Source organism: Lolium rigidum, chromosome 6 (assembly GCF_022539505.1).
Source record: "Lolium rigidum isolate FL_2022 chromosome 6, APGP_CSIRO_Lrig_0.1, whole genome shotgun sequence".
Classification (NCBI taxonomy): domain Eukaryota; kingdom Viridiplantae; phylum Streptophyta; class Magnoliopsida; order Poales; family Poaceae; genus Lolium; species Lolium rigidum.
In genome coordinates, this window is record NC_061513.1 from 153,458,188 (window position 1) to 153,529,408 (window position 71,221).

At 41.3% G+C, this 71,221-nt stretch overlaps 5 protein-coding genes and 1 pseudogene across 5 annotated transcripts; all 6 read right to left on the bottom strand.

Annotated features, from left to right (window-relative positions):
• Window positions 1-9,249: 9,249 nt before the first annotated feature.
• Window positions 9,250-13,913, bottom strand: LOC124667293 (sinapine esterase-like). The gene is made up of 5 exons (XM_047204598.1): window positions 13,664-13,913; window positions 13,365-13,589; window positions 10,257-10,408; window positions 9,881-10,157; window positions 9,250-9,551 (listed from the first exon to the last, which is right to left on the bottom strand). Exons 1-5 carry the CDS (start codon window positions 13,911-13,913, stop codon window positions 9,295-9,297), a joined length of 1,161 nt encoding a protein of 386 aa, XP_047060554.1. The 3' UTR covers window positions 9,250-9,294.
• A 1,980-nt stretch (window positions 13,914-15,893) lies between these two features.
• Window positions 15,894-19,613, bottom strand: LOC124666516 (GDSL esterase/lipase At1g28600-like). Its single transcript, XM_047203865.1, has 6 exons — window positions 19,325-19,613; window positions 18,983-19,201; window positions 17,599-17,747; window positions 17,210-17,486; window positions 16,153-16,415; window positions 15,894-16,038 (listed from the first exon to the last, which is right to left on the bottom strand). Exons 1-6 carry the CDS (start codon window positions 19,611-19,613, stop codon window positions 15,961-15,963), a joined length of 1,275 nt encoding a protein of 424 aa, XP_047059821.1. The 3' UTR covers window positions 15,894-15,960.
• Window positions 19,614-36,449: 16,836 nt separating this feature from the next.
• LOC124660575 (malate dehydrogenase 1, mitochondrial-like) lies at window positions 36,450-39,834 on the bottom strand. The gene is made up of 7 exons (XM_047198394.1): window positions 39,510-39,834; window positions 39,261-39,434; window positions 38,845-39,013; window positions 38,675-38,736; window positions 37,926-38,050; window positions 37,700-37,817; window positions 36,450-36,842 (listed from the first exon to the last, which is right to left on the bottom strand). The coding sequence occupies exons 1-7, from the start codon at window positions 39,741-39,743 to the stop codon at window positions 36,702-36,704; spliced, it is 1,023 nt and encodes a 340-aa protein (XP_047054350.1). The 5' UTR covers window positions 39,744-39,834; the 3' UTR covers window positions 36,450-36,701.
• Window positions 39,835-42,377: 2,543 nt separating this feature from the next.
• On the bottom strand, window positions 42,378-46,626 carry LOC124661290 (annotated as a pseudogene).
• On the bottom strand, window positions 44,710-46,525 carry LOC124661291. The gene is made up of 5 exons (XM_047199156.1): window positions 46,310-46,525; window positions 45,678-45,760; window positions 45,238-45,349; window positions 45,011-45,085; window positions 44,710-44,940 (listed from the first exon to the last, which is right to left on the bottom strand). Exons 1-5 carry the CDS (start codon window positions 46,481-46,483, stop codon window positions 44,758-44,760), a joined length of 627 nt encoding a protein of 208 aa, XP_047055112.1. The 5' UTR covers window positions 46,484-46,525; the 3' UTR covers window positions 44,710-44,757.
• Window positions 46,627-46,651: 25 nt separating the features above from the next.
• On the bottom strand, window positions 46,652-51,741 carry LOC124663433. The gene is made up of 7 exons (XM_047201133.1): window positions 51,649-51,741; window positions 50,798-50,902; window positions 50,613-50,719; window positions 49,755-49,909; window positions 48,853-48,941; window positions 48,267-48,771; window positions 46,652-46,779 (listed from the first exon to the last, which is right to left on the bottom strand). Exons 1-7 carry the CDS (start codon window positions 51,733-51,735, stop codon window positions 46,652-46,654), a joined length of 1,176 nt encoding a protein of 391 aa, XP_047057089.1. The 5' UTR covers window positions 51,736-51,741.
• Between the last annotated feature and the right edge of the window lie 19,480 nt (window positions 51,742-71,221).

The following is a 71,221-nucleotide window of genomic DNA, read 5'->3' on the forward strand; positions in this document are numbered from 1 at the left end:
CCTTCCGCCTACTTAAAGCCTTCGTCGCGAATACCCCAGTACCGAGAGCCACGATACGGAAAACCTTCCCGAGACGCCGCCGCCGCCAATCCCATCTCGGGGGATTCAGGAGATCGCCTCCGGCACCCTGCCGGAGAGGGGAATCATCTCCCAGAGGTCTCTTCATCACCATGATCGCCTCCGGATCGATGTGTGAGTAGTTCACCCTGGACTAGGTCCATAGCAGTAGCTAGATGGTTGTCTTTTCATCATTGTGCTATCATGTTAGATCGTGTGAGCTACCTATCATGATCAAGATCATCTATTTGTAATCCTACATGTTGTGTTTGTTGGGATCCGATGAATATTGAATACTATGTCAAGTTGATTATCAATCTATCGTATATGTTGTTTATGTTCTTGCATGCTCTCCGTTGCTAGTAGAGGCTCTGGCCAAGTTGATACTTGTAACTCCAAGAGGGAGTATTTATGCTCGATAGTGGGTTCATGCCTCCATTGAATCTGGGACAGTGACAGAAAGTTCTAAGGTTGTGGATGTGCTCGTTGCCGGTAGGGATAAAACATCGATGCTTTGTCTAAGGATATTTGTGTTGATTACATTACGCACCATACTTAATGCAATTGTCTCGTTGTTTGCAACTTAATACTGGAAGGGGTTCGGATGATAACCCGAAGGTGGACTTTTTAGGCATAGATGCATGCTGGATAGCGGTCTAGTACTTTGTCGTAATGCCCTGATTAAATCTCATAGTACTCATCATGATATATGTATGTGCATTGTTATGCCTTCTTTATTTGTCAATTGCCCAACTGTAATTTGTTCACCCAACATCTGTTTATCTTATGGGAGAGAGACCACTAGTGAACTGTGGACCCCGGTCCAATTCTTTACATCTAAAATACAATCTACTGCAAACTCTGTTCTTTACTGTTCTTCGCAAACAAACATCATCATCCATACTATACATCTAATCCTTTGTTTTCAGCAAGCCGGTGAGATTGACAACCTCACTGTTACGTTGGGGAAAAGTACTTTGATTGTGTTGTGCAGGTTCCACGTTGGCGCCGGAATCCCTGGTGTTGCGCCGCACTACACTCCGCCACCCACAACCTTCACGTGTTCCTTGACTCCTACTGGTTCGATAACCTTGGTTTCTTACTGAGGGAAAACTTGCTGCTGTACGCATAACACCTTCCTCTTGGGGTTCCCAACGTACGTGTGTCTCACGCGCCATCAAGCACTTTTTCTGGCGCCGTTGCCGGGGAACTGAAGAAAAGCTACACCACAAAGATTTCTAACTCCCACGTCAACTACACGCCAGCAACAACTTTTTCTGGCGCCGTTGCCGGGGAGATCAAGACACGCTGCAAGGGGAGTCTCCCACATCCAATCTCTTTACTTTGTTTTTGTCTTGCTTTACTTTATTTTATTTACTGCTTTGTTTGCTCTTATATCAAAAACACACAAAAAATAGTTGCTAGTTTTACTTTATTTACTGTCTTGTTCTCCATATTAAAAACACAAAAAAATTAGTTACTTGCATTTACTTTATTTAGTTTGCTTTATTTACTACTGCTAAAATGGGTACTGTTGAGAATACTAAGTTGTGTGACCTCACTAGCACAAATAATAATGATTTCTTATGCACACCTATTGCTCCACCTGCTACTACAGCAGAATTTTTTGAAATTAAACCTGCTTTACTAAATCTTGTTATGAGAGAGCAATTTTCTGGTGTTAGTTCCGGTGATGCTTGCTGCCCATCTTAATAATTTTTTTGAACTATGTGAAATGCAAAAGTATAAGGATGTAGATGGTGACATTATAAAATTAAAATTGTTTCCTTTCTCCTTAAGAGGAAGAGCTAAAGATTGGTTGCTATCTCTGCCTAGAAATAGTATTGATTCATGGACTAAATGTAAGGATGCTTTTATTGGTAGATATTATCCTCCCGCTAAAATTATATCTTTGAGAAGTAGCATAATGAATTTTAAGCAATTAGATAATGAACATGTTGCTCAAGCATGGGAGAGAATGAAATCTTTGGTGAAGAATTGCCCTACCCATGGACTAACTACTTGGATGATCATCCAAACCTTTTATGCAGGATTGAATTTTTCTTCGCGGAACCTATTGGATTCAGCTCAACAAAGCTTCTTGATGATATGATGACAAATTACTCTGAATGGCACACGGAAAGAGCTCCACAAGGTAAGAAGGTAAATTCTGTTGAAGAAACCTCCTCCTTGAGTGATAAGATTGATGCTATTATGTCTATGCTTGTGAATGGTAGATCTAATGTTGATCCTAATAATGTTCCTTTAGCTTCATTGGTTGCCCAAGAAGAACATGTTGATGTGAACTTCATTAGAAGTAATAATTTCAACAACAATGCTTATAGGAATAATTCTGGTAACAACTATAGGCCATATCCTGCTGCTAATGGTAATGGTTATGGTAATTCTTATGGGAATTCTTAAAACAATAATAGGAGTGTACCCCCTGGTCTTGAAGCCATGATTAAAGAATTTATTAGTACACAAACTGCTTTTAACAAATCTGTTGAAGAAAAGCTTGATAAAATTGATATTCTTGCTTCTAAGGTTGATAGTCTTGCCTCTGATGTTGATCTTTTAAAATTGAAAGTTATGCCTAATAAGTATATTGATAATAAAATTGTTACTACAGCAAATGCCATCCAAGTTCGAATTAATGAGAATATTAGATTGATGGTTGAATTGCATGCTAGGTGGGAAAGAGAAGAAAATGAAAAACTAGCTAAAGAGAATAATGTAGCTAAAGTTTGGACTATTACCACCACTAGTAATGATAATGCTTCACATGTTGCTACACCTCCTACTATCAATGGTAAAATAATTGATGTTGGCAATGTTTCTACTCCTAGTGCAAAGCGTGCAAAACTGCCTGAAACTGCTGAAATTGCTAAAACTGCTGAAATTCAAAATATTGGGGACAATGATCCCATTGCTGTAGACCATAATGGTTTAGATTTTGATGATTGTCACATCTCTGAAGTTATAAAGTTCTTACAAAAACTTGCTAAAAGTCCCAATGCTAGTGCTATAAATTTGGCCTTTACAAAACATATTACAAATGCTCTCATAAGAGCTAGAGAGGAGAAACTAAAACTTGAAACTTCTATCCCTAAGAAGTTAGAAGATGGTTGGGAGCCCATCATTAAGATGAGGGTCAATGATTTTGATTGTAATGTTTTATGTGATCTTGGTGCAAGTATTTCTGTTATGCCTAAGAAAATCTATGATATGCTTGACTTGCCACCATTGAAAAACTGTTATTTGGATGTTAATCTTGCTGATCATGCTATAAAGAAACCTTTGGGGAGGATTGATAATGTTCGCATTATGGTTAACAATAACCTTGTCCCCGTTGATTTTGTTGTCTTGGATATTGAATGCAATGCATCTTGTCCCATTATATTGGGAAGACCTTTTCTTCGAACTGTTGGTGCTACCATTGATATGAAGGAAGGTAATATTAAATATCAATTTCCTCTTAAGAAAGGTATGGAACACTTCCCTAGAAAGAGAATGAAGTTACCTTATGATTCTATCATTAGAACAAATTATGATGTTGATGCTTCGTCTCTTGACAACACTTGATTCACACTTTCTGCGCCTAGCTGAAAGGCGTTAAAGAAAAGCGCTTATGGGAGATAACCCATTATTTTAATTCTGCACTTTATTTTATATTTGAGTCTTGGAAGTTGTTACTACTGTAGCAACCTCTCCTTATCTTTATTTTATTGCATTGTTGTGCCAAGTAAAGTCTTTGATAGTAAAGTCAATACAAGATTTGGATTGCTGCGCAGGAACAGATTTCTTGCTGTGACAAAATTGAGCCGCCCCTTCTGTAGAAAATTTGTAAAAATCTGCCAATTTACGTGCGTGATCCTCAGATATGTACGCAACTTTCATTCAATTTGGGAATTTTCATCTGAGCAAGTCTGGTGCCTCCAAAAAATTCGTCTTTACGGACTATTCTGTTTTGACAGATTCTGCCTTTTATTTCGCATTGCCTGTTTTGCTATGTTTGATGGATTTCTTTGTTCCATTAACTTTCAGTAGCTTTGTGCAATGTCAAGAAGTGTTAAGAATGATTATGTCACCTCTGAATACATGAATTTTCAATTATGCACTAACCCTCTAATGAGATTGTTTTGAGTTTGGTGTGGAGGAAGTTTTCAAGGGTCAAGAGAGGAGGATGATACAATATGATCAAGAAGAGTGAAACTTCTAAGCTTGGGGATGCCCCGTGGTTCATCCCTGCATATTTTAAGAAGACTCAAGCATCTAAGCTTGGGGATGCCCAAGGCATCCCTTCTTCATCGACAACTTATCGGGTCACCTCTAGTGAAACTATATTTTTATTCCGTCACATCTTATGTGCTTTACTTGGAGCGTCTGTTTGTTTTTGTTTTTGTTTGAATAAAATCGGATCCTAGCATTCTTTGTTTGGGAGAGAGACACGCTCCGCTGTTTCGTACGATCCTAACAAATGTTCTTAGCTTTACTTTTAATGTTCATTGCGAAAGTTGAACTATTTCATTCATTGATATATGGTTGAAAACGGAAAATGCCGCATGTGGTAAATGGTATAATGTCTTGAATAATTTGATACTTGGCAATTGTTGTGCTCATATAGATCATGTTTAAGCTCTTGCATCATGTACTTTGCACCTATTAATGAAGAACTACATAGAGCCTGTTAAAATTTGGTTTGCATGATTGATCTCTAGAGTCTAGATATTTCCTGGTTAAGGTGTTTGAACAACAAGGAGACGATGTAAAGTCTTATAATACTTACAATATGTTCATATGTGAGTCTTGCTGCACCGTTTTATACTTGAGTTTGCTTCAAACAACCTTGCTAGCCTAGCCTTGTATTGAGAGGAATTCTTCTCGTGCATCCAAATCCTTGAGCCAAACACTATGCCATTTGTGTCCACCATACCTACCTACCACATGGTATTTCTCCGCCATTCCAAAGTAAATTACTTGAGTGCTACCTTTAAAATTTCTATCCTTTGTCTTTGCAATATATAGCTCATGGGAAAATAGCCTTAAAAACTATTGTGCTGAAGAATATGTACTTATGTGTCTTATTTCTTAATAAGTTGCTTGTTGAGCGGTAACCATGTTTCTGGGGACGCCATCAACTTTTACACCTTTGTTGAATATCATGTGAGTTGCTATGCATGTTCGTCTTGTCTGAAGTAAGGGCGATTTTCATGATCAAATGGTTTGAGTATGCATATTGTTAGAGAAGAACATTGGGCCGCTAACTAAAGCCATGATCCATGGTGGAAGTTTCAGTTTGGACAATCAATCCTCAATCTCTTATGAGAATATTAACTGTTTTTGAATGCTTATGCATTAAAGAGGAGTCCATTCTCTGTTGTCTATGTTGTCCCGGTATGGATGTCTAAGTTGAGAATAATCAAAAGCGAGAAATCCAATGCGAGCTTTCTCCTTAGACCTTTGTACGAGCGGCATAGAGGTACCCCTTTGTGACACTTGGTTGAAACATATGCTATGCAATGATAATCCATGTTAATCCAAGCTAATTAGGACAAGGTGCGAGCACTATTGGTATACTATGCATGAGGCTTGCAACTTATAGGATATCTTATACATAACACATATGCTTTATTACTACCGTTGACAAAATTGTTTCTATGTTTTCAAAATGAAAAGCTCTAGCACAAATATAGTAATCCATGCTTCCCTCTGCGAAAGGCCAATCTTCTACTTTATTGTTGAGTCAGTTTACCTATTCTTTCTATCTTAGAAGCAAACACTTGTATCAACTGTGTGCATTGATTCTTACATGTTTACCTATTGCACTTGTTATATTACTTTGTGTTGACAATTATCCATGAGATATACATGTTGAAGTTGAAAGCAACCGCGGAAACTTATATCTTCCTTTGTGTTGCTTCAAAGCTTTCTACTAAGAATTTATTGCTTTATGAGTAACTCTTGTGCAAGTCTTATTGATGCTTGTCTTGAAAGTACTATTCATGAAAAATCTTTGTTATATGATTCATTTGTTTACTCATTATCTTCACCATTGCTTCGAATCGCTGCATTCATCTCATATGCTTTACAATAGTATGATCAAGATTATGATAGCATGTCACTTCAGAAATTATCTTTGTTATCGTTTACCTACTCGAGGGCGAGTAGGAACTAAGCTTGGGGATGCTTGATACGTCTCAAACGTATCTATAATTTCTTATGTTCCATGCTACTTTTATGATGATACTCACATGTTTTATACACATTATATGTCGTTATTATGCATTTTCCGGCACTAACCTATTGACGAGATGCCGAAGAGCCGATTCTTTGTTTTCTGCTGTTTTTGATTTCAGAAATCCTACAAAGGAAATATTCTCGGAATTGGACGAAATCAACGCCCAGGGTCTTATTTTTCCACGAAGCTTCCAGAAGACCGAGGGAGATACGAAGTGGGGTCACGGGGCGCCGCCACACTAGGGCGGCGCGGCCTAAGGGGGGCCCGCGCGGCCCTAGCGTGTGGGGCCCCCGTGACTCCTCCGACTCTGCCCTTCCGCCTACTTAAAGCCTTCGTCGCGAATACCCCAGTACCGAGAGCCACGATACGGAAAACCTTCCAGAGACGCCGCCGCCGCCAATCCCATCTCGGGGGATTCAGGAGATCGCCTCAGGCACCCTACCGGAGAGGGGAATCATCTCCCGGAGGTCTCTTCATCACCATGATCGCCTCCGGATCGATGTGTGAGTAGTTCACCCCTGTACTATGGGTCCATAGCAGTAGCTAGATGGTTGTCTTCTCCTCATTGTGCTATCATGTTAGATCTTGTGATCTGCCTATCATGATCAAGATCATCTATTTGTAATCCTACATGTTGTGTTTGTTGGGATCCGATGAATATTGAATACTATGTCAAGTTGATTATCAATCTATCATATATGTTGTTTATGTTCTTGCATGCTCTCCGTTGCTAGTAGAGGCTCGGCCAAGTTGATACTTGTAACTCCAAGAGGGAGTATTTATGCTCGATAGTGGGTTCATGCCTCCATTGAATGCGGGACGATGACGAGAAAGTTCTAAGGTTGTGGATGTGTTGTTGCCACTAGGGATAAAACATCGATGCTTTGTCTAAGGATATTTGTGTTGATTACATTACGCACCATACTTAATGCAATTGTCTGTTGTTTGCAACTTAATACTTGGAAGGGGTTCGGATGATAACCCGAAGGTGGACTTTTTAGGCATAGATGCATGCTGGATAGCGGTCTATGTACTTTGTCGTAATACCACGATTAAATCTCATAGTACTCATCATGATATATGTATGTGCATTGTTATGCCTTCTTTATTTGTTAATTGCCCAACTGTAATTTGTTCACCCAACATCTGTTTATCTTATGGGAGAGACACCACTAGTGAACTGTGGACCCCGGTCCAATTCTTTACATATGAAATACAATCTACTGCAAACTCTGTTCTTTACTGTTCTTCGCAAACAAACATCATCATCCACACTATAAATCTAATCCTTTGTTTTCAGCAAGCCGGTGAGATTGACAACCTCACTGTTACGTTGGGGCAAAGTACTTTGATTGTGTTGTGCAGGTTCCACGTTGGCGCCGGAATCTCTGGTGTTGCGCCGCACTACACTCCGCCACCAACAACCTTCACGTGTTCCTTGACTCCTACTGGTTCGATAACCTTGGTTTCTTACTGAGGGAAAACTTGCTGCTGTACGCATCACACCTTCCTCTTGGGGTTCCCAACGTACGTGTGTCTCACGCGCCATCAGGAGGCGTGGTGGACGGTCGTAGGCGGTGGTGCCGTTGGCGTGGCCGTCACTGTCGCCATGACGAGCTGCGTCAGCTTCGCGATCTCGGCGTGGATGTTGTCCAGCGCCTGCTGTGTGTCCAACCGCTGCTCCTCGAGGCGGCGGCTGATGCTGAGGACCTCGCGGGGGATGTGGTCCCGGATCGCTTCCTCATCCCGCGCCTGCTGTTCATCGGCGACGAGTTTGGCTGCTGCTTCCTGCTCCATGGCGTTTTTTTCTTGGGAGCGTGTGTGGATGATGGATGAGGGTATGGATGGGCGGAGTGGGTGGGTGTGGCGGCGGCGTGGAGGAAACAGGGGTTAGGGTTGGGAAGGTATGCAGAGGCTCGATGGCTCTGATGCCACGATGTCAGGACCCAGCGATCCTGCACAAGGAAGAAGAAAGAAGGAGCTCCGCTTGGCTCCAGATTGAACAGGAAGATAAATTACTGAAAAATAAAGACATGAAATAATTTGTTTTTATTTTGCTTGATCCTCCCAACCTCCCCACCTGTTGTTTATAACGCACAGCAGGCTCAAGCATTTTACAATATTGCCCTTGTCCTGTTTGAGGTACAGAACTTTAAGTTCAGGTTAAGTTGGTAAACAGGCAGAGGTTACCTTTAGATATTTGGGGTCCTGACATCGCGGCGACCAGCGTAGACGAGAAGGGCGACGAGCGGAGGGACTTGGGGTTGGTCGGAGATGATCAGACTGAGGCAGAGTGGTGGCAGCTGCGGTTGCGCCGGCGGCGGACGAGGAACCCTACGCTCAGAGAACTCAGATCTTTCTATCACTGGTGGGATTCGCTCGAGAGAAACAGAGAGATTGAGGCAGATGGGCTGGCCTCTGCTGGCGAGCTCACGAGCCGTCCGAGCCGAGCCACGAGCCCACCGAGCCGAGCCACGAGCCTACATTATAGAAAAGTTTCAGTGGCAAGCCGAGCCCAGGCTTGGCTCGAGTTTTAGCGAGCCCGGCCGAGCCGAGCCACGAGCCGGCTCGGCTCGATTCCACCCCTAATCCACCTTCGACCACGGGTTCGACATACCGGTGTCGTCGCCCCAGTCTTGGCTATCCGACGCCTTTCGACTGTACCTAGTCTCGATTCTACAGGTCTTCGCCGTTGCCCTTCGCTCGCCCTGCCAAGTCGAACTGATTGCGCTTTGAGGTGCTAGCCTCCTGAGGGGTGTCGGTTGGCTTCGGATGCGAACCTCCCCCTTCCCTTTGTGTTTCCTTGTTTCTAGTTTGTCTTTTTTTGGTATTTTATTTGTCTTCTTCTTTCCTCTATTTCCTTCAATTTGTTTATAAAAAACATGTGTCTGTCAAGCTACTTTCGTAGAATATAACAAACGGTGAGGATTTTTTTTCCCATCATCCTCGGAAAAAAAATAAGGCAAATTTACAGAATGCATAATAGTCTACCATAGTTACATGTCCGAGAGGACCTTGTATTCAACAGAAGATACAAGGTCGGGACATGAATTGGTGGTGGCGGCAATCGTAGGCTGGGTGTATGGACCTCTTAGCAGGCCATTCGCAATTGCTTCGTATACAACTTCCGATGGATGAAAGCCATCCCATGATCCGTACTTCTGTGGATCATCACAAACCGTGTACTCTCCGTAACCACAGCTGGAGGCTGTGGACACTCCATCACAGCAAGCCACGAAAGGATGCTCGATACCTGAACGACAATTATAACAACGTGGAGAGGGAATTAGCAACTATTAAAAAATGATATCGCCTTATACACGAAAGAAAGTGAATTTGTATAAGCAATAACTAATTGGACAAGATTAGAACTTAATTTATCTACAGAAACCCCTCGAGTTTTCTTAGCAAGAGTAAATAATTGTCTTTTGAGACCGATGTCTGGAAGTCCTTGTTTTCTTCCTTTTCTTCTAAACCGAAAATAATAACCTGTTTGTCAAAATACAGAAAATTCCGGTTTGGGAAGTCACCTGGGATCCTACCAGGTGATTTCATAGTAGATAGTAGAAGGCTTTAACTCACCAAATTTCTCGGGAGAAACAAAAACCTCCATAGCAGCTCCATAGTAATCAGCGTAGATGATCGCCACACCTGGATGAAGCTTCCGCAACTTTTCCAACTCATCCACTAGAAGTTCGTTGTGATATTGCGAGAACTCGTTCATCCAGCGGATACAACCAGTCTCTCGCTCATAATCTTCTTCATTGTCACTCTTGAATTTCATGAGGTAGGCTGGGACGCAGCCAATTGGAAGGTTGCCAGGAACTAGCAACGTTTTGGCACCCAGATCAATCAATTTCTGCAAACTCAATTCATTTACATAATTAACTATGTACTCTTGCACTTTTTTCTGGAATTGGGGCTCAATAGAAACAAGCAACGGTAGCGCATGACTCACCTTGATTGTAGAAGAAATTTTGGCAACAACACTTGGGGTGAAGGTGCGAATCTTCTCAAAGGACACCTCAGTAAAAAAAGGTAGGTTGTAATCATTGCCCCCAATTTCACCAACCAAGAAGAGAGATTTATTCATCATGTTGGTGCAACGACCTGTTTAATAAACATGAGTCCAAAATCATTATGTAAAGATGGTGACATCGTAGTTTGCATGAATAGTGTTGAGGAAGTACCGAAAACAGTACTCGATAGTGAAACAACAAGAGGCTCGAACCAAGTTTACCGGTATTCATTTGTAATCCCATTAGTGTACGAATTTAGAACTGTAATCTCGTGGATAAACTCATGAACGCAACATGTCGTCTTTATCCACACATAATAGACCATATTCGCCGGGAAATACATTTTTGATTCCATGTGTATATGCTTCTACCACCGAAAAAATATTTTAAAGTGTCAAAAAAATTCAAACAAAAATTTGGCGCGCATATCGACATTCGCACATGCCAAGTTTCACGGAACATCGATTTATTTTGTGACCTGTGTAAAAAGGATAAAAAATATCTCGCGAAAAGCTTTTTTGCGCCAAATTTTGTCTTTTTATATATGAGTATGATAGAAAAGATATAATTTTTTTGCGAAACAACTTTACGAGCACATAGAACATCAAGATGTACATGTGGCATTTTTGGCCAGATTTTTTAATAATTTAAAATGCGTTAAAAATGCATTTCAAAAATCAGGTTGAAAAAACTCCATGTCCTTCGTCGCCTTGGTAGCTAACCAATTTACTAAAGTAGCAGCTACACGACGTGTTCACCTTGTATGGTACGTAGTAGAAAACTGGGAAATCTACTTTGGCTCATAGTGTAGATGCACCCACTATTCAAAATCATATTTTAAAATGTCTAAAAAATCTGAAAATTTTATCAGATGTACACCCTGACATTCTATGTCCGTGCACAAAGTTTCATGAAAAAATATTATTTTTTGTGGCCAGCGTATAAAAAAATTTGGCGCTTCCAAAATAGCTTTTAACGAGACACTTTTTATATCTTTTACATCGTGGACATGTGAGCATGCACACTCAGAATTTTATTTCAAAAAATTTAGACATTTTGAAATAAATTTAAAATACACTTTTTATTATAGGTGCATCTAGACCTATGAGCCAAAACACCATGTCTAGAAAACTGTGCTACTTCAGTAATGCTATCTATGCACCGATGGATTTTTTTGATTTACTTTGAGATTCGGAAATGGTCCCTAACACCCCCACACTCTCTAACACATCCATCAGTCCACGATTTTATTTGTGTAAGCCTAAATTTATAAGGGGTGTGTATGTCCAAATAGTTGTGAAAATAAAAATTTGTTTGAACCAGTGTTTTTATTTTGATATATATTCTAAAATTAGCAAAACTTGAAAAGCCCAAACTCGGAAACACAATGAAATGTCAAAAGGGGGGAGAAGAAGGGAGTGATACTCCTAAAGTTTAGTAACTGAAAGTGATTATTCTGAGAACTTTGTTGATGTATGCAGTTTCATAAATTTATAACATATGATATTTTCAAATCAGCACTTTGTTTTCTGTGGTGCTATTGTCTACTTTACAAGTTTAGAAAGTTCTGCTTGATATTTTTAAAGCAATTTAATATATCGGTATCAGTATGAGTGGAAAAAAAATGTGTCAAAAGTATTCTTTGTCACTGTACGTACCTACCATACAGGTTATACAAAGAAGGGCTATATAGGTATTAACTCAGTGTTTAAAGAGATAGAAGTGCCATCCCACTGTCCCATACTTCACTGTATGATAAGGATTCCCCAATATATTGTTGTAGATACCATATTTACACTAAATAATGCCCTTACTCATTATACTGTTTTCCTTTTCATCAGGAATACATGTTCTTTTGCTGGCCAGTTTGTCTGTTGGTTATTTTGTCCTTCAACTATATATATGGAATATATTTCCCCCGCAAAAAAAAAAATACATGGAATATACTTTTAGGTTTGGGAAAAGTCACCTGTGTTTGGCCTTGTTTTTTCCAGTGTCTATGGCTTGCAATTAAATATCTCATGAGTTTCATTTTTCTGCTTTTAACAGGAAGGAGAGAATCATTTTGATTCTTCGAAATCTGAATAACTCCTTGTGTTCCCGTATCATCATAGACTGAAAGAGAAAGAGGCATAATCGTTTGCATCCTTGACATTTTAGTAACCCCCCGACAAATCTGTAGTGTCAATGTTATATCTTATCCAGCATGTTAACTACACAGTGAACGCATTTAACTATTTGTGTTTTTCTTTTGCAGAGTATTCTAAAAAAATGATTTCTAATGCATCTTTTCCAAGGCCATGGCTGCTAGGATTGATCAGTTGATTATTACTTTGCAAGCAAACTAGAAGGTTTGAATCAACAATCAAAATCTTCTTCATCTCCAATGCTAAAAAGTGCTACATCTCTTAGTATCATTGTTTGTCTCAACTCAAAAATGGTTTACTCTTTCATAGCATCTATTTGAAAGAAAAGTTCCTTACGATTTTAATTTGTAAAATTAATTATTATAGGATGACGCCAAGCGCAAAGTGTTTTTGGCTCTCGAGCTCCAGTGCTCTCGCCATTTAAAAAAATGTTTATTTTTTTTCAAAAAAATCTGAAAAATAGTTATGAAGATTGTGAGTGATACATCTCACAATGATGCAAAATCTCAACCCAAAATTCTTTTTACTTTGTGCTAGATAAAAATAACAAAATCCGACATGTTTTTGGAGATTTGAAAATGACTACTCAGATCTAGACGTTTGTCTTTTTTGTGTAGCTTAAAATATAAAGTATTTGAAATTGTTATTTTACACGTTTGTGGGATACAGGCTATATGTAGATTTTTTTCAGAATTTTTTGAAACTCAAAAATATGATTTTTAATTTATTTGAAAAACGACATCGTTGTCATGTGCAACAAATCTCTGTCCGACGCCAAGTGTTGTTTTGTGAACTAGTCGGGCTCTATAAATTTAAAGCCGGGCGTGGAGACTTTTATTTTTTATTACGGAGTAAGAAAAAGTGTGCAGGTCAAAAGATGGAAGGAGAAGGGAGTGATACCGGCTAAATTGCGTGGGCAGAGCAACCTGAGCAGGTCGCGGAACCAATCAATCTCCTCGTCGAGGTGCACCGTGTTAGGATTAGGCAGGGGCGCCTCATTCTCCACGAAGAATTCCGGGCTGAGCGCCGTGGCGCCGCCGACGGCGAAGTTGGCACCGCGCGCGAAGTCCTTGGCGCTCTGCCCGCTCCAGTACGGCCGCACGAACGGCAGCTCCAGTGCTTCCGCTGCCGGATTTCAAGATTAGTACTACTAATGCTAGTGAATTCATTGGTCTAGGGGGAGGGCGGTTGTGCCGTACCGATGAAGTCGAGGATGAGGCGGCCATTGGAGAAGCGGCCGGTGGAGCGGTTGAAGAAGGTCTCGCCGTAGGGAAGCACGGGCTCGCTGGTGTCGTTCGGGAAGATGAAGCGGTAGTTGCCCGTGTCCGACAGGGAGTCCCCGAAGTTGAACAGCCGCGAGAAGCACGGCGGATGGGCACGCGCTGGCTGTGCCGCCGCCAGTACCAGTAGAGCCACCGCCACCACCGACATGGAGGTAGAAGAAGCCATGCCTTCTTTTTCTGCAGTGGATCTCTGCTCGGGGTAGACGGGGAATATATTCTCGGGGCCGGAAGGGGAAGGAGGTGATCGCTGACCGTCATCACTCACCAACCGCGATCGGCGACCCCCTTCATGTCCGCGATCTTTCACCGGCGCCAGCGTCGTTATACGGGTAGTGCTGAACGTGACTGAAGTAACTGGATCGATTTCTAGTAGGACGGCAAGTAGGATCTCGCTGAATTCTATAGCTTTTCTTCTGCATTCTGCATCATCCATCATGTGGCAGGGGCAGAGAAGTAGATGCGGACGGGTAAGCAGAACGATAAAGAATCCCCACGCTGCTCTCATTCCCAATTTTGTAATCGGAGTCAAAGCCAGATACATCGTGTTCAACATCAGCACATGTTCTTCGGATGCAAAGTGCGTACTTCAACATCGTGTACACTCGCCCCTACAAGCGAATTGAAAATTTCAAATTCTGAAACAGAACACATTCATGGTTTTCAATAAATATGTCCATTTATATTCTAAACATACACTTCATCTTGAAAAACCAATGTAAGAGTATATTAGTTTCTACTCCCACCATCATAATAAATATGTTTATTTATATTATTACAAGGTAAGAGTAGTATGTTAGTTATAATATTCCCCTCGATTAGATACATTCAAATTTTATCAAATCCAAGACATCTTTTATGGGACGGAGGGAGTACTTCTTATGAGGCGGAGGGAATATATAGGTTCTTCATCCCTTGTCCTTTTTTGTGGAGAATACAAATGAGTGTATTTTTCTAACAACAAACTAGCAGAACAACTATAGTATTTCTTTCTTGTAAGGAAAACACACAAACGATGGAAAAGATTAAATCTTTACATCACTCACATAGAGTATTCCAACACATACATATGTGAAATGTTTAACAAATAGTTGAAGTTTGCAAACGCCTCTTCAAGTATGTGAAATGTTTAACAAATTAAGATTTTTATGTGGTTCTTAAGTAATAGAGTTCTGCTTAGTAAGGATAATTTGGCAAAGAGAAAATTGACAAGATATCAAAAATGTTGTTTTTGTAACATTAATGAAACTATTGATCATCTTTTTCTTCATTGTCCTTTTGCAAGAATTGTTTGGCGAATGATATTCTTTACATATAATATTTCACCTTTCAATATAAGAAACATAAAACATATATTCGAATTGGTGTTTCGGCAATTTGTTAGTCGATTTGGACTAGACGGAATGATATTATCTTTAATAAACAAAAAGGCACAAAAAATTTGATGGTTATTCTTCGTGCAGCGCATTGGCTACAACTATGGGCATATTTGCTCCCGGCGGACCAGCGGGATACCATGGTTACTGGATGCAACCGGCTCCTGGAGGTCACTCAGGACTGCTATTTCCAGGCTACTGGATGGCGACACATTAGCACAATTCTAGATGGATAGTTCTTTGTTTACCTTCCATCGGCATTTGTTTTGTTTCGATATTTTTAGTTTTCTCCGATTACCAGACTATCTTTATGTAATAAGTACTTGACATTGACGTTTTATTTAGTAAATGGTTGTGTGCATCGATTGATGCAGAGGCTGGGGCTATGCTCCCATATCTTAAAAAAAAGTATTTGCTAACACCTGGCACTGGAAGAATGCGATGTGAGCTCAGCAACATGTGCTAAATTTTTGTTGACCGTAGCAAGTGCTATATTATGTAACAACGTAATGAAAGCTGATTCCAAGGAAAGCAACAATAGAACAAAAAGAACCCTGAAAATCTACACTTTCTTCTCTGTTCGAAAGAGAAAGACATGTTAATCTGCATTAATCGGTGGAGTAGATGTTACATTTACAATTAAGGGTAAAAATTAGAAGCATCAATATTTCGGCTGCACCAGCCAAGGAGCCAATATGAGCTAGTGATGTAATTATTACCTAATAAACAACAGGACAAAGAACCCTGAGAAGTTAAAACCTAATTGCAAACAGTTACGGTAAAGAGAATTTATTGAAAATGAGGGAGAACCAACAAAACAACAATGTATGAAACCTGTGTCTATACAGAGTGAAGGAAAAACAAAAGCCAGCCAATCACTTGGGCAGCAATCTTCATGTGTAGAACAGTACTGCAGTTCTGTAATTAGGCAAAAATGTCACTATCTGTACATCTCTAACCAGGTATATTTCTATAATTCATTTGTAGTAACAAAAAAATTTGTAATTTACAGAGTTACAAGTCATAGAGGACCTTGTATTCAATAGACGAGCCAAGTTCAACAAGTTGTGGGCACGAACTGATGGTGGTAGCAATTGAAGGCTGTGTGTATGTTCCTCTTAGCAGGCCAATGGCGATGCCCTTATATGCAGCTTCTGAGGGATGGAAGCCATCCCATGATCCATACTTTTGTGGTTCATCACACACCTTGTATTCTCCATATCCACATCTTGCAATCATGGACACACCGTAGGGTCCTCCTCCACCACAGCATGCTTCTAAAGGATGCTCGATCCCTGAGTTATATATGTATTAAGGTTAAACAGAATATCAGCTACGAAATTATGATCTTCTTGATGAATATGTGTTTTCCTTTTGCGGGAAGCTCTAAAGAATTTAGTTCTTTTATCTAGTGAAACTACCTGCCACACCGAATCTGAAGCTCAATGAATATGTTATATTCAGCACTTATCATGTAAAAAATATAATGTATTTAGTCTAGAGAAGTACAGAGACATCAAATAATAGTATAGACATCACTTTGATGTTACACTGGTGGCACTTCTCCCCAAAGGTTTCCATTATGTCTACTCAATGAATTAAATGTGTTACTAGTAGGATTATTTCACGAGAATTAAACATACATATATTACGTGATAGTTTGTTATTTGTATTGCACTATTCAGGATTTATCTTTTCTGGAGCTATTGCATATTGCTATCCTGCCTTTCTAGGCATTCGCTTTTCACTGCATGAAAAGGCATTACGAAGAAATGATAAATAGACCACCATCAACATAGTAAAAATTACTTTTCAAGTGTCCATTACAATGCATCAAATTATGTAGGATGTATACTTGTAGGCTGTAATCTCTTCCCATAATGTGGTTCCACTAGCTGGTTTGCTAGTTAAAGAAAGGAAGGAGAAAAAATATCCTAGCTTTTGTTGCATGATGTTATGAATATAAGTATTGGGTGGCAATATGGACTGGCTCACTAGCACATGTTCATTACAGAAAAGTATATTCTTGTATTGAACAAACTAATTTAATGTTTCAAACTACAAAGTAAGCAGCAACATTTGAACTCACCAAATTTTTTGGGAGAACGGTAGACCTCCATGGCAGCTTCATAGTAATCGGCATAGATTATTGACACGCCAGAATGAAGCTTCCGCAACTTTTCCAACTCATCAACGAGAAGTCTGTTGTGGTACTCTGAGAATTCGTTCATCCACCGTAGGCAACCAGTCTCTGGCTCATAATCTTCCTTCTTGTCACTCTTGAATATCATGAGGTAGTTTGGGACGCACCCAATTGGGAGGTTACCAGGAACTAGCAACGTTTTGGCTCCCAGACCAATCAATTCCTGTAAACTAACTCACCTGCATTACTAACTATGTACTCCTGTACTATTCCTTGAATTCAGACTCAAGATAGTAACAATGGTGACAGCATTGAAGCAGCAGCAAATGACTCACAGTGATTGTTGAAGAAATTTTGTTAACAACACTCGGGGTGAAGGTGCGAATCTTCTCAAAGGGCACCCTAGAGAGAAGAGGTATGTTGTAATCATTGCCCCCAATTTCTCCAACCAAGAAGAGAGATTGGTTCATCATGCCTATACAATCTGTTTAACAGACAGCTCTCTTAGTCAGTATATAACGATGTATCTTAGGAAAAATATTAAGAAAGTACGAAGCACATATTCATTTCTGGTCCCATCACAACACAGTTTAGAGGTCTAAAATATTTCTCTAAGCAAAATCGCGACATTTTAATGTTCATTTCTGGTCCCATCGCAACACAGAATTAGAAATAATATTTCCCCTAGCAGAGTATTTTAATTCTGGAATTGATGTATCCTATCTGTTCCAGGTATTTAACAATCATCTCATGTAAATCTCTTCCCGCGGATCAAATATATTACAGTTCCCATTTTTACCGATTGAATTGCTTCCTTTTCGAAACAATAATGTGGCAGTGGTTTGTGGTGCAAAACTGAAACAGCACAATTTTGAACACCTTTTGCAAGTATTACTACTCCCAGCAGGTTGATGATGACATTAAGATGGATGGTGCGGAAATAGTTGGATAAAATGAAAGAGTGTTATCAATCTTCAACTCAAAAATATACATGTAAGCTATAATCACGAAGCATTGTATTTTTAAGAGCAAAAGCGCCAAATGTGACCAAAAAATGATGATAATTTTGGAGATAGAAGTTGACTCGGCTGTTTCAAAATCAAAATATTTTTTCTCGCAAAATTTTCTTTTCAGTTTCAAGCAAAATTTGGATGGTAGTATTGCTCTAATGTCATGTCAAATAATCATAGCATAGAAAATTTGCCTTCATGTTTTATTTTAAATGTCTAATCTCATTTTAAGAATTCATATGAGAGTTCCAATGCATTTTATCTTCCTCTCTCTAATCCAGGCATCTAGGATTCTAGCAAGATGCCAACATCTAATTTCAAAATTCCTATATTTTGCATTTGAGACATGCGAACAAATCATTTTAGCACAAACTGTGGTTTCGTTTTTCTATTGGATTCAGCAAGGTATAAGAGAAGATTGCAATCGCTAACTCTTTTTTTCCCAATTCTTGTGTTTTGTGATTCCAGTGTTTGAAAGAGGATAATATATTACTTCTACTACATAGAGTACATCATATCCACACATCTCTATCTAAATAGATGCATCAAACTCATTCCCAAGCAAAGCATCTTGTGTAATTCGAACGTGTTTTTTCGTTCAGATTCTATCTTATTTCACCCCCTGCCGCTAGAATATCTTCTCCCTAGTAGTAGAAAAGGTGAAGTCAAAGCAAGTTGCGGGAAGGGGAAGCAAGTAAATTGGCATTACCAGTCCGGTTCCCGGGGCAGAGCAGATCGAGCAGGTCGCGGAACCACTTCATCTCGATGCCGAGGTGCATGCGGTCGCCCATGGGCACCCCTCTCCCCCGGAAGAAGTCCGGGGCCAGCGCCATGGCGCCGCCGACCGCGAAGTTGGCCCCGGACGCGAAGTCCTCCGCGGTGCGCCCGCTCAGGTACGGCCGCACGAACGGCAGCCCCATGGTGTCCGCTGCGGCGCACGCACCCAAAGTTCAGATTTCAAAATTAGTACCCGCTGCACTGCAACGCTGGCCGGCAGCGGCAGCGGCCGGCCGGTCGATGGAGGTGGAGTGGTCGTGCGCGCGTGCTTTACCGATGAAGTCGACGATGAGGCGGCCGTCGGAGAAGCGGCCGGTGGCGCGGCGGAAGAAGGTCTCCCCGTACGGCGGCCTGAGCGCCGGCTCGCGGGAGTCGTTGCCGTAGAGGAAGGGGAAGTTGCCCGTGTCCGCCAGCGAGTCCCCGAAGCTGAACACCCGCGGGACGCACGGCGCCGCCGCGGACGATCCCCGCGCCTGAACGACCGCGGCCGCCAGCACCACGAACGCCGCCACCGCGGCCGGCGAGGGGAAGCCGCCTCCTCTCCCGGAGGCAGAGGAAGCCATGTCAGCTTCTGCTCAAGGAGGCGTGCGCGAGGGTGCGAATTTTTTGCCCTTTATGAACTTCGAGACTGGCCAGTAGTCGACTAGTCGTACACGCACTCCATCATCATCCATTTTATAAAATAAGAAAAATCTCGTATAGTTTTTTTCTCGAAAAATTCACCAATCTATTAATAATCATCAACAGTAATATAAATAATCTAAAAGTAATAAAAATTACAAATTGGTACTCAGACCACATAGCGATGATTACAGACACTAGCACGAACAGAAGACACGCCGCTATTCTCGCACCTTCATCACTTGAATCGAGTAAACCTTGTTATAGTAGACAGATGAAAAATCATCATGCTAAGTCACCAAGGACTAGCGCACCAGAGTAGCAATCATTGTGCCAACCGTAAAAGAAACTTGTTCTGAAGTAGTCTGATATTTGTTGGCTAATTTTGAACGACAGACTGTCCATTTCATGCTATGATGATAGTCCAATACAGTTCCAACATTTCCATATGTCGGTTTAGATATTTCAAAGAAAATGTTTTGTAGACATTTCAAGAGGTAAGAACCTATCACAGTCGCAATTATCGGACGAGATAGGAACCAACTATTACAAAATCCCGAGATATATACACAACAAGAAAGTGAAATGCAGAATCAGCACTATGGCATCGCCGAATAGAGATATTAGGATCTTATTCCTGACAGACTAGTGGCAAGATCATATGATGAGAGCACCAACGTGGGAGAATATATCTACTTCTTATTTGGTATTAGTGTTTTAGTGGAAATTAGTGAAGATGCCGCGTTCTCCAAAACGTTCCTCAAAGGGATTTGGGGCGCGTCAGACAAAAATATCGTTCTCAGCCAGCGTCCCAAAGGCTTTTCCGTTCGGCCTTCGGCGCGGCTCAATATGGTGTCCGGCTTCTCGAACCCGTTGATGTCTACGGGAGCTTCTATTCTTGTAGACAGTGTTGGGCCTCCAAGAGCAGAGGTTTGTAGAACAGCAGCAAGTTTCCCTTAAGTGGATCACCCAAGGTTTATCGATCTCAGGGAGGAAGAGGTCAAAGATATCCCTCTCAAGCAACCACTGCAACCACAAAGCAAGAAGTCTCTTGTGTCCCCAACACACCTAATAGGTGCACTAGTTCGGCGAAGAGATAGTGAAATACAGGTGGTATGAATAAGTAGTAGCAACGGCACCGGAAAAGTGCTTTGCTCGGGACGATAAACAAGCGAGTAGTAACGCAGCGGTAGTAAGGCGAGTAAAACGAGTAAACAAACAGCGATAGCGATATTTAGGAACAAGGCCTAGGGATTAGACTTTCACTAGTGGACACTCTCAACATTGATCACATAACAGAACAGATAAATGCATACTCTACACTCTTGTTGGATGATGAACACATTGCGTAGGATTACACGAACCCTCAATGCCGGAGTTAACAAGCTTCACAATAATACTCATATTTTAGTAACCTTTAGTGTAAGATAGATCAAAAGACTTAACCAAGTACTAGCATAGCATGCACACTGTCACCTTCATGCATATGTAGGAGGAATAGATCACATCAATATTATCATAGCAATAGTTAACTTCGCAATCTTACAAGAGATCATGATCATAGCATAAACCAAGTACTAACACGGTGCACACACTGTCACCTTTGCACACGTGCAGGAGGAATAAAACTACTTTAATAACATTGCTAGAGTAGCACATAGATAAATTGTGATACAAACACATTGCAATCATAAAGAGATATAAATAAGCACCTCACTATGCCATTCAACGGTGAATAAGTATTCTGTGAAATATAGCCTAAGAGACCCACACGGTGCACACACTTGTCACCTTTACACACGTGGGACAAGGAGTCTCCGGAGATCACATAAGTAAAACTCACTTGACTAGCATAATGACATCTAGATTACAAGCATCATCATATGAATCTCAATCATGTAAGGCAGCTCATGAGATTATGTATTGAAGTACATAGGAGAGAGATGAACCACATAGCTACCGGTACAGCCCCGAGCCTCGATGGAGAACTACTCCCTCCTCATGGGAGCAGCAGCGGTGATGAAGATGGCGGTGGAGATGGCAGCGGTGTCGATGGAGAAGCCTTCCGGGGGCACTTCCCCGCTCCGGCGGGGTGCCGGAACAGAGACTCCTGTCCCCCAGATCTTGGCTTCGCGATGGCGGCGGCTCTGGAAGGTTTTCCGTATCGTGGTTCTTCGCCTCAGGGTTTTCGCGACGGAGGCTTTATATAGGCGAAGAGGCGGCGCAGGAGGGTCGAAGGGGTGGCCACACCATATGGCCGCGCGGCCAGGGCCTGGGCCGCGCCGGCCTATGGTGCTGGGGGCCCGATGCCCCCCTCTGGTCCTTCCCGGGTGTTCTGGATGCTTCCGGTGAAAATAGGAACATGGGTCTTCGTTTCGTCCAATTCCGAGAATATTTTGTTACTAGGATTTCTGAAACCAAAAACTGCAGAAAACAGGAACTGGCACTTCGGCATCTTGTTAATAGGTTAGTTCCAGAAAATGCACGAATATGACATAAAGTGTGCATAAAACATGTAGGTATCATCAATAATATGGCATGGAACATAAGAAATTATCGATACGTCGGAGACGTATCAAGCATCCCCAAGCTTAGTTCTGCTCGTCCCGAGCAGGTAAAACGATAACAAAGATAATTTCTGAAGTGACATGCCATCATAACCTTGATCATATGATGGCGTGTATTTCACACGTTCGTTGGGCAACCCCAAGAGGAAGGTATGATGCGCACAGCAGCAAGTTTTCCCTCAGAAAGAAACCAAGGTTTATCGAACCAGGAGGAGCCAAGAAGCACGTTGAAGGTTGATGGCGGCGGGATGTAGTGCGGCGCAACACCGGAGATTCCGGCGCCAACGTGGAACCTGCACAACACAACCAAAGTACTTTGCCCCAACGAAACGAGTGAGGTTGTCAATCTCACCGGCTTGCTGTAACAAAGGATTAACCGTATTGTGTGGAAGATGATTGTTTGGAGAGAAAACAGTAAAAACAAGTATTGCAGTAGATTGTATTTCAGTAAAGAGAATTGGACCGGGGTCCACAGTTCACTAGAGGTGTCTCTCCCATAAGACGAACAGCATGTTGGGTGAACAAATTACGGTTGGGCAATTGACAAATAAAGAGAGCATGACCATGCACATACATATCATGATGAGTATAGTGAGATTTAATTGGGCATTACGACAAAGTACATAGACCGCCATCCAACTGCATCTATGCCTAAAAAGTCCACCTTCGAGGTTATCATCCGAACCCCCTCCAGTATTAAGTTGCAAAGCAACGAGACAATTGCATTAAGTATGGTGCGTAATGTAATCAACAACTACATCCTTAGACATAGCATCAATGTTTTATCCCTAGTGGCAACAGCACAACACAACCTTAGAACTTTCGTCACATCGTCCCGAGTGTCAATGCGGGCATGAACCCACTATCGAGCATAAGTACTCCCTCTTGGAGTTAAAAGCATCTACTTGGCCAGAGCATCTACTAATAACGGAGAGCATGCAAGATCATAAACAACACATAAGCATAACTTTGATAATCAACATAACAAGTATTCTCTATTCATCGGATCCCAACAAACGCAACATATAGAATTACATATAGATGATCTTGATCATGATAGGCAGCTCACAAGATCCGACAATGATAGCACAATGGGGAGAAGACAACCATCTAGCTACTGCTATGGACCCATAGTCCAGGGGTAGACTACTCACTCATCACTCCGGAGGCGACCATGGCGGTGTAGAGTCCTCCGGGAGATGATTCCCCTCTCCGGCAGGGTGCCGGAGGCGATCTCCGGGATCCCCCGAGATGGGATCGGCGGCGACGGCGTCTCGGTAATGTTTTCCGTATCGTGGCTCTCGGTGCGGGGGTTTCGTCACGGAGGCTTTAAGTAGGCGGAAGGGCAAGTCGAGAGGCGGCACGGGGGCCCAAACCACGGGCCGGCGCGGCCGGGGGTGGGGCCGCGCCGCCCTAGGGTTTGGCCACCCCGTGGCCCCTCTTCGTCTCGTCTTCGGTCTTCTGGAAGCTTCGTGAGAAAATAGGCCTCCGGGCTTTTATTTCGTCCAATTCCGAGAATATTTCTTTACTAGGATTTACGAAACCAAAAACAGCAGAAAACGACAAGCGGCACTTCGGCATCTTGTTAATAGGTTAGTTCCAGAAAATGCACGAATATGATATAAAGTGTGCATAAAACATGTAGATAACATCAATAATGTGGCATGGAACACAAGAAATTATCGATACGTTGGAGACGTATCAGCATCCCCAAGCTTAGTTACTGCTCGTCCCGAGCGAGGTAAAACGATAACAAAGATAATTTACTGGAGTGACATGCCATCATAAACTTGATCATACTATTTGTAAAGCATATGTAGAGAATGCAGCGATCAAAACAATGTGTATGACATGAGTAAACAAGTGAATCATAAAGCAAAGACTTTTCATGAATAGCACTTCAAGACAAGCATCAATAAGTCTTGCATAAGAGTTAACTCATAAAGCAATAATTCAAAGTAAAGGTATTGAAGCAACACAAAAGAAGATTAAGTTTCAGCGGTTGCTTTCAACTTGTAACATGTATATCTCATGGATATTGTCAACATAGAGTAATATAACAAGTGCAATAAGCAAGTATGTAGGAATCAATGCACAGTTCACACAAGTGTTTGCTTTTTGAGGTGGAGAGAAATAGGTGAAGCTGACTCAACATTGAAAGTAAAAGAATGGTCCTCATAGAGGAAAAGCATCGATTGCTATATTTGTGCTAGAGCTTTGATTTTGAAAACATGAAACAATTTTGTCAACGGTAGTAATAAAGCATATGCATCATGTAAATTATATCTTATAAGTTGCAAGCCTCATGCATAGTGTACTAATAGTGCTCGCACCTTGTCCTAATTAGCTTGGACTACCTGGATTATCACCGCAATACATATGCTTTAACCAAGTTTCACAAAGGGGTACCTCTATGCCGCCTGTACAAAGGTCTAAGGAGAAAGCTCGCATTTGGATTTCTCGCTTTTGATTATTCTCAACTTAGACATCCATACCGGGACAACATATACAACAGATAATGGACTCCTCTTTTAATGCTTTAAGCATTTGACAACAATTAATTCTTTTCTCATTAGAGATTTGAGGATATTTGTCCAAAACTGAAACTTCCACCATGAATCATGGCTTTAGTTAGCGGCCCAATGTTCTTCTCTCACAATATGCATGCTCAAACCATTCAACTCAGTGTAGCTCGCCCTTACTTCAGACAAGACGAACATGCATAGCAACTCACACGAAATTCAACAATGAGTTGATGGCGTTCCCCAGTAAACATGGTTATCGCACAACAAGCAACTTAATAAGAGATAAAGTGCATAATTACATATTCAATACCACAATAGTTTTTAAGCTATTTGTCCCATGAGCTATATATTGCAAAGGTGAATGATGGAATTTTAAAGGTAGCACTCAAGCAATTTACTTTGGAATGGCGGGAAAATACCATGTAGTATAGGTAGGTATGGTGGACACAAATGGCATAGTGGTTGGCTCAAGTATTTTGGATGCATGAGAAGTATTCCCTCTCGATACAAGGTTTAGGCTAGCAAGGCTTATTTGAAACAAACACAAGGATGAACCGGTGCAGCAAAACTCACATAAAAGACATATTGAAAGCATTATAAGACTCTACACCGTCTTCCTTGTTGTTCAAACTCAATACTAGAAATTATCTAGACCTTAGAGAAACCAAATATGCAAACCAAATTTTAGCATGCTCTATGTATTTCTTCATTAATGGGTGCAAAGCATATGATGCAAGAGCTTAAACATGAGCACAACAATTGCCAAGTATCACATTACCCAAGACATTTATAGCAATTACTACATGTATCATTTTCCAATTCCAACCATATAACAATTTAACGAAGGAGAAACTTCGCCATGAATACTATGAGTAGAAACCAAGGACATATTTGTCCATATGCTACAGCGGAGCGTGTATCTCTCCCATAAAGTGAATGCTAGGATCCATTTTATTCAAACAAAACAAAAACAAAAACAAACCGACGCTCCAAGAAAAAGCACATAAGATGTGGCCGAATAAAAATGTAGTTTCAGGGGAGGAACCTGATAATTTGTTGATGAAGAAGGGGATGCCTTGGGCATCCCCAAGCTTAGACGCTTGAGTCTTCTTGATATATGCAGGGGTGAACCACCAGGTGCATCCCCAAGCTTAGAGCTTTCACTCTCCTTAATCATGTTGCATCATACTCCTCTCTTGACCCTTGAAAACTTCCTCCACACCAAACTCGAAACAACTCATTAGAGGGTTAGTGCACAATATAAATTGACATATTCAGAGGTGACACAATCATTCTTAACACTTCTGGACATTTCATAATGCTACTGGACATTAGTGGATCAAAGAAATTCATCCAACATAGCGAAAGAGGCAATGCGAAATAAAAGGCAGAATCTGTCAAAACAGAACAGTTCGTATTGACGAATTTTAAAATGGCACCAGACTTGCTCAAATGAAAATGCTCAAATTGAATGAAAGTTGCGTACATATCTGAGGATCATGCACGTAAATTGGCATAATTTTCTGAGCTTCCTGCAGGGCAGTGGGCTCAGATTCGTGACAGCAAAGAAATCTGGAACTGCGCAGTAATCCAAATCTAGTACTTACTTTTCTATCAACGGCTTAACTTGGCACAACAAAACTCAAAACTAAGATAAGGAGAGGTTGCTACAGTAGTAAACAACTTCCAAGACACAAAATAAAAACAAAGTACTGTAGGTAAAAACATGGGTTGTCTCCCATAAGCGCTTTTCTTTAACGCCTTTCAGCTAGGCGCAGAAAGTGTGTATCAAGTATTATCAAGAGGTGAAGCATCAACATTACCTTGGGCTTTACCCTTACCTTTCTTATTGTTTTTCTTTCCCTTTGGCTTAGGAAATATACGAGTTTCTCCCGGTATAGAGGTGAATTTCAAAGTGCCTTCTCCAACATCAATGACTGCTCCCAATAGTTTCAGCAGGGATCTTCCGAGTGTGAGTTTTCCTGTTTCAACAACAAGATAATCAATAGATATTGTTCTTCCACAAATAGTTGTATGCACACCTGCGGCTATTCCTTTAGGGGTTATAGTAGAGTTATCAATGAGAGTTATCTTTTCTCCTCCTTCCTCAACTCCCCAAAGTTTCAAAGATTTATAAATACTTTCAGGCATAAGGCAAAATTCATACATAATATCACAGTAGGCATGGAGGGTTCGATCACCGATAACAATTTTAACAGAAGGATCCCACAATGAGAGTTTAGAGTTCACTAAGACTTGTTCAAGACGATTACGAACGTGGCAATAGTTATCATTCAAGTGAGATGTACTTATCTCCAGAGTATTTAATCTACTATATATGCTAGCGAGGACTGAATCAAAGTTATTAGCTGAATCATATGATGCAACCAACTTCTTTATGGCATTAAAAGCTTGATCCCCATTGCAATGAAGGAAATCTCCTCCCACTAAAGTATCCAAAGCATATCTATAGCGAACCATAAGACCAAAATAAAAATTACTAAGGAGCAAACTTAGAGTCATTTGAGGTTCAGTTTCGCGATAAGAAGTAAAAATTCTAGACCAAGCATCCTTAAAACTCTCCTCATCCCCTTGTTTAAAAGTGAAGACTAATTCTTCAGGCGAAGAAGTAACAGGTTCAGAGCTAGACATGGTAACAAAAGTAACTAAATTTTTTTTTTGTATTTTTAATATAGAGTGCAAGACAATAAAGTAAACTAGATAAAGTAAATGCAAGTAAACTAATTTTTTTGTGTTTTTGATATAGAGTGCAAGACAGTAAATAAAGTAAAACTAGCAACTAATTTTTTTTTGTGTTTTGATTTAGTGCAGCAAACAAAGTAGTAAATAAAATAAAGCAAGACAAAAACAAAGTAAAGAGATTGAGAAGTGGAGACTCCCCTTGCAGCGTGTCTTGATCTCCCCGGCAACGGCGCCAGAAAAAGAGCTTGATGGCGTGTATTTCACACGTTCGTTGGGCAACCCCAAGAGGAAGGTATGATGCGCACAGCAGCAAGTTTTCCCTCGGAAAGAAACCAAGGTTTATCGAACCGGGAGGAGCCAAGAAGCACGTTGAAGGTTGATGGCGGCGGGATGTAGTGCGGCGCAACACCGGAGATTCCGGCGCCAACGTGGAACCCGCACAACACAACCAAAGTACTTTGCCCCAACGAAACGAGTGAGGTTGTCAATCTCACCGGCTTGCTGTAACAAAGGATTAACCGTATTGTGTGGAAGATGATTGTTTGCAGAGAAAACAGTAAAAACAAGTATTGCAGTAGATTGTATTTCAGTAAAGAGAATTGGACCGGGGTACACAGTTCACTAGAGGTGTCTCTCCCATAAGACGAACAGCATGTTGGGTGAACAAATTACAGTTGGGAAATTGACAAATAAAGAGAGCATGACCATGCACATACATATCATGATGAGTATAGTGAGATTTAATTGGGCATTACGACAAAGTACATAGACCGCCATCCAACTGCATCTATGCCTAAAAAGTCCACCTTCGAGGTTATCATCCGAACCCCCTCCAGTATTAAGTTGCAAAGCAACGGACAATTGCATTAAGTATGGTGCGTAATGTAATCAACAACTACATCCTTAGACATAGCATCAATGTTTTATCCCTAGTGGCAACAGCACAACACAACCTTAGAACTTTCGTCACATCGTCCCGGTGTCAATGCGGGCATGAACCCACTATCGAGCATAAGTACTCCCTCTTGGAGTTAAAAGCATCTACTTGGCCGGAGCATCTACTAATAACGGAGAGCATGCAAGATCATAAACAACACATAAGCATAACTTTGATAATCAACATAACAAGTATTCTCTATTCATCGGATCCCAACAAACGCAACATATAGAATTACATATAGATGATCTTGATCATGATAGGCAGCTCACAAGATCCGACAATGATAGCACAATGGGGAGAAGACAACCATCTAGCTACTGCTATGGACCCATAGTCCAGGGGTAGACTACTCACTCATCACTCCGGAGGCGACCATGGCGGTGTAGAGTCCTCCGGGAGATGATTCCCCTCTCCGGCAGGGTGCCGGAGGCGATCTCCGGGATCCCCCGAGATGGGATCGGCGGCGACGGCGTCTCGGTAATGTTTTCCGTATCGTGGCTCTCGGTGCTGGGGGTTTCGTCACGGAGGCTTTAAGTAGGCGGAAGGGCAAGTCGAGAGGCGGCACGGGGGCCCAAACCACGGGCCGGCGCGGCCGGGGGTGGGGCCGCGCCGCCCTAGGGTTTGGCCACCCCGTGGCCCCTCTTCGTCTCGTCTTCGGTCTTCCGGAAGCTTCGTGAGAAAATAGGCCTCCGGGCTTTTATTTCGTCCAATTCCGAGAATATTTCTTTACTAGGATTTCTGAAACCAAAAACAGCGAGAAAACAGACAAGCGGCATTTCGGCATCTTGTTAATAGGTTAGTTCCAGAAAATGCACGAATATGATATAAAGTGTGCATAAAACATGTAGATAACATCAATAATGTGGCATGGAACACAAGAAATTATCGATACGTTGGAGACGTATCATAAACATATGTAATGAATGCAGCGATCAAAACAATGGTAATGGCATGAGTAAACAAATGAATCATAAAGCAATGACTTTTCATGAATAGCACTTTCAAGACAGGCATCAATAAGTCTTGCATAAGAGTTAACTCATAAAGCAATAATTTAAAGTAAAGATATTGAAGCAACACAATGGAAGATAAAGTTTCAGCAATTGCTTTCAACTTGTAACATGTATATCTCAATGATAGTTTGTCAACATAGAGTAATATAACAAGTGCAATATGCAAGTATGTAGGAATCAATGCACAGTTCACACAAGTGTTTGCTTCTTGAGGTGGAGAGAGATAGGTGAACTGACTCAACATAAAAAGTAAAGAAAGGTCCTTCAAAGAGGAAAAGCATTGATTGCTATATTTGTGCTAGAGCTTTGGTTTTTGAAAACATAAAGAGAGCATAAAAGTAAAGTTTTGAGAGGTGTTTGTTGTTGTCAACGAATGGTAGTGGGCACTCTAACTACCTCATCAACCAGACTTTCAAGAGCGGCTCCCATGAAGGACGTTATCTCTACCAGCAAGGTAGATCATCCCTCTTCTCTTTTGTTTACACATGTACTTTAGTTTAGTTTTTCTTTATTTATGGATGACACTCCTCCCAACCTTTTGCTTACACAAGCCATGGCTAACCGAATCCTCGGGTGCCTACCAACAATCACATACCATGAAGGAGTGTCTATTTGCAAAATTAAGTTGCTTACTGATGAATCAGAGCAAAACATGTGAAGAGAATTATTAATGCAAGTTAATTAATCGGGGTTGGGAACCCCATTGCCAGCTCTTTTTGCAAAATTATTGGACAAGCGGATGTGCCACTAGTCCATTGTGAAAGTCTGTCGAAGTAAATGACAAGATCGAAAGATAAAACACCACATACTTCCTCATGAGCTATAAAACATTGACACAAATCAGAGGTGATAAATTTTGAATTATTTAAAGGTAGCACTCAAGCAATTTACTTTGGAATGGCGGAGAAATACCATGTAGTAGGTAGGTATGGTGGACACAAATGGCATAGTAGTTGGCTCAAGGATTTTGGATGCATGAGAAGTATTCCCTCTCGATACAAGGCTTAGGATAGCAAGGTTATTTGAAACAAACACAAGGATGAACGGTGCAGCAAAACTCACATAAAAGACATATTGTAAACATTATAAGACTCTACACCGTCTTCCTTGTTGTTCAAACTCAATACTAGAAATTATCTAGACTTTAGAGAGACCAATTATGCAAACCAAATTTTAGCAAGCTCTATGTATTTCTTCATTAATGGGTGCAAAGTATATGATGCAAGAGCTTAAACATGAGCACAACAATTGCCAAGTATCAAATTATCCAAGACATTATAGCAATTTACTACATGTATCATTTTCCAATTCCAACCATATAACAAATTAACGAAGAAGTTTCACCCTTCGCCATGAACATAAAAAGCTAAGAACACATGTGTTCATACGAACCAGCGGAGCGTGTCTCTCTCCCACACAAGCATTTATTCAAACAAAAACAAAAACAAGAAACATACGGACGCTCCAAGTAAAGTACATAAGATGTGGCCGAATAAAAATATAGTTTCAAGAGAAGGAACCCGATAATTTGTCGATGAAGAAGGGGATGCCTTGGGCATCCCCAAGCTTAGATGCTTGAGTCTTCTTGAAATATGCAGGGGTGAACCACCGGGGCATCCCCAAGCTTAGAGCTTTCACTCTCCTTGATCATAGTATATCATCCTCCTCTCTTGACCCTTGAAAACTTCCTCCACACCAAACTCGAAACAAACTCATTAGAGGGTTAGTGCATAATCAAAAACTCACATGTTCAGAGGTGACACAATCATTCTTAACACTTCTGGACATTGCTCAAAGCTACTGGAAGGTAATGGAACAAAGAAATCCACCCAACACAGCGAAAGAAGCAATGTGAAATAAAAGGCAGAATCTGTCAAAACAGAACAGTCCGTAAAGACGAATTTTCAAAGGGCACCAGACTTGCTCAAATGAAAATGCCCAAATTTAATGAAAGTTGCGTACATATCTGAGGATCACTCACGTAAATTGGCATAATTTTCTGAGTTACCTACAGAGAAATAGACCCAGATTCGTGACAGCAAAGAAATCTGGAACTGCGCAGTAATCCAAATCTAGTATTTACTTTACTATCAAAGACTTTACTTGGCACAACAAAACATAAAACTAAGATAAGGAGAGGTTGCTACAGTAGTAAACAACTTCCAAGACACAAATATAAAACAAAGTACTGTAGCAAAATAAACACATGGGTTATCTCCCAAGAAGTTCTTTCTTTATAGCCGTTAAGATGGGCTCAGCAGTTTTAATGATGCACTCGCAAGAAATAGTATTTGAAGCAAAAGAGAGCATCAAGAGGCAAATTCAAAACACATTTAAGTCTAACATGCTTCCTATGCATAGGAGTCTTGTAAATAAACAAGTTCATGAAGAGCAAAGTAACAAGCATAGGAAGATAAAACAAGTGTAGCATCAAAAATTTCAGCACATAGAGAGGTGTTTTAGTAACATGAAAATTTCTACAACCATATTTTCCTCTCTCATAATAACTTTCAGTAGCAACATGAGCAAACTCAACAATATAACTATCACATAAAGCATTCTTATCATGAGTCTCATGCATAAAATTATTACTCTCCACATAGGCGTAGTCAATTTTATTAGTAATAGTGGGAGCAAATTCAACGAAGTAGCTATCATTATTATTCTCATCAAGTGTAGGAGGCATAGTATAATCACAACAAAATTTACTCTCCGCAGTAAGTTGTACCAAAAGACCACTATCATTATAATCATCAGAAATAGGAGGCAAAGTATCATCAAAGAAAATTTTCTCCTCAATGCTTGGGGGACTAAAAAGATCATGAAAACCAGCTTCCCCAAGCTTAGAACTTTCTATATTATTATCAACAATGGTGTTCAAAGCGTTCATACTAATATTACTACCAGCATGCAAATAAGATTTCATAGGTTTTTTAATTTTCGCATCAAACAATCCATGTTTTAAATCAGGAAATAGAATAAGAAGCTCATTGTTGTCCATTATGCCAAACTAGTGTAAACAAGAAACAAAAAGATGCAATTGCAGGATCTAAAGGAAATAGCTTCGAGCACACACACAACGGCGCCGGAAAAATACTTTACCCGGGACCGGTGTATGAGAGCCTTTTACCTTTCCTCCCCGGCAACGGCGCCAGAAAAGTGCTTGATGTCTACGGGAGCTTCTATTCTTGTAGACAGTGTTGGGCCTCCAAGAGCAGAGGTTTGTAGAACAGCAGCAAGTTTCCCTTAAGTGGATCACCCAAGGTTTATCGATCTCTGGGAGGAAGAGGTCAAAGATATCCCTCTCATGCAACCCCGCAACCACAAAGCAAGAAGTCTCTTGTGTCCCCAACACACCTAATAGGTGCACTAGTTCGGCGAAGAGATAGTGAAATACAGGTGGTATGAATAAGTAGTAGCAACAGCACCGGAAAAGTGCTTTGCCCAGGACGAGTAAACAAGCAGTAGTAATGCAGCAGTAGTAACGCGAGTAAAACGAGTAAACAAGCAGCGATAGCGATATTTAGGAACAAGGCCTAGGGATTAGACTTTCACTAGCGGACACTCTCAACATTGATCACATAACAGAACAGTATAAATGCATACTCTACACTCTTGTTGGATGATGAACACATTGCGTAGGATTACACGAACCCTCAATGCCGGAGTTAACAAGCTCCACAATAATGCTCATATTTTAGTAACCTTTAGTGTAAGATAGATCAAAAGACTAAACCAAGTACTAGCATAGCATGCACACTTGTCACCTTCATGCATATGTAGGAGGAATAGATCACATCAATATTATCATAGCAATAGTTAACTTCGCAATCTACAAGATATCATGATCATAGCATAAACCAAGTACTAACACGGTGCACACACTCGTCACCTTTGCACACGTGCGGGAGGAATAAAACTACTTTAATAACATTGCTAGAGTAGCACATAGATAAATTGTGATACAAACACATTGCAATCATAAAGAGATATAAATAAGCACCTCACTATGCCATTCAACAGTGAATAAGTATTCTGTGAAATATAGCCTAAGAGACCCACACGGTGCACACACTCGTCACCTTTACACACGTGGGACAAGGAGTCTCCGGAGATCACATAAGTAAAACTCACTTGACTAGCATGGTGACATCTAGATTACAAGCATCATCATATGAATCTCAATCATGTAAGGCAGCTCATGAGATTATTGTATTGAAGCACATAGGAGAGAGATGAACCACATAGCTACCGGTACAGCCCCGAGCCTCGATGGAGAACTACTCCCTCCTCATGGGAGCAGCAGCGGTGATGAAGATGGCGGTGGAGATGGCAGCGGTGTCGATGGAGAAGCCTTCCGGGGGCACTTCCCCGCTCCGGCAGGGTGCCGGAACAGAGACTCCTGTCCCCCAGATCTTGGCTTCGCGATGGCGGCGGCTCTGGAAGATTTTCCGTATCGTGGTTCTTCGTATCAGGGTTTTCGCGATGGAGGCTTTATATAGGCGAAGAGGCGGCGCAGGAGGGTCGAAGGGGTGGCCACACCATATGGCGGCGCGGCCAGGGCCTGGGCCGCGCCGGCCTATGGTCCGGGGGCCCGATGCCCCCCTCCGGTCCTTCCCGGGTGTTCTGGATGCTTCCGGTGAAAATAGGAACCCGGGTCTTGATTTCGTCCGATTCCGAGAATATTTCGTTACTAGGATTTCTGAAACCAAAAACAGCAGAAAACGAGCAATCGGCACTTCGGCATCTTGTTAATAGGTTAGTTCCAGAAAATGCACGAATATGACATAAAGTGTGCATAAAACATGTAGGTATCATCAATAATATGGCATGGAACATAAGAAATTATCGATACGTCGGAGACGTATCACCCGTCCCCGCTACATAGGGGATGTTCGGGGCACGCCAGACACAACAAAAAGCGAGGCGAGAAGTGGCGGGACCGATGCGTCAGCGTTACATTGAAGTTTAACCTAATCGACCTCGCGACGGAAGTTATTGGCGCGCAGCGATAATGCAGTTCCCGCAGCAACAAAGTATCTCGTCGCGCCTAGCTCTGCGTGTCGGTGTTAATGAGCGTCACCGCTCCCCGCCTCCCTCCGGCCTATAAAAAGGGGCGCTCTCTCATCATCCCTCACACACAAATCCTAGCGCCTCTCTCCCCAACCCTAGCCGCCACCATCTCAAGAGTCGACGCCATGGTTGGTAGAGGCAGAGGCCGAGATCGCGGCCATGGTCGTGGTCGTAGCTGCGGCAAAGCTGCACGCTCGCCGTCGCTTGCAACGATGTCGTCTTCATCGTCGGACCTGCAGGAGGAGGAGGAAGTGTTGTTCGAGTTCGTCATCGTCCTCAAGAGCGACCCACTCGGCATCCAGAGGCTGTCGGACAAGTTCGCCGACTTCGTCGCCGGCAACGAGCCGGCCGCGCTGCATCTGCGAGAGGCTGGTTGCGACTGTTGCCGGTGGCCGGTGGACGTGCTCTTCGACAGGCGCGGCAAGATGTACCTCCACACCGGCTGGGAGAAGTTCACGCGCTACCACGACCTCGAAGCCGGCTACGTGCTCACACTCTCCTACCTTGGCGACGCCGATATGAGCGTCAAGGTGTTCGACGAGACGCACTGCCGTCGGCACTACCACGGTGACATCGATGAGGAAGACGATTGAGTGTTGTTTCTTCGCCGCGAAAATAGGCACGGGGGTTTCTAGATGTTCTTCCTCGATAGGACCAACAGGGCTATCATCACCAGCTGGATTTTCCAGTTTGGGTGACTGGGAGTGCTTGTGAGTGTTCTTTCTTGGCAGCGAACACATGAAATCTGCGATGCCAACACTAGTTAGGTTTCGTCATTTTGCAATATTTTAGTTTGTGTCAACCATGATTCAAACTATGTATTCGTTTATGGAAACTATGTCCAAACTATGTCTTAGTTTGTGTAAATCATGTTCCGAATTATATATTAGTGTTTGGAATGTTTCTTCTCTCTATTGAAATAAAAAACAAAAAAGCAAAAAAAAAGTATTTTAATGTTTAAAAAAGTTTGGGGCGGCGTTTGGGGATGCGTCTGGGAGCGACGTTCTCCAAACGCGACACGAACAAAACACATCCCAAAACGCTCGATCCGGCGCCGTTTTGGGGACGCGGTTGAAGATGCTCTAATACTCTAGAGTATTGGGAGAATCTCTGCTGTCACCCAATCCCCACAAAACCTATCCCCAATCCACTGGGTAAAGGTAGAGTACTGGGGATTAAAAAATTACACTAAAATTTGGAAAAAAGTGAGGATTAAACTCGCTCATACTCTAGCATCAAACATGTATTTACTAGCACCAAACATATATTTACAATAAGTGAGAATTTAAAGTTTGGAGGGGATCGCTAATCCCCTAGTAACAAACAAGCCCTAAAAGCAAAAAGGCGATTGACTACTTTCATAGTGGCGAATCAGATACCTTCAAATGAGTTCCAGCTGTCGAATTACCAGTACTAGAGCATCAAGGCATTGCCACTTTCAGAATAAGGGTTACAGCAGAAGAGAAACTCTAGGGAAGTAAAATCCGGGAAACAACTGAAGTCATCAGCACAAAGCAGCATATTTAGCTACAGTTGCCTTGCAAAGAAGGTTTCATGGAGTGCATCAGCAACAAGAGGGGATATTTCTCAACTAGTTGCGCCCCCAGCCCATTTTATTGTGACACTGCTAAGTTTCTAAAAAATGCAAACTAAAATTTTAGACATATATTGTGTTATGTCATCCATGAAGTATATCAATATATGACCTACACAAAAAGAACAAATGATGTATAAATAGTATGTGACACTATTTGCGTATGTCTTCTCTTTTTTACATAGGTCACATATTAACTTCACAGATGCACAAGATCGTAGACAATGTATGTCTAGGATTTTAGTTTGCATTTTTTGAAAACGTAAGTGTCACATCAAAAATGGGGTGCGGATGCAACTAGTTGTAAATGAGAGTTTCCCATCAGCAACAGTCAACTGAAGACATCAGCAAGGAGCAGTGTAGTTAACTTGAAGACAATGGATTCAACACCAAAGGACGGTTCACAAAGTGCATCAGCAATTGTTCGTTTAATGTACCAGTTGAAAACTTGACACGAACTAGTTCCCTCTTGTACAAGTAATGTTCTGTGGCATTACGCCGCCGGATTTTTATTGTGAAGCTCAAATCATCCATGCCCACGTGATGAGCAGAAAAAGCACTGAACAAAAACAGACCCCTCAACTAGACCCGGATTGCTATAATCTGCAAAATTAATTAACTCGCATTTGCAAACGCGATGCCCTTGTCAATTGAAGACTTGAGCTCACCCTTGAGACTTTCCAAACCTTCCTTCTCAAAGGCCGACAGCTCACCCAAACCAAGCACTTCCTCGACTCCATTCTTCCCGAGCCTCACCTGTTACATCAGTGGAACATGAAATTCCCTTCTATGACTAACGTGCAAGTTTTGTAAAGTTAACCAACAAAAGGACCAGAACAAAAAATAAATCAAATTGCATTATGTTAAGCAATATGCGCTTGAAATAAGTTCACCTGAGCACAATACAGCGTAAAGCGTGCTCTAGCAGATTCAGTGCACACTAAGTGGCAACTGCATACTACAGCAAATGCTTGCAGAGCCTTGCTTCAGACCGTTATCTCAATCAAACTACCGCATTGCAAAAAATATTGATAGTTATCAAATCTTCTGCAACAGGGAAAATGGAGTATGGCCAACAACACAGAAAAAACGTTTTTTCAACTGCACTTGGGAGTGAATTTAATGGCATATCTTATGATCAAACTAGATAAAACAAACATTTTCCAGCAACTCTCCCAGCTGCAAGACCACAATATAACGGAATCAATGCAAAAAAAAATTACAAATGTATGTCAAATATAACCCTATGGTCGAACTAGTAAAAACATATACACTTCCAGAAATTCTCCCTGCTGTACGACCATGATATAACGAAATCAACGCAAGAAATTGCAAATGTATGTCAAAGATAGCGGTTATACAGTTAAACAACAATAAAGATGACATACAAAATACATCGCAAGCACTAAACGATCAGAACGAATATAAACAACCCAACCAGTCAAACATCATAAAAATATTATAAAATCATACGTGTGACAAACAACCACACAGAATATAGAGAAAAATGTTGTTGCTACTGCATCACACTGGAATCATCTAGATTTTCTTCATGAAATCATAAAACAAATAACAACTGCAATAAGCAAAGTAATAGCGAAATAAACATGTACCTTGGAGGCAAAGAATGGCAGTTCTGTGATAGTTGATTGCACGTAGGAGCATTCAACAATGTCAGGAACTCCGTTCAGACCCTTCAAGCATGCATCACCAAAAACTGCGCCAGCATACCTACAGAAGATACCAATTTATTAGCAAAACAAGAACATGGCAATAATTAGCTACAAAAGCAGCACATTATCCTCAGGTTGCATGGATTTTTTTCATCTTTTGACTTACGCCATGGACAAGGTTGCAGATCCCTTTCCAGCCTTTGCCTCAACAACTTCTGTCCCACCCTCCTGTGTCCTCTTGGTGAGAGCCTTGATGTCTTCACTAGACAATGCATTAGTTGAAGGAGTTGCCTGTTAAAAATGAGGTTCCTTCAGTCAAGTTATCGGAGTAAGGTTTGACAGCACAAATGCATACTATTCAACTACGTCACAGTTATGAAGCAGAAAGAGAAACATAGATCATATTCACTTTCTTATTTATAGTTTGTTAAATATGCTGTTTTGTTGTTCACAAGAATATAGTCACTCATGAGCAAGAATAATAGTTTATGGTTTTGATTCATAATAGACCCGTGCACTTCACAATTCCTTGCCTGTGCAGATACTCACTCCGTCCCAAAATAAGGCACACTTTTTTTGTAGTCTTTAATGCGCAGCTTTTACCAGAAATATATACTAAATTATATCGTTGCATTCATCATGCAAATTTATATATTGTGGACATACTGTAAGTACAAATCATAGTCAAATTTGTAAGTTGTTGACCAGAAAAATTAAGGGTGCCTTATGAAGTAAAACTTAATTTTATTACACTGAATGTTTTGATTATAAAAGCCAGAACATACTGCAGTCAATAACAAGAATCTAATGAAGTTCCAATTTATATTTGGCATGTATACCCTAGAAATGTGGAACACTGTTGAAGATGGTGTGAAGCTACTTAATTGCACAACAGGGATGTTCAAATTTCACTACCTGCGAGAACAGTGGCAGAATGGTGATACCAGCATGACCACCAACAACAGGGACGTTCACACCTGCCAAAAAAGCACTCCGATTGAAGGACCAAGTGGAGAATAATAACACGAGCATACTCTTTCCTTTATTCGCTAACAATCGAGTAGATCATTTATTGTGCCACTTACCAGTAACAGGTACATTAGCCTTCCCAGCATAGAAAGTCCTGGCACGAACAACATCAAGAGTGGTCACACCAAACAATTTCTTCTCATCATAGGTTCCAGCCTTCTTGAAAACTTCAGCAGCAATTGGAACAGTTGAGTTCACAGGGTTGCTGATCATGTTGATAAGAGCCTAAAATACAGAAGCAAATCAAATGAAGCAGCAAAAAGGCACATGTTGAATGTATAACATACTGATTTCCTAACACCGTGTCTGCTCCACAATTTCTACTATCAAACCATCACTATGGAGTGCCACGCCTTCAACAGGAACTACATAGATCTGTAGCAAGACGACGACGCACCCACAGAAGGCAGAACCATCAACAACGCGTGCTACAGATCCAGATTTAAAGAGAGTTATAAGAAGGGAATCGTACGTTGGGGCAGTACTTGGCGATGGCGGTGCAGAGGTTCTTAACGATGCCGGCGTTGATATTGAAGAGATCGTCCCTGGTCATGCCGGGCTTCCTCGGAACACCGGCGGGGATGATGACCAGGTCGGCCCCCTCCAACGCCTCCGCGAGCTGATCGTCGCCCATGAAGCCCTTCACCTGCGACAAACCAAACCAACCCATGCGTTGTTAGATCGAACCGAACTGAGAGGACGGGTGGCGCGGGTGGGTTACCAGGGCCGGGGAGTTGATGTGGGAGACGTCGGCGGCGACGCCGGGGGTGGCGGCGATGTCGTAGAGGGAGAGGGAGGAGACGAGCGGGTTCAGCTTCATGAGGAGCGCCAGCGGCTGCCCGATCCCGCCGGCCGCGCCGAGGATGGCCACCTTCCGCTCCGGCTGGCCCGACGCGGAGGAGTAGCTGCGGCGGCGGAGGAGCTGCGCCGCGGATCTCAGCGCCGACGGCCTCATCGTTGCGGTGCGTGGGATCTGGATCGGTGGAGGCGGAAGGGAGAGATGCGGACGGGGGAGCGGTGCTGTTGTGTTTGTGTGGGCGGAGTATGCAAATTGGTGGATGGGATCTAACAATAAAGTCGTTGGGGAGGGTTTTGGACTTTGGGGGTTTCGAGATAACCATTTCCGATCGGTGAGTTGTTGCGATTTTCTTAAAGCATACGGCGTTCGTTGATAAAACGAGGAGAATCGACTAATTCTCTAAAAATAACTTAATTTGTACTAGTTGTTTGTCATTATATTTTGTTGCAACTTTTTTGTGAAAGCAAATCTAATTGCAACTTATGACTAGCATGAATCAAATATAATTCAGAGGAGGGATATTTATCTTAGTTGCAATTTATAACTAGCATGTGTGACTAAGTCCGGAAGTGTTGCCCATTGTAGCATATGCAACTACTACCTCCATTGCAATACAAAGCAATCCAATGGTTCAGGTACATTTTTCTAAGACGCAACCCATATGCAACTACTACCTCCATTACATGTATACGTCCCAAATAATATACTACAATTTAAAACTTTTTTAATATAAATATAATTGTATACCTTTTATGGCATATAACTCATATTTTGGTGAAGAAATTGGTGGTTAAAGTTTTTCACAAGTTATGTGCAAGCCTTATATGAAATAGATGGGGTAGTAAAATCTCAGTTATAACCTCATGTGTAATTACGAAAATCTCAGTTGTTAGCCATGTTGTATCTCGTGGCTAGTACAACCCAATCCAACAGTCTAGAGTCCAATGAGACTAAAGTTAATTCTCAATTATCTGAGATTTAGCAAAACTAAAATTACAACACAGAGTGGAAGAAATGGTCTTCGAAAATAGAATATAAAGGATGCAATGTACCAAAATTTAGTTAAAATGGCCATCTCATAACCATGGCAACATGGTAACCTTTTTGTTGCAAGGGAATTTCCACATTTACTTCTTATTTGCAACTGTAACTACTAGAACGTATAAACACGGTTTCAAATATAGAAAACTAAACCAAAAATACAATAAGGATCAAACAAGTTTGAAGAAACACACTCTCTGCTTTTGAAATAATTGATATTCTAGGTTTATCATAAGTCAACTTTCACAAGTTTGATCGGTTATATAAATTAAAGAAAGTATTTGTTCATTGGAGCAATCCAAAAATACTAAGATGTTAATGTTCGTTAACGAGGGATCAGTGTGACTAAGTCCGGAAGTGTTGCCCATTGTAGCGCTTGTCTTCTTCACGGCCTTGAGATCAGCAAGTGATTGACTAAATCAACCACGAGAACCGTTCTCGTTAACGCTATGCACCTTCAAGGGTGAGTTAATCTCAACCACGGTTTAACATCTTAGTATTTTTGGATTGCTCCAATGAACAAATACTTTCTTTGATATAAAAATTCAACCAAAAAATACAATAAGCATCAAACAAATTTGAAGAAATAGTCCCTTTGTTTCGAAGTAATTGATATTATATGTGTTTATCGAGGGGTGACCTCGGCAATGTCCATGGATTATGGATTTGGGTTTTGGGAAGAAGGCGGTGAGGAGAATTCGGGAGTGAGTGGCACACGACGTACCCAGATCCACGTCCTCTCGGTGGAGGATCACTACATCCTGCAAGCAATTCAGTATATGATCACAGTTGTATTACAGGGAGCCGCTGTACCCCCAAGGTGTGCCCCTATCTGGCTTTATATATGCAACTAGTTTAGGGTTTACAAAAGTTATTCTGGAGTCTTCTTTCTTGTACTCCAAGCCGATATAACATGCGGGTCCATCTTATCTAGTCATCGCGCTAGGTCACCTTCATAATGGGGCAAACCAGGTAGACCATCAGTGGATACCCGACGGGTATGCCCACGTCAAGGTTTGTCCTAAGTTAACTTTTATAAGTTTGGTTGGTAATAAAAAAAGTTGATATCTATAACGCTAAATCTATATAATATGATATTATAAATCTGATGAAACTATATTGATGTCATCGTTGTCAATATATTTTCCAAAAACTTGGTCAAATTTAAATTAATTTTACATAGGACAATTCTAAAACGTCAATTATTTTAAAACTGGAGGACTATTTTTCAGAGAAAAGGTAGAAGGCTCTGCTTTAACGAAAGCAATAGTTTCCTGGTGCACGAGCCGCCAATCTTTAAGTCGTAGGCTCGATTCAGATAAGTCGTATCCTCGATTCATAGGATTGATGATGGTCATGGAGAAATGTGGATTTGACCGAGGGGAAAAGGCAAAAGAGAAGTTCGCTTTGGCCAGCTGCTTGACCGAGGGGATGCAGTAGAAGATGGGTGTAGAGGATACTCCTATGTACCAATACTATTTAGAAGACCGTGATGGGAGTATATCAGTACATGTGGTGTGGAAAATTGATTAGAGATGTATTATCGCTATTTCTCTTTTTTTAGAAAGTTGAATTACCTTTACTATATTACGGTTGTTGATATCTTTTTTCTATATTCTTAGTTAAATTTGACAAAGGGTTTGACATTAACTAACCTTAAAACAAGAAGAAAATAAAAATGGAAGGAATAGTTTTACAAAAGAAGCGAAATGAGTGTAGATACCTGTAGACGGCAAGATCAGTTGCAAATTACGGATTTTTACTTCGGTGTCCCCTTTGTAAACTTTGGTCTCCTGTAAATAGCTAGGATCTTTCGATACCTCTTTGGAAGCTAACTTATCATTTCGTTTTTAGTGGTGGTGGAAGAGGAGGGGGACACCAAAGCACACCTCGCAAATTACAAGATCGTCACTCGACGATCGGCTCTCCGATACTTTCCACATCCAACAGAAACCGGAGGAACGCCGCCTGTGACGCGCCTCCTTCCTCCAGCGCCGCCTCCGCCTCTTCCTTGCGAGCAGCCACCCGCGCCCTTAGCTGCCGCCCTTCCTCGCCCTCTATCACCAGCCTCACCTTGGCGTCCACCTCGTCCGCCTTCACGAAACCTTCCCCGTACCCTACCAGCTCCACCGCGACGCCCATGTCCTCCGTCATGCACACCTTGTTCATCTTCTGCTCCGCCTCCAGCGGCCAACACAACATCGGGACGCCTGCCGCGACGGCCTCCAGCACTGAGTTCCACCCGCAGTGCGTCACGAACGCACCGGTCGCGCGGTGCCGGAGCACGTCCACCTGAGGCACCCACGACGTGACGACGAGGCCCCTGCCCCGGTCCGCTCCAAGAACCCCTCCGGCATGAGCGCATCGAGGTCCGGCTCGAGGCGCACCTCCAGGTACTTCCTCGCGTCGTGGCTCCCGGCCGGCGTGCGCACGGACCACAGGAACCGTTGCCCGGACCTCTCCAGCCCGACGGCTATCTCCTTAAGCTGCTCCGCGGAGAGCGTGCCCTTGCTTCCGAAGCAGAGGAACACGACGCTGTTGTCCGGCTGCGAGTCGAGCCACGCGAGGCACTCGTTCTTCCTCTCCGCTCCGTCATCGTCATGATCCTTCGCGCCCTCGCCGACCAGCGGCCCGACGCAGTAGATCGGAGGCACGGTCCGGCCGGGGACGCAGAGCTGGTCCCTCAGCGACCGCACCGCCCGGCTCTCCAGCGACTCGAACGTGTTCACCAGAACGCCCATCGTCTCGGTGTTGCGTTTCCACATGTTGGTCAGGATCTTGCACATCTCGTCCTCCGGGTGCTCCAGCAACTCCTTGATCAGATGAGACGCCGGCATCGGCGGAACGCCGAGGAAATCGAGGGGCGTGTCCCCGAGCTCCTTCAGACCCGTCTGCCTGCCGGCGATCAGCGCCGGAAGCTGGGTCAGGACGGTCAGGCACGACGCGCCCGAGGCGAAGAACGTGTAGACCGGGACGCCGAGACTCGTGCAGACGTCGACGGCGTGGATGCAGAACATGTCGAGGACGACGGAGTGCAAGCGTTTCCTGGGGATGGAGCGGAGGAAGGCTCCGAGAAGCTCGTTGTACTCGAGCAGGAGCTGGAAAATGAGCACGAAAGGGTTCTTGTCGCCGGAGGCGGCGAAGTCCGGGGCGGGGAGGGGCGGGAGGACATGGAAGGAGATGGACGGGTTGGAGGCGGCGATGCGCTCGATGGCGGTGGCGCCGGAGTCGGACGACTTGAAGGGCGGCTCCACGAGCACCATGGTGACGTCGTAGCCGTGCTTGAGGAAGACGTTGGCCAGCTCCGTCATGGCGCCCACGTGGCTGCCGCCGGCGCCGGGGTACAGGACTACGGTCTGCTTCATCGATCTTGTCCCTGTGGACCTGCTCAATAGTATTGCAAATACAGATGTTTTGGGAATCTTTTGGGAGATGGCAGTGGCACTTGCGGCGTAGAAATGGTTGCCGTTGCCGTGGATGACTTTATAGCTGCTTCTGCCTTGCGAGTGAAGTACTACTAGTTTGGACCTCGAACCTCTACGGTCAAACACATATCAGGGGTTATATTATAGATAGTCGATTTAGAAATCTACCTTGGATTAGTATTTTATTTTATATACGTGGCAGGCGGTGGTTGAGGAGTTCCGTCGTGGTCAGGTTTCCCGGTAGCTGCAGCTCGGATACCTGGCTGCAAAGTTGCAAGTTTTGATCCAATAATCAAAAACTGAAGTCGGAGACGAAGGGAGAGAGAAGCTCGCGGACATACCGTAGTCCATATGTAATTCACATGAAAGACAGACGAGGCAGCCACAAGAATTGAAGTGCCCCCTGTGTAATTTCTTGAAACGAACATATTTTGCAAAGTGTGTAAATCTTCGTCTCTCAACCTTACTAAGAACTAAACAAGGCAACGAATTCTTCAAAAAATAAAATTGCAGACACTTTCTTTCTCAGATGAAATGCAATTTCAACACGTTTGCTCAGCTGGGTTGGCTCTCAAATATTTTATCCAAGAACGTTCAACAGCTTGCACCATGGGTTTTCAAGATCCTACCTCTTACGGACGATATTCTAACATGGTCATATAAGGACGATTGAGCGCTCAGAACTAGAAGAGTGTACAAGTCAGTCAGTCGCTCATGATCTCACTTCCATCAGAATGCTCAAAGGCATCAGTTACATCGCCCAGCTCTTCACTCTCCCCATCGGTTTCCATAGCATCACCATCAGATTCTTCTTCGTCATCTGTGTCCTTGTCCTCGTAGATGATTGGTGCAGTCACCTCTTCCTCGTCAGTTTCTTCATCAGCAATCTGGAAAATCTTTCAATTATTTGAAATGCCAAAAAAAACAATCATGCTTTTTACAGGAAGGAAAGCTTACCTCACTGAAACGGTAATCTAGGGTGGTAGAGAGTTGAAGTGCTGATTTGAAGGTCGATGTTCTTGCATCAATAAGCTGAGAAAAAATGCACTCAGTACCCACAAAAGAACCTTACATATTTGCAGATATTCAACGCAGTCCAAAACTGTAACGGTCTAGCCAATTTTTAATCCAAAACATATTTGTTCGATGTACTGTAACTGCCTGCAGATGACAAAATTACGAACCTGATAGAGTGAATTGAGCAACAGCAAAGAAGACTCCTGAGACACTATGCTGCTCATGTGCCGGCTAAGTAAAGTTTGTAGCCACGGAAGCAAACAAACCAGTTTTGCACCCCTGTGGAGGAAAACAGAACTTTTTGTAAGGTTGTGATGTCATATGCATGCACGCATGAATCGACAAATAATGGGGAAAAATAACTACAAGAGGCTAAGCACATTCCAAAATTCTACAATCTAGTCATGTTGAATAAAAGATTAGATCCGAAATACAGTAACCAACAAATGTAAAGGTCAATGGATACATACAGTAAATGGTGTCTGACTGAAGGCTTTATCAGTCAATGAACTGAGGTTCTCTATTTAATATTACACACACCAGCGCACCACATAGTTTATTCAGAACAATGTACTCAAGTGATAAAATACTTCCAAAGCTTCCATACCTAGATTGTATCGACGACACGAAAAACTTGAGAAGCTTCAGGGCATCTGCTGGTGTTAGGAGTGATATTGACTTCACAATGACCTGCATGTAATGAAACAATAAAATTATCACACAAGAGAACATATTCCGACAAAGAGCGAAAAAGATAAATAACGCCAAATCCTGACTTTGGCAGGTACAAATAACTGAAAGGTTGCAGCTAGAGGAGTAATTGGTGAAACTCAAACTCACTTAACTATTAGGTTTGTTATGGGCCAGAAAGCAGGCCAGATCTTAGCCTAACAGATAACTTCTAGCAAGGATTGTTTATAAAGCATCCTAGCTTGACTGAATAAGACTAGAGATTCCCTCCGGAAAAAAACTCGAGGTCTAGAACATTGGTTAAGAGCAGGAATAAGGAACTCTGTTTCTTCTCTGTTATCAACAACATCACTGGTAGCAACTCCGCATTGCACATAATTTACCCTTTTCCTATGCACCTTTACTTACTATAAAAAATATATCTCTATTGCACAAGCATTTAATTAACTAGGAACTTCGACGTGAAAAGTTTCATGGTATGACCTGTGATGACAAGCAGCAACAAAGGATTTGACATAACATTGCACAAAACAGAAAACAAAGACATGCCTTTTCATCTCTATTGTACAAGCATTTCAGCAATTCGACATGATCATCAGCGCGTAAAGCTTGCTTCAGCAAAATATGGACTGAATCTGCACTCGGCGGTGCTAGAGAGACTGGTTGCTCTTCAATGAATTCAGACTTGTTGAGCAAATTTAGACTTTCAAGTTTCTGCTCCATAGTTGGTTCGTCAAGATTATACTCTGGATTCCCCTCTTTGACTGTGTCTAGATGTTCTACCAAAATACAAATTTTAGTCATCAGAAAGAAAATGAAGGGCACCCTTAAATTTGTTTTTTCATGGTTTAGAACACTTGATGCATATGACTGTGTCAGGTCTGGAGGTACTTAAATAACATGGTTTTTGTTACCATTAGTAGAATCCAGAACAGATGCTGTCCTTTTCTTTGATCTTCCTTGATCAGTTGGGTTAGTATTCTCCTGTTGATCTTGTTCACCAGCCATCCTGCTATTTCCTAGTGACATACAGAAATAGATAAACAGTTAAGATCAACGATAGGCATCTCAACTAAGTACATAATTGTAACTTCAATAGCATAACATATATAACATATAGTCGTAAAAACATATGGAGACAAAGTCCAAAATTTGTGATTCAATTTACAAGGAATCAAGACCAAACAAAAATGTCATTAGTGTCAAAAACATGCATGCCGCAGCCACAGGACATCACCTCTCTCACGTTTTGGTTTGTTATACTATCATTGGTAGGCTAGTGTATCATATCTGGCACAAAAAGTACTATGCATTTTCTGCTTTTTATATGCTGGTATCTCGCTTCCTTGCAGCTGTAAATTAGCATCTCAAATCCCTGTGCAACATTCACCTATAATAGAACAACAAAATAACACAGACGTTCATTGTGCCAAACTATAATGTTTATAAAGAGGAGTCACAGTGTCATACCATCAAATTAAGCCATTCATCACAAAAACCAAAATTAAAAAATGTAAAGCCTTAACATTTAACATGTTGAATATAGAAGAGCAGCACTTCCATGACTTCCAAAACGCAAACTGCACAAAACTAAGGCAGGTGCAGTTACCAGGTCGACTATTGACGGCACGGTTGCTTATACCGCCTGGTTCCTATGGAAGGAGTGAAATAGCAGGACTTTTTTAAATAAGTACATTTCTTTTGTTGTTGTTGCCGGCCTGGTACATAGAGCTCTTGCTTTTGTGAGAGTGGTAGCTGACGATCTTGACTAAACCTGGTCGCTGTTTGCAACAAGTCTTCTAAAATTCTGTACAGTTTCACCCTTCTAACAAATAGGCAGTACTCCTGCCGGCTTTCGGAAAAAAAAAAAGTGCGTTTGCCGCTTATTGGGAAAGCAATGAAAGTACTTGATTAAGTCACAAGCTACAAAACATGGCAGACATGCTTCGCTGAGTGTGACACCTTTTCATCAACAAAATATAACTACTTGCATGTGCTGCTTATTTGTTTTACCAAATTGGACATACATTAGTTAAGTATACGCTACCTGCTATCTAAACAACTCATATGATCTGGCAAGGAGTACTTGCGATCATAGAAAAGCCTTCAAAAAGCAGTTACTCGGGATATTTGTGAAAAAACAACTGATAATTGGATAGGTAAGTTATAAGATCAAATTTATGGGTTACAACTTACAAGATATGAATGGTCAGAAAACATCTTGCTGAACAACTGAAACTATTTTTAACACCATCAAGTTTGTTGCAGATACCTAGAGACAGCTAAGAGCCAAAAAGTAAAAGCATCTCTTGCCATGGCAATGAACTAACAAAAGCAAGTGCAAATCACAAGAAATGAGGGAGAACAGACTATGCGGTTATGCAGCCAGAGCCAGGAACATCTGTCAAATTAACTTTCAGCGCTACTAAGATACCGCCCTATGCTTATTTATTGACTTTACTGTACTAGCAATGATGGTTGGACATTGACAGATATATCAACAAACCTTTAGCATCTTGCTCCAAATTCGTTTTTTCCGAAGTGAATGCATCAGATTCCGCAACCAAATTGATGTCCCCGCAATTCTCACCCAATACTACAACCTTGAACTGTAAACAGCCTGGTGACCCAAACGCAACATGAACCTTAACTGTATTGTCTTCTTTGACATCACATAATTTAGCTAAGATAATTGGGATGCGGCCCTTTTTATCAGGTGAATTTTTTACTGAGATTTTGGTGGGCACTTTTTCATCTTGGGAGATGGTCTGTAAATGCCACACATAAGCAACACCTTTCTTCGATACTGCAAGAACAATTCCTCCGGTTTCATATGATGCGCTCCTTTTACATTCTACAGCCTTTGGCTGAGTATGCATGACAAGGGAGGCTGTAGAACCGATAGTGCCATTATGATGATCACAAGACCAGACTTGGACTTCTTTAGTTTTGTCATTACAAGAAACTGAAATCCGTGCATCATCAGACACAGAAATCATCTGGATAGGGCCCTGCAATCACAATGGCATGGATAAGTGATAAAACCTCTTTCATTACGTGGCACATCTCGGAGATAAAGAGAGAGAGCGTACATCTTCAGAAGGAATCTTCAAGATCTCCTTCTTGTCCTTCACACTAAATAATTTTGTTGTCTTACCTGAGACACCCATGAACTTCTCTTCTGCAAAATCCTAAAATGTAAGTCCAGAAAATACACAGAATGGACAACTAAACAATAACGACGGAAGGTGCCATATTCATGGAAGACTGGGAATTTGACAAGCCTTTGTTCCAACACTGGATAAACTAAATACATTCGAACACTAAAGATGCAAACATATAAGCTATAATTGTTCCACCTGCGTTTGTTCCTGGCAGGGTGGTATCCCAGTATGCTATATTTAAAAAACAATGTTTACTGGCAATTATCATACAAGCTCAAAAGGCTATTACTTTTATGGGTTAAAGAAGGTCACCCAGCCCGTGAATAAGCTTATCAGAATTAGGATCAACAAAACATTAGGAGACAGAGATAATTTAGCTAGGGAGAGAGTTAACGAATTAGGCAACATCGGTTTAGTATGGAAGATGGAGATAGAGTTTAGTTTTCCATATGAAAGGTTATCATGTAACTTTTTGATTGAAGCAATGAAATAAGAAAACGTTTTACAAGCCTGAAAGCATCTCTTCCACGTCAGGAACAAGAGCTCAACCCGGTTGAGGTGAGTGCCCTGTCCCTGGTCCTCACCCCCTTACCCTACCAAATTTATGCTGATGTGGATCAGGACAAGGTCCATAACAGCTGTACATGACGATCAAATAACATTTAAGGAAATCAGAATGAGATTCCTTCTAATGTAGCACTGCTTCACAATTAAGCCATACATGTTGGTGAAGATCTTCCCACGAATAAAACAAACACATGGAACTTTAATAGACAAATCTTTTAAATATGCATAAGGTAGGAGCACATGAAAATGAAAGCTGCACTTACCATGAGAAATTGTCAAATGATTAATTGACTTCTTCGAAGCTTTAAATGTGTCTTTGGGTTTTCCGGTACGAGTATCCAATTCACATATAACTCCATCCATGCTGGCAGTATAAAGAACGCGCCCTTGTTTTGCGAAGTGAAGAGAAATTACCTTGCTAGTAGAAAGAGAAAGGCATGTCAATGTAGGCATCATTTTTTCACAGTAAAGTCATTCTATAGGTATTTTTGAGCTAGCTGATGTTTCTTCGGCCTGACCAAATTTGGGCTTGCTTGTGATAATAATCAAATTAAGCCCATGTTACCTGCGTAAGCATGACCAACTTAACTGTGTCTTTTATTGAGTTGAAAAGAAAAAAAAATCATTTTTCCTTGGACGGTTGGAGTTACTTACGTGAGAAGTTGAGCTTAAGCATCTCGCAATAAAAAAGAAACTGAAGATTAATCTCGCACAAATAGACCAAAAGAACATGTGGTTAAAATGTACTCCCTCCGCCCCGAAAAGGATGTCGCAAGTTTGTCTAAATTCGGATGTGTAATTGTGTATACATCCAAATTTAGACAAAGCTGCGACATTTTTTTCGGGTCGGATGGAATATTAGTTCAGCAATTTAGGAAGTGCAATTAAAAATCATTAAGTTTTTTAACTACAAAAAGGTGCAAGGATTACCAAAGCAGATCTTTTCCTAAGCAGAAACTACAGCGATGAGCATAATCAACATGGTAGGCTTATAAATAAATCAAAATGATGTTTATACGAACGATATAATAGGGACCTTTTATAGCAAAATGCACCCCAAAGGTGGTAATCACAATATCTATACCAAAGAAATATTAAGTTCATGATAAGATTTCACATACCCAGTGTGACAAACACTTCTCCATATAACACCTGTAGAATCAAGAGCTAAAACCTCGCCATTTGCAGTGCCAACAGCAGCAACAATAAGGTTGCCATCCTTTTTCTGCTGTAAAAAGCACCTCCAATCAAAAACTGAAATAATACGACAGCATAGGGGATGACACCTAAGCTCGACGCAAAATACCTTCTTCTGAACAGAGCTGCAGGCAATGCAACTGTATGAATCATCTTGGGCTGCAACTGGATCAGTCCATTCTGCTATCTTTTTTCCTCCTGTTGTACTCCATACCTTTCCAAATAAAAATTTCAAGTGAAGAAGTGGAATATGTTTGTGTCGCTGCATTCTCAGATACTTTCATTTAACTTCACAACGAAAGAAAAAAATGAAAAGAGGCAGCAATGTATTGAAAGAGCAGAAAATAGAAATAAAATATGGCCCTGCTATTGCTAGCTAGATGGGACCCCAAATGGACAGATATTTAGTTCTAACAATCTCAACTTCCCAAACATGAATCGACCAATTCCATACAAGTTACATGTTTCAAAGACCGATGGACAAGAAGAAGCTTCTAGAAGTTTGGTTGAGGTGCTAAATATTGGCAATTATGTAATAATCTAGTAAATATCACTTGTCACTAGAAGCAAATTCCAAGCCATGAATAGTCAGTACCATGTAAGCAGCAGCCGTACGAAAACTAACAGCACTCTCCTCGTCATTTCGAACACACTCTACAAAATGCTGACATACAAATTGCTCAAATTGGAGAGAAACTAGCTTCTCAACTGTCAATCGCCACAATAAACAGAACAGGGAAGCTAGTGACCCGCCCCACCAACCATACAGCAGCTAGGCAATACTAACTGGCATGTAACGCTACATCTCAAGCACGGCACATCGTATCGCAGCGACTCTTAACACTCCAAAGCAGAGAGTTCCCCGATTCACAGCGACCGCCTAAAGAGGTAGCCGGCACGTGAGAATGGGGGTTAGGAGAGGGGGGCAGGGGTTCGGGATAGGAGGGGCGAAGCGAGTACCTGGACCTGCCGGTCGGCTACGGCAGCGAATAGCTCTCCGTCGGGGGAGAAGGCGAAGGCGCCGGGCGGCGGCGGGGCTGTCGCCATGGCTGGCGGTAAACGGCGTGGACAGGAGGGAGGACAGAGGTGAGGGTTTTGGTTCAGGTGTCCCGGTACCGGGGGCCGCTCCTATTTGACGCTGTAGGCATCAACTGGCGAGTCAGCGCATACCCACAGGTTGCATGGGCTTGGCCCATTAACTCGTGCTTTTTCCCGTGCGCGTCTCGAATGCAATGCAGTGCGCGTCTTTTTTTTTTTTGAGAGCAACCACATATTTCATTAATCGAAAACCAAGTTATGTGAAGCAACACATGTGGAAACTAAAAGACAAATCAGGATAAAATGATTATCCTGAATTTGCAGATAAAATCCTAAAATATCGAGAAATACAAAACGATCCATAAGGTTTCCTGCAACCACCGTAGCCAGCGGCCGCCGTCCAATTCCAACGCCGCCGAGACGAACGCAAGAAGAGACACCGAACCTCCACCTTTACAAGATCCAAAAAAGCACCATCGCCAACGAGGCTTTGTGAGTCGATGAACAGGCCTGCTGCAAGCAGGGAGGCACATGTCGCTGTGGCACGTCGATCGGGGGACGTCCCCGTGCTTTCTTGGACCAAGATATTCCACCTCCCATCGACGAAGTCGGAGAAGAACGGCAAATCCACCACCTCCGGACCAACATCTTCGCTCCAGAAGAACCACCTCGCCCCAGGCCCCAGCGCCGTCGTGGACAACGACAAACGCCAGTGACACGTCGAGAAACAGATCTCGCCAGATCTGAAGAACGGCGAGAAAACCAAGCTGCCGACCTGAAAGATCGACAAGCACACGTTTAACCAACAACTCCGAGACGCCTGATACGTCTCAAACGTATCTATAATTTCTTATGTTCCATGCTATTTTTATGATGATACTCACATGTTTTATACACATTATATGTTATTATTATGCATTTTCCGGCACTAACCTATTGACGAGATGCCGAAGAGCCAGTTGTTGTTTTCTGCTGTTTTTGGTTTCAGAAATCCTACAAAGGAAATATTCTCGGAATTGGACGAAATTAACGCACAGGGTCTTATTTTTCCACGAAGCTTCCAGAAGACCGAAAGGATAACGAAGTGGGGCGACGGGGCGCCGCCACACTAGGGTCGCGCGGCCTAAGGGGGGCCCGTGCTGCCCTAGCGTGTGGGGCCCCTGTCAGCCCTCCGACTCCTCCCTCCCGCCTACTTAAAGCCTTCGTCGCGGAACCCCCAGTACCGAGAGCCACGATACGAAAAACCTTACTGAGACGCGGCCGCCGCCAATCGCCTCCGGCACCCTGCCGGAGAGGGGAATCATCTCCCGGAGGGCTCTTCATCGCCATGATCGCCTCCGGATCGATGTGTGAGTAGTTCACCCCTGGACTATGGGTCCATAGCAGTAGCTAGATGGTTGTCTTCTCCTCATTGTGCTATCATGTTAGATCTTGTGAGCTGCCTATCATGATCAAGATCATCTATTTGTAATGCTACATGTTGTGTTTGTTGGGATCCGATGAATATTGAATACTATGTCAAGTTGATTATCAATCTATCATATATGTTGTTTATGTTCTTGCATGCTCTCCGTTGCTAGTAGAGGCTCTGGCCAAGTTGATACTTGTAACTCCAAGAGGGGGTATTTATGCTCGATAGTGGGTTCATGCCTCCATTGAATCTGGGACAGTGACAAAAAGTTCTAAGGTTGTGGATGTGTTGTTGCCACTAGAGATAAAACATCGATGCTTTGTCTAAGGATATTTGTGTTGATTACATTACGCACCATACTTAATGCAATTGTCTGTTGTTTGCAACTTAATACTGGAAGAGGTTCGATGATAACCTGAAAGTGGACTTTTTAGGCATAGATGCATGCTGGATAGCGGTCTATGTACTTTGTCGTAATGCCCTGATTAAATCTCATAGTACTCATCATGATATATGTATGTGCATTGTTATGCCTTCTTTATTTGTCAATTGCCCAAGCTGTAATTTGTTCACCCAACATGTTATTTATCTTATGGGAGAGACACCACTAGTGAACTGTGGACCCCGGTCCATTCTTTACATCTGAAATACAATCTACTGCAATTATTCTTTACTGTTCTTCGCAAACAAATATCATCTTCCACACTATACATCTAATCCTTTGTTTACAGCAAGCCGGTGAGATTGAGAACCCCACTGTTACGTTGGGGCAAAGTACTTTGATTGTATTGTGCAGGTTCCACGTTGGCGCCGGAATCCCTGGTGTTGCGCCGCACTACACTCCGCCACCAACAACCTTCACGTGTTCCTTGACTCCTACTGGTTCGATAACCTTGGTTTCTTACTGAGGGAAAACTTGCTGTTGTGCGCATCATACCTTCCTCTTGGGGTTCCCAACGGACGTGTATCTTGCACGCTATCAAGCAACTTTTTCTGGCGCCGTTGCCGGGGAGATCAAGACACGCTGCAAGGGGAGTCTCCCACATCCAATCTCTTTACTTTGTTTTTGTCTTGCTTTGTTTTACTTTATTTACTGCTTTGTTTGCTCTTATATCAAAAATACAAAAAAATTAGTTGCTAGTTTTACTTTATTTACTATCTTGTTCTCCATATTTAAAACACAAAACAATTAGTTACTCGCATTTTATTATCATGACTAGTCCTGTAGTTGTTACTCTATCACCTGAGGAATCGATCCTTACTTTTAAACAAGGTGGTGAAGAGAGTTTTAAAGAAGCTTGGTCTAGAATTTTTGATTCTTATAGTAAAACTGAACCTAAAATGACCCTAAGTTTATGTGGTGACCCGGCATACCACTGCATGGTGTAGTATGCAAGTCTGATATAACACCAATGAAACACCATTTCACACGTATTATATCGCTCAGAGTGGTACAACAGAAACATATGCGGGTCCAAGGCATGTCTATAGAATTACAACACAGACTCTTTACAAAAGATCAGCACAGCCTCCTACTTTACAATGAGGTAAAACTGCAAATAAACTCCAGGAGAACGACTCGTAGTCTAATCCTAACACGAACTCTATTTGTAGAGTATTTAACTAGCTACAGAGGCTATGAATAGATTCTAGCTAAATAGGAGCTAAGTTTAGGAAACTAGCTCCTTTCTATTGCTAATCTAGGTTTTTCCTTGTTGGATGTGGTATCCGACTCCTCCGATAGGTCCCTGTTTCTTGAAGTACTTGTTGACTCCTCGGCCTTTGAGTTGCACTCGTAGATCCTCCATCGTGGCCTCCATATCTAAGCGAGGATTTAAGAGTGGGATGAGTACGAGCGTACTCAACAAGTTCATTATAGGAAAGAGGTGTTTGATGCTCTAACTACAGCATTAGACCAGAAAGTCTAATACCAGTGCAAGTTTTCATAATCATTTCTTTAAAAGGTTGCTTTTATTCAGAAGAACTATGTCCGTCAGCCTTCACCGGTTTACTAGAACTTCATGGAGCTCCTTTCCGGCCGCGTTCGCAGTTCCATATCCCGGAACAGGGAGTGACGAGTCACGATTCATTACACTCGCAGAGGTGTGTTGCTTTACCCATAAGAGATCTTAACCTTGGTGCCAACCGAGTTGCGGTGCTCGTCCACACTTCCTTTGGTGTGAGGCCCGGTATAAGGTCTAGCCAATCATGTTCCTCCGCTACCTCGAACACCCACCCTTTGTTGCATGCCCCGACCACGGGTCCACGCCGGTCCCATTATTCCTGTAGATTTCAAGGTGGACCCCGACCACGACGACGATGTCTGGGCTCTACCATACACTCCTACGCCGGTAGCTGCAACCCATCATAGACCGCAATACCGTGGGGACTTAGGACTCCCCAGCCTCACCACTTGCTCCTTCGGGCGACAAGTGTACTACGGACTATGCCGTGGGGATTTAGGACTCCCCAGCCTCACCGCTTGCCCCCTTGGATTACAAGTGTACTACGGTAAAGCGCATCCGTTGATGAACGAGAGGTGGAAACACTTTTGACTACTCCGTCCCACTCCGGATCTTATGGTTAACACGGGTATTACGGCACAAGAATCACTCGGCGACATTTGTTGTTTAATCCTAGATGGATATAAACCCTTGCAATGGAACCTCCACCATATCAACACAATCCATGGTTCCATTGCCCACCACATAGTCATATTCATAGTTATGAAAATAGTGGTTTTGGTTTTTATGCAATAGTGATAACCATAGTACTTTGCAAGTAATTTGATAAAGATACTCAAATGACATGAGCAAGTGATGAACTTGCCTTTCTTGACTGCAATATTATGCAGGCAAGGTCTTTGATACGTAGTAACTCCAAATTCTGAAATAGCATCATCGTTCGGTAAGGACGATGTTTAAAAGATTGGCAAGGATGCAGTAATGCATAAGAATGAGATGCAATCTCTCTAAGTGTGTCCTAACCCCGATGATTTAGGATTAGTGAGTGGTAATGATTGGTTTAGGGTGTGTGATACGTCTCCGACGTATCGATAATTTCTTATGTTCCATGCCACATTATTGATGATATCTACATGTTTTATACACATTATATGTCATATTTATGCGTTTTCTGGAACTAACCTATTGACGAGATGCCGAAGTGTCAGTTCCTGTTTTCTGCTGTTTTTGGTTTCAGAAATCCTAGTAAGGAAATATTCTCGGAATCGGACGAAATCAACGCCCAGCATCCTATTTTTCCACGAAGCTTCCAGAACACCCGAGAGCCGCCAGAGGAGGGCCATGTGGGCCCCAGACGATAGGGTGGCGCGGCCCAGGCCTTGGCCGCGCCCCCCTATGGTGTCACCGCCTCGTCGCCCCTCCGACTCCGCCTCTTCGCCTATATAAAGGTCCCGCGACCTAAAACGCGTACTTCGACGAAACTCCGAGAAAGACTCCGGGGCGCCGCCACATCGCGAAACTCCAATTCGGGGGACGAAGTCTCTGTTCCGGCACCCTGCCGGGACGGGGAATTGCCCCGGAGCCATCTCCACCGCCGTCTTCACCGCCATCTTCACCGCCATCGCTGCCTCCATGATGAGGAGGGAGTAATCCACCCCGAGGCTGAGGGCTCCGTTGTAGCTATGTGGTTCATCTCTCTCCCATGTACCTCAATACAATAATCTCATGAGCTGCTTTACATGATTGAGATTCATATGAGTTTTGTATCACTACTATTCTATGTGCTACTCTAGTGATGTTATTAAAGTAGTTTTATTCCTCCTGCACGGTGTAATGGTGACGGTGTGTGCATCCGTGTTAGTACTTGGCGTAGGCTATGATTATGATCTCTTGTAGATTATGAAGTTAACTATTGCTATGATGGTATTGATGTGATCTATTCCTCCTACATGGTGTGAAGGTGACGAGTGTGCATGCTATGTTAGTACTTGGTTTAGTCGTGTTGATCTTTCATGCACTCTAAGGTTATTTAAATATGAACATTGAATATTGTGGAACTTGTTAACTCCGGCATTGAGGGTTCGTGTAATCCTACGCAATGGTGTTCATCATCCAACAAGAGAGTGTAGAGTAGTCCTATTATGTGATCATTGTTGAGAGTGTCCACTAGTGAAAGCGAGATCCCTAGGCCTTGCTTCCAAGCATCGAATCACCGTTTGTTTACTGTTTTGTTGAATGTTTACTCGCTGCCATATTTTATTCAGATTACTATTACCACTCATACTCATCCATATTACTTGCATCTCACTATCTCTTCGCCTAACTAGTGCACCTTTACATCTGACAAGTGTATTAGTTGTGTTGGGGACACAAGAGACTTCTTGCTTTGTGGTTGCAGGGTTGCTTGAGAGGGATATCTTTGACCTCTTCCTCCCTGAGTTCGATAAACCTTGGGTGATCCACTTAAGGGAAACTTGCTGCTGTTCTACAAACCTCTGCTCTTGGAGGCCCAACACTGTCTACAAGAATAGAAGCACCCGTAGACATCAAGCTATTTTCTGGCGCCGTTGCTGGGGAGGTAAGGTAAAAGGTATTCACATCCTCCGACTACTAAGCTATTTCCTAGCACTGTTGCCGGTGTGTGAGTGCTCGAAGCTATTTCCTTTAGATCCTGCAATTGCATCTTTTTGTTTCTTGTTTTTATTTTCACTAGTTAGGCATAATGGAAAACAACAATGAGCTTCTTAATCTATTTCCTGAGTTAAGATATGAATTGTTTGATGCGAAAATTAAAAAACCTATGGAACCTTATTGCATGATAGTAGCAATGTTATTAGTATGAACGCAATCATTGCTAATGCTATGGATAAGTCTAAGCTTGGGGAAGCTAGTTTTCGTGATCTTTTTAGCTTCCCATCCTTAGGGAGAAAATTTGTTACGATAATGCTTTATCTCCCATATGCGATAACTCTAATGATGCTTGTGATATTTTAAATCCACCTACTGCAAGTACTTGCTTTCAAGATACCCATGAAAATTATTGAACGTGTTATTGATAACCGCTATGAAGGGGATGGAACTGTCCATCCTGGAGATCACTTACTGTTTTTGCATGAATTATGCGGGTTATTCAAGTGTGCGGGTATCTCTATGGATGAAGTGAGGAAGAAGCTATTCTCTTTTTCGTCTGTCCGGTAAAGCGGCGCATTGGTATAAATTGTTGAAGAATAGTCATTCTCTTGGTTGGGAGGAAATTGTACCTCTCTTTTATTCTAAATTTTATCCTCCTCATGAAGTGCATATTGATAGGAATTACATTTATAACTTTTATCCTCGTGATGGAGAGAGTATTTCTCAAGCGTGGGGGAGATTGAAATCACTAATGCTCAAATGTCCCATTCATGAGCTCCCCTGTAATGTTATTATTAATAATTTTTATGCGAGGCTTTCAGGACAACACAAGGACTATCTGGACGCGTGTTCGGAGGGATCTTTCACAAGCAAGGAGGTTGAAGCTAGGTGGGATCTTCTTGATCGGATTGAGGACAACGCTCGAAGGATGGGAGAACGACAAAGGTAAAGAGTCGGGTATAAATTATGATTATGAATGCATTGAAGCTTTTATGGATACCGATAAATTTCGAAATATGAGTGCTACTTATGGTCTTGACTCTCAAGTTGCTGCAAATCTTTATAAAGCCTTTGCTTCTCATTTTGAATTGCCTAAAAAGAATTTTGATAAGTATCATGAACCTTTTAAAGAGGCTTGCATGAAGAATGAAATTGTTGTTAATTATTGCAATAAGCATGCTCAAACTCCTAAGAATGCTATTTCCTATAAGCATGTTAATTTTTGTGGAATACATAGACCTTGTGGAATTAATCAAATCAAAGATGAATATTGTATCCATCATGCTAATGAAAAAACTAGAAAGTGGTTTAGGGCTCTAGATGATCTTGGTAAAAAAGTTTGTGCCCTCTATCCTTTTATTTGTGAAGTTTGCCATGAAGTGGGTCATTTTAATTTTCAATGCCCCTCCAATGATAATTTGAACCCAATGAGTGCTGCAAATTTGTATTGTGATGATGAAATTACTCCTAATCAGCATGATGAACTTACTTTATTTTTGGGGTGTGAAGAACTGTCAAGAAAAATCTCTTTGTTACATATGAGTGATCTTGATATTGATGATGTCCTGCATGGGTGTTTTTCTTATTGCATTGATAATAGCCATACAAATACTTACATACAAAATATTTTAGAAGATGACACCTTGCCAAAATATGATAGGACCGCTGTGTGTTTTCAACTAATTAATGAAAAGGAGGGATCCTCCCAAGTTTCTTCTATTGTTTCCGAAAGTAAATCAGGTTATGCGGACAAGCCACCCTTCAAGCCTCTTCCTCCTAAAGAAGGGAACGAGGAGAAGGAAGAGAAGAAGAAGAAAAAGGAACGAAGAAGAAGAAGAAGAAGAAGAAGAAGAAGAAGAAGGAGAATAAAAAGAAAGAGGTAACGGCGTATCCCCGCGTGAATGAGATAACGCTAGGTAACCGTAAGTATGTTGCTCCTAATGATTATTGTGATAATGAATCTGAATACGATGATCTTCCTATGCCCTTTACATACATTAGCGATCATGATTTGAATGAGCACACTACTTTTGATATTACAAATCTCTGGGAAACTAATTCTGAAAATGATGATGATAATAATTGCCATAGTGTCAGTGCTATCCATGCTTCCTCCCATGATGATATAGAAAGCTCTAAGCTTGGGGAAGAGGTGTTTGAAAATCCTTATGCTACTGATCATTATGTGTTTGATACATCTCCTTCTAATAACAATGATGGTATGGTCATAGATAAACCGATCGTGAAAGATAATTATTCTATTTCTTATGATGACACCTGTGCCTCCGATCTTTGATGATTATTATAAAGAATGCTATGATATAGGTTATAACTATCCTTATGAAACTTGTCATAGTCATGATTGGATTACCAAAAACAATTCTTTTAATATGCAACTTGTTTACCATGTTCAAATTCTTGATAATAATCTTGCTCCAATTACTATTAATGAGAATAACTCTTCTTATGCCAAAATTAATGATACTTCTATGCATATGAACCATGATAAGAATGTTTTAAGTGATGGGTATATTGTGGATTTCATCAATGATGCTACTGAAAGTTATTATGGGAGAGGGAAATATGGTTATATGCATCTTAATAATATTAAGTTTCCCCTCTTTATGTTGAGAATCTTGAAGTTACTCGTGTTTTATCCTCTTATGCTTGTCACTTTGCTCTTCATGAATTCATTTGTGTATAAGATTCTTCTGCATAGGAAGCATGTTAGGCTTAAATGTGTTTTGAATTGCCTCTTGATACTCCCTTTTTGCTTCAAATACTATTTCCTGCGAATCGATCATTAAAACTGCTGAGCCCATCTTAACGGCTATAAAGAAAGCACTTCTTGGGAGATAACCCATGTGTTTATTTTGCTACAGTACTTTGTTTTATATTTGTGTCTTGGAAGTTGTTTACTACTGTAGCAACCTCTCCTTATCTTAGTTTTGTGTTTTGTTGTGCCAAGTAAAGTCGTTGATAGAAAGGTTGATACTAGATTTGGATTACTGCGCAGAAACAGATTTCTTTGCTGTCACGAATCTGGGCAAAATTCTCTGTAGGTAACTCAGAAAATTATGCCAATTTACGTGAGTGATTCTCATATATGTACGCAACTTTCATTCAATTTGAGAATTTTCATTTGAGCAAGTCTGGTGCCCTTTTAAAATTCGTCTTTACGGACTGTTCTGTTTTGACAGATTCTGCCTTTTATTTCGCATTGCCTCTTTTGCTATGTGGGATGGATTTCTTTGTTCCATTGACTGTCCAGTAGCTTTGGGCAATGTCCAGAAGTGTTAAGAATGATTGTGTCACCTCCGAACATGTGAATTTTTGATTATGCACTAACCCTCTAATGAGTTTGTTTCGAGTTTGGTGTGAAGGAAGTTTTCAAGGGTCAAGAGAGGAGGATGATATACTATGATCAAGGAGAGTGAAAGCTCTAAGCTTGGGGATGCCCCGGTGGTTCATCCCTGCATATTTCAAGAAGACTCAAGCATCTAAGCTTGGGGATGCCCAAGGGGGGCATCCCCTTCTTCATCGACAAATTATCAGGTTCCTTCTCTTGAAACTATATTTTTATTCGGTCACATCTTATGTACTTTACTTGGAGCGTCTGTATGTTTCTTGTTTTTGTTTTTTTGTTTGAATAAATGCTTGTGTGGGAGAGAGACACGCTCCGCTGGTTCGTATGAACACATGTGTTCTTAGCTTTTATTTTTCATGGCGAAGGTTGAAACTGCTTCGTTAATTGTTATATGGTTGGAAACGGAAAATGCTACATGTAGTAATTGGTAAAATGTCTTGAATAATTTGATACTTGGCAATTGTTGTGCTCATGTTTAAGCTCTTGCATCATATACTTTGCACCCATTAATGAAGAAATACATAGAGCTTGATAAATTTGGTTTGCATAATTGGTCTCTCTAAGGTCTAGATAATTTCTAGTAAAGAGTTTGAACAACAAGGAAGACGGTGTAGAGTCTTATAATGTTTACAATATGTCTTTTATGTGAGTTTTGCTGCACCGGTTCATCCTTGTGTTTGTTTCAAATAACCTTGCTAGCCTAAACCTTGTATCGAGAGGGAATACTTCTCATGCATCCAAAATCCTTGAGCCAACCACTATGCCATTTGTGTCCACCATACCTACCTACTACATGGTATTTCTCCGCCATTCCAAAGTAAATTGCTTGAGTGCTACCTTTAAATAATTCAAAATTATATCACCTCTGTATTATGTAGCTCAATGTTATATATAGCTCATGAGGAAGTATTGTGGTGTTGAATATGTACTTATCGCATCTTTGTCATGTTACTTGTTGTGCGATAACCATGTTCACAATGGACTAGTCGGCTACATCTGCTTATCCAATATCATGTGAGTTGCTATACATGTACGTCTTGTGCAAGTAGGGGTTCCTACCACCATTAATGGTTAGAGCTGCATATCATTAGATAAGAACATCTTCGCATGCTAACTAAAGCTCATGATTCATCGGTGGAAGCTTCAATTTTGGCAAATAGATCACTCAATCTCACATGAGAATAGTGAATTGTTGCGAATGCTTATGCACTAAAGAGGAGTCCATTAGCCATGGTCTATGTTGTCCAAGCATGGATGTCTGAGTTGAGAATAATCCATAAAGCGAGAAATCTAAACTACGAGCTATCATGCTGTAAACAAATGTAGAAGAGGCATGATCTACCTGTGACACTTGGTTAGAAATAACGTCCTTCATGGGAGCCGCTCTTGAAAGTCTGAGTTGATGAGGTAGTTAGAGTGCCCACTACCATTCGTTGACAACAACAAACACCTCTCAAAATTTTACTTTTATGCTCTCTTTATGTTTTCAAAACCAAAGCTCTAGCACAAATATAGCAATCAATGCTTTCCTCTGCGAAGGGCCATTCTTTTACTTTTATGTTGAGTCAGTTCACCTATTTCTCTCCACCTCAAGAAGCAAACACTTGTGTTAACTGTGCATTGATTCCTACATACTTGCATATTGCACTTGTTATATTACTCTATGTTGACAATTATCCATGAGATATACATGTTACAAGTTGAAAGCAACCGCTGAAACTTAATCTTCCTTTGTGTTGCTTCAATACCTTTACTTTGATTTATTGCTTTATGAGTTAACTCTTATGCAAGACTTATTGATGCTTGTCTTGAAAGTACTATTCATGAAAAGTCTTTGCTTTATGATTCATTTGTTTACTCATGTCATTACCATTGTTTTGATCGCTGCATTCATTACATATGCTTTACAATAGTATGATCAAGGTTATGATGGCATGTCACTCCAGAAATTATCTTTGTTATCGTTTACCTGCTCGGGACGAGCAGGAACTAAGCTTAGGGATGCTGATACGTCTCCGACGTATCGATAATTTCTTATGTTCCATGCCACATTATTGATGATATCTACATGTTTTATACACCTTATATGTCATATTTATGCGTTTTCCGGAACTAACCTATTGACGAGATGCCGAAAGTGCCGGTTCTCGTTTTCTGCTGTTTTTGGTTTCGGAAATCCTAGTAAGGAAATATTCTCGGAATCGGACGAAATCAACGCCAAGCATCCTATTTTTCCACGGAAGGCTTCCGAACACCCGAGAAGAGTCGGAGGGGGGCCCGTGGGCCCCACACGACAGGGTGGCACGGCCCGGGCCTCGGCCGCGCCGGCCTATGGTGTGGCCACCCCGTCGCCCCTCCGACTCCGCCTCTTCGCCTATATAAGCCGTCCCGACCTAAAAACCGATACTCTGACGAAACTCCCAGAAAGACTCCAGGGGCGCCGCCACATCGCGAAACTCCAATTCGGGGGACAGAAGTCTCTGTTCCGGCACTCTGCCGGGACGGGGAATTGCCCCCGGAGCCATCTCCACCGCCGTCTTCACCGCCATCTTCACCGCCATCGCTGCCTCCATGATGAGGAGGGAGTAATCCACCCCCGAGGCTGAGGGCTCCGCTGTAGCTATGTGGTTCATCTCTCTCCCATGTACCTCAATACAATAATCTCATGAGCTGCTTTACATGATTGAGATTCATATGAGTTTTGTATCACTACTATTCTATGAGCTACTCTAGTGATGTTATTAAAGTAGTTTTATTCCTCCTGCACGGTGTAATGGTGACAGTGTGTGCATCCGTGTTAGTACTTGGCGTAGGCTATGATTATGATCTCTTGTAGATTATGAAGTTAACTATTGCTATGATGGTATTGATGTGATCTATTCCTCCTACATGGTGTGAAGGTGACAGTGTGCATGCTATGTTAGTACTTGGTTTAGTTGTGTTGATCTTTCATGCACTCTAAGGTTATTTAAATATGAACATTGAATATTGTGGAGCTTGTTAACTCCGGCATTGAGGGTTCGTGTAATCCTACGCAATGTGTTCATCATCCAACAAGAGAGTGTAGAGTAGTCCTATTATGTGATCATTGTTGAGAGTGTCCACTAGTGAAAGCGAGATCCCTAGGCCTTGCTTCCAAGCATCGAATCACCGTTTGTTTACTGTTTTGTTGCATGTTTACTCGCTGCCATATTTTATTCAGATTACTATTACCACTCATACTCATCCATATTACTTGCATCTCACTATCTCTTCGCCGAACTAGTGCACCTTTACATCTGACAAGTGTATTAGGTGTGTTGGGGACACAAGAGACTTCTTGCTTTGTGGTTGCAGGGTTGCTTGAGAGGGATATCTTTGACCTCTTCCTCCCTGAGTTCGATAAACCTTGGGTGATCCACTCAAGGGAAACTTGCTGCTGTTCTACAAACCTCTGCTCTTGGAGGCCCAACACTGTCTACAAGAATAGAAGCACCCGTAGACATCAGTGTGTTGCACTTTTAGAGTGATTCACATACAAGGTTCTTACTCAGGTGTGATTACTTGGTATTATAAACAGGTAGATAATAAAGCATAATACTCAATTGAGCACACAAAGAATGATTATTGGCATAATGTTAACAAGTAAAGAATAAGTGGTCGGTTTTTGTACTATATGGCATGGTTAATGATTAATTATCATATACTTTAAAAGAATAACTTTTGAAGAACATGTTCTTTAATAAAGAACAAGTATGATAATTAGGTTGAGGGGTTTCTATGGTTGACTATGGTTTCATTTAGTTTCTGGAGTAAGTATTAGATGGATCCCAACAAAGTTGGATTCATCAACACCTAGGGCTTGTAAGATTAAGATAAGCCTAGGTATCCTAAGCAATTCATTATACATGGTTGCTATCAAGATTGGTTTATCTTGCCAGTGATAGCTGGCTAGGGTTTATAGGTTCTTATAAGCAGGGTTGATGATGATTCTTTATTTACTTCAAAAGAATAACTTTTGAAGAACATACTTCTAAAATAATAAGAAGTATATCAATTAGGGTTGAGGTTGTCTAGGGTTTGCTATTGGATTCACTAAGTAAGGAATAGTGGTTTCGTAAATAGGATGGTTCATAAGTATCTCACACTAGTAGGGTTTAGTGGAACAGGGTTATGTAAAGTAAAATAGCAGGTATGGTTGCTATTAGGGTTCATCATAATGGTGTGATGTTGAGCCTGGATAGGTAAGTTTGATGTATCTGAGGATTAGAACTAGGATTTGCATTTGGTTAACCCTATTTGAGCATCTACTTCTGGTGAAGATGAACACATAGAATTCCCATATATTAGGGTTGGGTTTTCTACATTTTATGTGGCTAAGACAAGTATTTATTTACTACTGTGGTTCTATAATTTGAAAGTAGGTACCATGATCACATATTCTAACCTAGGGTTTAGGTTAGAATCAATTTAAGTTTCACATGAAATAATGGAACTAGGGTTTGTGCATAATTGAATTAGGGTTTTAGGGTTCCACATAAAATTATGAGGTTATCACTTGGTTTCTAATGGATCTAGGGTTTCTTAACTACCCTATAATTCTTGGATTAATAACTTCATTATCAAGTTGAAGTTATTAATGAGTTTGAGATAAAAATAATATTGGATTTGACATTTTATTATTTTTAATGAATTAATAATTAAGGTAATTATTAATTAGGGTTTAAATCTCTCTAATAAAGATTTAACAAATAATAAATAAAGAAAAATAGTTTTCATGTTTTTCTTTATTTATTTATTGTTTTTATTTAATTTGGAAGATTTTCCTAATTATTGAATTTTAATTGCATTTAGAATTAAAAGAAAAGACTTAATTATTAAGTTTAAAATAATTAAATTTTTATTAAAAATAAAAATTTCATATTATATTTTAATTGGATAGATTTTATTTTTAGGATCATTTTGATATCTCATTTGTAATTTTCGGAGTAAAAATGAATTTTATACAGATTTGCAAAGTTTCAGATATTTTATAGGTTTTGAATTAATGAGAAATGCTAAGTATACCGGTTCACATCTAGTTACAGGGACTGACCGGTGGGGTCATTGACCAGGTCAGTTGCCACGCAGGCAACGACCGGTCAACAACGCGAACTGGCCCTACGGCCACGTCGGCCTGGCCGGCGGCTCAACGCCGGCGGGCAGGAGATCACGGCGCCGCCGATTTAAGGCACGGGAGAGCGAGATTTTTGTTCCGTTCGAACCAGCAGTGGATAGGGAAGCTACTGGTAGTGTTGTTTATACGAAGGGACCACCGGAGCTAGCTCCGGCAATGAGCTCTTCGGTGGTGTGCTCCGGCGAGGACTCGAATCTCATGCTACGGTTGATGAAAACACCTAAATAAGATGGCTTTGAACGCGTATGCTCACCCTGGTTCTCAAGGTATGGTTGATGGCGTCGATCGTTGACGGAGGCGGCTGCGAGGTGAAATCGAGGCTCTCCGGAGCACGTCGTGGAGCTTTTATATGGGCGCTCGCGGAAGATGCCTCGTGCCACGACGCCGAGCGAGGCGAGAGGACGCCGAGCCGAGGGGGAGAAGGAGAACACGGCGTCGAGGTGGCCTCCAGTGCTCGGAGGGGATGAGGACGAGCTCGTCCTCGAGATTTTTTTTTTAACGAAGGGGTATTGGGCTGGCCTTGGGCCGTGCTGGGCCCGTGCTTGCTGGGCTGCTGGTGGGGCTCCGTTGCTGGGCTCTGCTACAGGTAAGCCTCCCTCCATTTTTTTCTCTGGTTTCTTTTTTCTGTTTTATTTTCTGTTTTCATTTTCTATTTTGTAATTTGTTTTAATTCACATTTGAATTCTTGTTTGTTTTGCAGGTGTTTATAAATTTGGCTTTCATGAGAACTAATACAAGAGTCATTGTATTATTGTATTGTTTCCAAATAATCATTTAACATATGTGAACTTTATTGTAATTTTTAATTACCTATGATTTTAGGCACTCACTTTAATCCCCTTTTTCTTGTAATCAAATACTTTGGAATGTTTAGATTTGATACTTTGAACTCAAAGTATTTCAGAGATTGTTATTAGGGCTTGGTTGCTATTTTGAGGATTTTGTCACTTGTATATGATTTTATGTGAGCACATATTTATTAGGTTTTGTAGGTTTGATGATAACCCATATTTATTAGCATTTGTGTTATGGTCTATTAACACTTTGAATTATCTAGAGTAGATATTACTCTCCTCAAGGTTGGGTCTTAATTATATAGATCAATGATTGGTATGAGTGGTTATTCACCACACATGGGTTTTAATTGTGAGTATAAACACTAGATGTTTCTTAGGTTTAATTAGTGAAGCATAGAACTTGGCTAATGAGCAATTCTAGGGTCCTAATTATGTTCACCTAGTGGCATGTGGTTTGGAGCTTAAATGTGAACTAGGTTTATGGTGATGATCATCCAAGTGATACACAAACTAGGGTTGAGATTTAATTCTAGTTTGTAGAGTTGGGATGACATCATATTGCATTTGCTAGGGTTTAATCTCCCCTAACCATGGTAATATGGTTACTTGCTTCATATCTTATGTGCTTCTTTAATTACTAAGGATTTGAGAGTTGTTTTTATCTTATACCAAAAGATTTCTATTATATCCTTAATCTATTGTTAAAGTAACTCAAGTTGTTATAGTTCTTTTTATAGTTAACTTTGGTCATATGGATGGATGGTTTCTCACCATATTAAATATGTAGTTTTACTCTAAGGTTTTCTTAGGTTCTTTGTTTTATGAAATATAGATATGGTAGGATTCTACTTATGATCACCAAATGGTTCACAAGTAAAAGATAGGATATAAGCCTAGGGTTGTTTACTAGTTACCTCCCTATGATTTCATGTGGTGAATGATATCTACTTATCCTATTAGGGTTTATTCTCAATACCTCAAGTTCTTAGGGTTTATGATCATCACTTAATTTATAATGATCAAGATTTGGCTTCCTAAATTATTTCTAATGGAATGGGTTCTCACTTCCATGATCAAGCATTGTCTTGATCAACTAGGATATATCACTTCTATTTTACTTTCTAGGATGGTCATGGTTATGGTTGTCTAAATAGTTTTATATCCCAGGGAATGCCCGAGATATTTACTTAAAGTTCCCTCAAGAACTGATGGTTTAACCATTTGGATATTTGAATAGATAGAACTAGGATTAGTATGGATGGTCTCTCTCATTTGGGAAGGACTTCAATGCTAACCTAATATTAGGCTCCATAGAGGTTGATGTGATCATCAAGATCTATGTTTAACATTAATGGTTATCTCTCTCTAGGGTTGTCTTGAAGATGATGATTTGAATACTTGGATGTATATCCAAGGTTTAACTCAAGGTTTGTTATTGCTTCTTTAATAATTATAATAGAACTCTCACCTCTCTAGGGTTGATGTAAAACTATTTGGAATAGGGAAGAATATATATTTCTTGAGTGGGTCTCCTTGTTATAATTCCAATGTGGAAGTGGAATGAATACCTTGAGGTTTCATGGTAGGATCATAGATTAGTCTTAGGACATGGAAAAGATAAGTCAGGAATGGTTTCTCCATTTTATTGTTACTTGGTTTGTAACTAAACAGATGTTCTTATGTTATGGCAATGATTACCATATTATGATCTGTTATGAGATCAAGCAGTTGATCATTGATTAAAGTGTTGTTGTGTTGATAATTAGTTCCATTTGATCTAACCCCTTAGATCAAATCATCTTTTCTCAAAACAAAGTTTTAACAAAGTCACTTTGAGGTTTATAGCGCTTGACTTGATGAGCTACTTCAATTCCACCAAGGTCAAGTGAAACTTCGACTCATCGTGACTGTTTTACTTTAAAGCGCGAAAATTCCCCAGATTTTCTATGCATGAATGCAATGCACACATCTGTTTCCTCTATTTTTGTAACCCCAAAACCTGGGATATTACAGTTTACTTCTTAGTACCTTTTATTTTGGGCTTATTCGTCGCTATAGATATGCCTTAGATGTTGTAGTGGGAGGAGATTTCCTTCACTGTGATGGGGATCAAGCTTTTAATGCCATAAAGAAATTGGTTACATCATCTAGCTCCGCTAATAATTTTGATCCATCTCTTGTTAGTATTTATAATAGATTGAACACTCTTAAGACAAGTGTATCTTGCTTAAAAGAAGGGTATGGTCGGATTCGTGAGCATTTTGATTATGTTCCAATAAACTCTGAACCTTCAATGTGGGACCCTACTATTAAAGTTACTATTGATGGTAAAAAAATTAATGCCCGTTGTGATATTATGACTGAATTTTGCCTTATGCCTGAAAGTATTTATGAATCTTTGACACTTTGGGGACTTACTGAAGGTGGAGAAGGAATAACTCTTACTGATAACTCTGTTATAATTCCTTAGGGAATAGCTGAAGGAGTATTCACAACCCTTCTTGGAAGAACGGTATCCACTGATTATCTCGTTATTGAATGTGTAGGGACAGGACAAATCACACTTGGAAGATCCCTGCTAAAACTCTTGGGAGCAACCATAGATGTGGGGAAAGGCACTCTAAATTCCTCTATACCGGGATGTGGTCATATATTCCCTAAACCAAAGAGTAAGAATAAGAGTAAGAAGGGTAGGCGCAAAGCCCCTGGTAAGAATGTTAATGCTTCATCTCTTGATAACACTTGATTCACACTTTCTGCGCCTAGCTGAAAGGCGTTAAAGAAAAGCGCTTATGGGAGACAACCCATGTTTTTACTACAGCACTTTTGTTTTATATTTGAGTCTTGGAAGTTGTTACTACTGTAGCAACCTCTCCTTATCTTTATTTTATTGCATTGTTGTGCCAAGTAAAGTCTTTGATAGTAAAGTCAATACTAGATTTGGATTACTGCGCAGAAACAGATTTCTTGCTGTCACGAATTTGAGTAGGATTCTCTGTAGGTAACTCAGAAAAATCTGCCAATTTACGTGCGTGATCCTCAGATATGTACGCAACTTTCATTCAATTTGGGCATTTTCATCTGAGCAAGTTAAGTGCCCCTGAAAAATTCGTCTTTACGGATTGTTCTGTTTTGACAGATTCTGCATTTTATTTCGCATTGCCTGTTTTGCTATGTTTGATGGATTTCTTTGTTCCATTAACTTTCAGTAGCTTTGTGCAATGTCCAGAAGTGTTAAGAATGATTATGTCACCTCTGAATATATGAATTTTTAATTATTCACTAACCCTCTAATGAGTTTGTTTTGAGTTTGGTGTGGAGGAAGTTTTCAAGGGTCAAAAGAGGAGGATGATACAATATGATCAAGAAGAGTGAAAAGTCTAAGCTTGGGGATGCCCCCGTGGTTCATCCCTGCATATTTTAAGAAGACTCAAGCATCTAAGCTTGGGGATGCCCAAGGCATCCCTTCTTCATCGACAACTTATCAAGTCACCTCTAGTGAAACTATATTTTTATTCCGTCACATCTTATGTGCTTTACTTGGAGCGTCTGTTTGCTTTTGTTTTTATTTTTGTTTGAATAAATTCGGATCCTAGCATTCTTTGTTTGGGAGAGAGACACGCTCCGCTGTTTCGTATGAACACATATGTTCTTAGCTTTATTCTTAATGTTCATTGCGAAGGTTGAACTACTTCATTCATTGTTATATGGTTGGAAACGGAAAATGCCGCATGTGGTAAATGGTATAATGTCTTGAATAATTTGATACTTGGCAATTGTTGTGCTCATATAGATCATGTTTAAGCTCTTGCATCATGTACTTTGCACCCATTAATGAAGAACTACATAGAGCTTGTTAAAATTTGGTTTGCATGATTGGTCTCTAGAGTCTAGATATTTTCTGGTTAAGGTGTTTGAACAACAAGGAGACGATGTAAAGTCTTATAATGCTTACAATATGTTCATATGTGAGTCTTGTTGCACCATTTTATACTTGAGTTTGCTTCAAACAACCTTGCTAGCCTAGCCTTGTATTGAGAGGAATTCTTCTCGTGCATCCAAATCCTTGAGCCAAAAACTATGCCATTTGTGTCCACCATACCTACCTACTACATGGTATTTCTCTGCCATTCCAAAGTAAATTACTTGAGTGCTACCTTTAAAATTCTA

What these genes read in the sequence shown, in the direction of transcription:
- LOC124667293 (XM_047204598.1), bottom strand. Translation starts at nt 13,913, where the DNA reads ATGGCTTCTTCTACCTCCATGTCGGTGGTGGCGGTGGCTCTACTGGTA. An exon ending in CTGCCCACGCAATTTAGCCG is followed by an intron (nt 10,409 to 13,364) that starts GTATCACTCCCT and finishes TTTATTAAACAG; the next exon opens with GTCGTTGCACCAACATGATG. An exon ending in AAATTTCTTCTACAATCAAG is followed by an intron (nt 10,158 to 10,256) that starts GTGAGTCATGCG and finishes TTGAGTTTGCAG; the next exon opens with AAATTGATTGATCTGGGTGC.
- LOC124666516 (XM_047203865.1), bottom strand. Translation starts at nt 19,613, where the DNA reads ATGGCTTCCTCTGCCTCCGGGAGAGGAGGCGGCTTCCCCTCGCCGGCC. An exon ending in CCGTTCTCCCAAAAAATTTG is followed by an intron (nt 16,416 to 17,209) that starts GTGAGTTCAAAT and finishes TATATAACTCAG; the next exon opens with GGATCGAGCATCCTTTAGAA. An exon ending in GCTCGTCTATTGAATACAAG is followed by an intron (nt 16,039 to 16,152) that starts GTCCTCTATGAC and finishes GCCTAATTACAG; the next exon opens with AACTGCAGTACTGTTCTACA.
- LOC124660575 (XM_047198394.1), bottom strand. Translation starts at nt 39,743, where the DNA reads ATGAGGCCGTCGGCGCTGAGATCCGCGGCGCAGCTCCTCCGCCGCCGC. An exon ending in ACATCAACTCCCCGGCCCTG is followed by an intron (nt 39,435 to 39,509) that starts GTAACCCACCCG and finishes GGTTTGTCGCAG; the next exon opens with GTGAAGGGCTTCATGGGCGA. An exon ending in TCGCCAAGTACTGCCCCAAC is followed by an intron (nt 39,014 to 39,260) that starts GTACGATTCCCT and finishes TCTGTATTTTAG; the next exon opens with GCTCTTATCAACATGATCAG.
- LOC124661291 (XM_047199156.1), bottom strand. Translation starts at nt 46,483, where the DNA reads ATGGAGCAGAAACTTGAAAGTCTAAATTTGCTCAACAAGTCTGAATTC. An exon ending in TGTACAATAGAGATGAAAAG is followed by an intron (nt 45,761 to 46,309) that starts GCATGTCTTTGT and finishes CATTACATGCAG; the next exon opens with GTCATTGTGAAGTCAATATC. An exon ending in GTGTCGTCGATACAATCTAG is followed by an intron (nt 45,350 to 45,677) that starts GTATGGAAGCTT and finishes TTTCCTCCACAG; the next exon opens with GGGTGCAAAACTGGTTTGTT.
- LOC124663433 (XM_047201133.1), bottom strand. Translation starts at nt 51,735, where the DNA reads ATGGCGACAGCCCCGCCGCCGCCCGGCGCCTTCGCCTTCTCCCCCGAC. An exon ending in AGAAGTGTTTGTCACACTGG is followed by an intron (nt 49,910 to 50,612) that starts GTATGTGAAATC and finishes TCTTTCTACTAG; the next exon opens with CAAGGTAATTTCTCTTCACT. An exon ending in TGAAGATTCCTTCTGAAGAT is followed by an intron (nt 48,772 to 48,852) that starts GTACGCTCTCTC and finishes TTGTGATTGCAG; the next exon opens with GGCCCTATCCAGATGATTTC.